We start from the raw sequence: 60,948 nt of genomic DNA, 5'->3' as shown, positions 1-60,948 counted from the left end.
CGGTGCCTGCTGGTTTTCAATCCTCATCCAAGCCCGATGCAGCGCTCGCCAGCCAGGTCCTGTTTTGGGTTACTGACCCACCCCGCAGCCCCCTCCCTGCGGGCTGGCCATCGCCTGCTCCAGAGTGCCGTGCCCCTGCGCCCACCCCGGGCAAGGCCAGCCAGCAGCCCCCGGGCAGCACCGCACAGAGAGCCGCAGCACCGCAGCAGTTCCTGCTCCCCGTGGGCGCAGGAGGGATGCTCCTCGGGGTCTGGCCGGCGCCAAGGGCAGAGGGACAGCAGCTCACGTGGCTCTGCCTGGGCCCATTTGCTACCAAACCTGCCTACATAAATTAATCAGAGCTAATTGGCTTTTAGGTAAGTCGTCTTTGCAGGAGCTCTGCAAGAAAGACTTTGAAGTGGGATTGCAAGTGGCAAAACCTTTATTTAAACACACAGTGCTACGCGAGGACAGGCTCCCAGCCCCAGTATCACTCCCTGCTCCCTCCAGCGCAGAAGATGTCAACAGGTTAAAATCTCGCTGGATAACTTTCACTTCCCATTAAGTACACCCAGTTTATTTACATCTCGCCGATTACAAGAGACAAACAACATTCACCAGAGGTGACACTTGACAAGAGCTGGCTGTACCCAGTGACAGCAGGACGCAAACCCCGGGTGCCACGGAGCCTTTCCAAAACAAGGGACCACAGCCCAGCTCTCCCTGTCCCCACACTGCCAGGATGGGATCACCCCGCATGTTTTGGGAGGACGCAACGCTCTGCAGAGGTCCAGGAAGCGCATCCTCTGGGTCAGAGGTATGTGTGATGCAAAATAAGATGCTGTGCAGGGATCAACTGCTGCTACAGCTCTGCTCAGCACCAGCTTTGAGATTATTAAGAAAAAGGGGGGAGTTATCTCTCCCCCCCTTCTCCAGTCACAACCAAGCTGCTTTTATTGTGGGTTTCCAGCCCTCGGCTAAGCAGATCCATGCAGCATGTTTAAGCTGTTAAGCTTGGCTGAATAGGGCTGCTCTGTGTGCAACTGCTGCTCAGCAGTGGCCAACTTAGAACTTCTCAAAGATATAGACATATATTCATACAGACTCCACACAACAAGAAAGGATTTAGACATTTTCCAGCTCAGCTCCCCAGTTAATAACACATAATTGGCTCCAGAAACACAGCAGTGATCCAAGGCATGAAGAGGGGTGGGGGCAGAACCCGTGGCACAGCCAGCACAAGTGCAGTAGCTCATTCCTTCCCAGGGGCTCTCGGTGCGCTGCAGTGACCGAGCACTGCCCCGTCCTCCCAAACTGGAGACTAAGACAAGGTACGTGGCTGGGATGAAGGCGTGAGGGGCCCAAGAGGGCAAGCACAAAGCTGGGGTGTCAGTCGTGGGGGTCGCCCACCACCACACCACCCACAAGCGGACTTCTGCCGGGCTAAGCATTGCCGTGCTGCCGGCGGGGCTTCACCCCAGGCCACGGCCCGTCCTGGCCCCAGCACCCAGCCCCAACAGCAGCTTCGGTGTCACTGGTGCAAGTGTCACAGGGCAGGGGGAGAGGAGATGATAGCAGCAGCAAGCATACGCTTCTCCAGGTACGAGTGCCCCACCAGCCCGACAGCCAGCGCACCCAGGCCCAGGGCAAGGTGCAAAGGACGCACCAAGAAGCCAGGGAGGATTTAGGCTTTTCACAGCAATCAAGAAAGTGGCAGCACGAAAATAATCTCTTGACCCCAGTCCCTGCTCTCTGTCCAAGGCCCTTCCACCTCCGCCCAGGGCTGGGATGCAGCAGGTGGAGGGGGATGCTCTGGGCAGGGGCACAGCCAGAGGCTCCAGGTTTCTTACTCGTCTTGCGGTCGGCTCAGGAAACAAGTGCGTGGGGGAGAGGTGGCCCCGAGGCAGCACCGATGTCCCACTCGTCTCCATCCAGGCAAGGTGAGCCCCTCTGCCCCAGGCTCTTTGAGCATCACGTGTAGTTGCCCGGGCCGCCCAGAGGGATCACGAAGACAGAGATGTCATCACCAGAGCCCAGCTTGTCGTTGGCCAGCCGCCAGCCCCGCTCCTTCAGCACCCCCCTGGACCGCACCACCAGCTCCTGGGCCACCATGGTGTACCTGGGGGCAGAGCACAGCAGCTCAGCAGCAACGCCAGACCCCGCAAGACTCCCTGACGTGGCGTGCTGCAGTCCCTGGCAAGGAAGAAGCCAGAGAAGCTAGAGGTGCAGGAAAGGGTCCCTCGGAGAGGAGAGATCTAAGCTCAGATACGCAGATCCAGGGGAGCATTGCATGCTGCAGGGCAACAGCACCAGCCCCGAGACCAGAGGGACGTGTGGCCACAACACTGCTCCAAGGAGCAAGGAAGATGGTGCAGAGCAGGACATGCTCGTCCCCCTGCCCACTCTCAGCTCACCTGCACGGGTCGTTGGGCTCGTAGCTCGTCAGCACCTCCATCACCACGCTGGCCACCTCCTTATCGTTGGTGACATCCCAGAGCCCATCGGTGCCCAAGACCAGAATGTCATCGGGGCAGTGCTCGTACTGTGTAAGGTCGTAAACCCTGACCTAGCAAGCAACGGGGCAAGACGCAAGGGTGAGGGGCAGAGAGGCAGAGGAGGCTCCCGGAGAGCCCAGGCAAGCGCTGGCACTGCCCTGAACCACTGCGCTGGGCGCACCAGGGATCTGGTCACTCCGGCCATCGCAGGAACACCTGCACGCAGAGCGGCCGGCAGCCAGGCTCACCTCCGGGAAGCAGGACAGGAAAGGCTTGATGTGGATGTTGGAGCTGAACACCTTGAGGTCGTGGTCTCCCAGGCCCCGCGTGACCCCAATCGTGGCCATCATCCGAGCCTGGGGAATGACAAAACCAAAAGAAAACATTAAGCTGCTTCATCTTCATTCCCAGCCGAGAATTGATGGCACTGGAGCGGCAACAGCACAAGCAAAAACAGGCTGGAAACCCCTAATTCAGCGAGGGCAGGCGGGAAGCAACCCCTGCACAGCTCCTGCCACAGCACTTCACCTTTTTGCCTTCCCCATAGATAAGTGGAAACTTCAGGTCATCCTCTTCTATCTTTTTGTAAGCCCTGGTTAAAATAAGCCAGAGACAACGCGTCAGCAGGTGAAGGCTTCCAGCACCTCCCCTGCCCGCTGGGGACACAGCATTCCCCTGGGACCAGGCTCCTCCGAGCCCCGGGTACCCAGCCTGCCGCAGCCCCCGCCCCACGGGAAGGGATGCTGGAGCCGGGCGGCCGCGTGCAGTGGGACCCCAATGCCGCCCCTCGGCACGGAGCCTCCCGCGGGTCGGGGGGTTACCAGCCGTTCATGTTTTGGTCTCTGTACAACATCTTCTTCCCCAGCTCCTTGGGATGGATCCTGCGGGGGAACTCGAGGTGCGTGAACTCCTTCCCCAGCAGCTCGGGCCTCAGGAACGCCTGCGGGATGAAGCGGTGGCTCAGCCGTGGGGCCGGGAGGGCAGGATCCGCACAGCACCACCTGCCCCGCCATCCGGCACCGCCTCGCCAGGCACCGCCACCACGGCACGGGACCCGCCAGCCTGCCGGGACCTTGGCTATGGTGTTTCGTGGTGGGGATAACATCAGCTGCTCTGCTGCGGCTCAAACTGGTGGTGGTAAAGGAGCTTCAAACCACCCGTCTGCGCTACGCCCAGAGGGGAGACAAGAGCTGGGGACAGCCACGGCAACACCCAGCAAGAAGGTGAAGCTTTTGCATGGAGAGTTTTGGGAAGTAAGGATCTCCAAAAGGGATCAAAACCCAGCAAATTCCAGGAGAAGCTGGAATTTACCCAGGAGTCAGAGCTGGAAACCTCCCTGGACCCCAGGCTCAGCCCAGGGCACAGCACTTGCCCGAGGAAGACCCGGTGGGTCTTTTCAGAAACCATGTCCCGGCTGCAGCCGTGACGAGGGACAGGAGCAGCACAGAGCCCCTTCCCGGGGCAGCACAGCAGCCCAGGGCCCCCCGGAGCACAGCGTGCAGGGGACTGGGAACAGGGACAGCTTTGGAAAATGCAGATGGAGGAAGAAAGAGCTGAAAGAAAGGAGGAGAGCCCTCAGGAACACGGGAGGGTTCGGTGCAGAGGCATGGAGAGCCCTGTCCCGCTCCGGGGGGGGACCCTGACCACGGCCTGGGCACCGTGCAGGGGAGCAAGCGCGCGCCTGGCCCCCTGCCTGCGCTCTGCCCATCGCAGCCGGCTGGAGAGGATCCTGCTCACAGCGGTTTCCTCTTCTCGGTCATTCAAAAATAGATTCAAGAAAAAAATGCCTCAGTGTTTTTCCAAGTACATTGCAAGCCAGGAAATCACATCCAGCAAGACCTCCTCCAACACAAACGCCTCCTCCTCTGTGCTGCCATCAGAGAGGTCTTTATAACCTTAAAAAGTCTCCCTGTGTGGCACAGGGGGGTTCGTCCAGGCCAGGCAGGAGAGGGAGCTTTCGGGAAGAAAGCTAGAAACCCGCTGGCACACGTCAGCTCCCTGCCTCCCCAGGGAGCAGCCGGGGAAGAAACTAGGACTCGGCACAAGCGCTGCGGCTCCTTCGACCGTGCACGGGAGCACGACGAGTGGAGGGAGCAGAGCCGTGCTCCTCCCAGTCGCTGTGCAAGCCCACCCCGGGCAGGCGATGCTCCCTGTTCCCCGGGCAGGAGCAGGACAAGAGGGACCGAACTGGCTCCACGCAACCGTACCGAACCGGCCCCGTGCCGAGAGCCCGGGATCCCCAGGTCCTGGCCAGGCCAGGCTCGCAGGCACGGCCCCTCACGCCGATCCCGCAGCAAACCAGGGCTCCTCCAGCCACGAGATGCCCCCACGCCAGTGAGCCAGGGCAGGTCCCCTGTCCCAGCGCCTCTCCCCAGCCCAGCGAGCTGGCTGGGATGGACAAGTGCCATCAGCAGGTCCCAGCCATGGGGCTGCCCTCATCCCCCGGGACCCCACTAAGAAGGCAGCCCGGCAGGCAGCGCAGGGGGCTGGGAAGGGGCTGGGAGGTGGTTCAGCAGGAATGAGGTTAGAAGAAAGGTCTTTCTTACTAAAAATTGCAGCCTCTGCCTCTCTGTCTCTGGAGTAAACTCCCTGGACATTGGAATGATTTCCCCATTACGGATGATAATGGCCCTGCAATGAAACATGGAAGGATGAGATTAGAAAGGAGGAGAGGAGACGTGGCGGGGGAGCTAAGCCCAGCTCTCCGGGGCCAATTCCCTGCATGGCTGCCTAGGCGGTGCAACCCCTTCCCCTCCACTGCCTGCCCTCTTCCCAGCCCCGAGCTGGGGGCTGCTTGCTGGCTCCGCTGCAGGTGACCCCGCTAGCCCCACAGCCCCTGGACAGGCAGGGCATGCCTCCCTCCTGCGCAGGATAGGGGCAGGGAGGAAGAGAAAATGGAAGAGAAGCATGGGGCAGAGGGGAATGAAGCAGAGCAAACCAAAGGACAGGACATGGTTAGAAAAAGAGCAGCACAAAGGTGGTGAACCCTCCTTTAGAGGGGAGCCACACACAGGACGGGCAGAAATCGCCAGCAGCAGGACACGGGTGCAAGCGCCCGGCCCACACCAGCACTGCGGCTCGCTGCTGGGGCCAGTCCGATTGTTTGATGTGTTAAAAAAAAAAAAGTCTGATTATGAGATGTTTCTGGATGTCATGGGGGGAATCGAGGATCTCCAGCACCGGTGGCCCAGCTGTCGCCCCTGCTTGTCCTGCCTGGGGCTGCAGGTCTCTTCCAGGGACGCAGGGCCCGGCTGAGCCCAGCTCTGGCAGTGTCTGATGCCCAAGGAGGGAACACAGACCCTCGCCCAGAGGCACGGTTACAGCCTTGGGACCCCGTGCACGCTACCGTCCCGCACAGCCAGTGCCTGGCCGCTGCTGCCGTGGAGGGGCCCCACACCCAAAAGCAGAGGCACGAAGGATCTCCTCCTCTGTCCCAGAGCTGGAAGCACGTCCTCCAGCCTCAGACAATTTACCAGAGCCTGTACTTGCTGGCCTGACACTGCTGAGGACAAGCTAACCCTGCAGTAAATACAGGGCAATTCAAACCAGCTTCACCCTCAGCATCAGGTGGACTTGCCTTCCTGCCGTTGCTTTGGGGGGTATGAACACACCCAGGTGCAATTACAGTAACGCGCCCAAGGAAATGCATCTATCAGTCAAAATCCTTGGGGTCCAAGCTCCCGTGGGACTTGTCTGCACATAGATTTGCATGTCCTTCTCCTGAAACAGTTCACGGGTATGAAGTGTGCCCTAAAATGTCTTCTTGCACATTTTTTAAAGCCTTGCTGAGGGCAATTTTCACTCCCCAACTTGCAGCCCAGGCCAGCGCTGGCAGCAGGGGCTGGGGTGTGATCCAGAACCATCTGGGAAGCAGACAGGACGCTGCCAGGAAGGAAGGGAGCAAGTCCCAGATTTTGAGAAGCGATTCTGCAGCAAACGTGGAGATCACGGCAGGGCACACTGTCCCTGGGCCGTGCAGGCAGGCAGGGGGTGGCTCTGCCTGGTCCTGCTGCCTCTGCCCTCTCCAAGACAGCCCAGCTTCAGGGACGGAGCGGGGTGCTCCTGGCCAGCCATGCCTCCAGCACTGCCCTGCTCTACCGGGGCGCTCCCCAGTTACCGGGCAAAAGGCGGGGGCTGCCCAGTGGAGCCGTACCTGCTGTCACCGGCATTGGCCACGTAGAACTTGCCCATGAGGTAGACGGCAGCCAGGGCGCAGCAGCCCCCAGACAGGCGCTGGGACACTCGCTCCCGCTCGATCTGGTCGTCCTGGGGAGACAGAGAGCAGCTCCAGGCAGGGCAGGCGGGAGGCCCCACGCCAGCAAGCAAAGCTGCAAGCAGCCCAAAATAGTGCCCGGCTGCTCCAGCAGCACGTCAGCTGCGGGCTGAGCGGAGACCCGCTCCAGGTGGGGAGCGGCGGCCAGCTGGGGCCCGGGCACCTTTCCCCACACAGCCCAGGGGCTGCGGCAGGGCTGGGGGGCAAGGGTCCTGCGGGGCAGCCAGGGACACGGCTTCACCGGGGCAGTGGAGAGGGCAGGAAAGAGCAAGAGAGGAGCGGAGCAGCTGGGACTGCTGGAATGAAGCGCAATGAAGCCTTCTGCACCCACGCAGGTCCAGAGCCCAAAGCCTCTGCGTCCTGAACCCCCCAAATATGGGAGAGCATTGCAGTGCCCTCTCCGAGACCGTCCCGCTAGGAGCCCTCACTGCAGCCCCCTCCTTGCTGCAGAGCTGCCTTTTGCCAGAGGGGACGAGCCAATGCTGACAGAGACAGCAAAGAGATGCTCCCAGGGATACCCGGGCATCCCTGCAGGCAGGGGCTCGCTCACCATGTGCTTAAAGGCGTTCTCGATGGCACCGATCACCAGGCTCTCGTGAGAGACCGCTTTCTCCAGGTGAAACCGCGGCACAGCATCGTTGGGGACGTCCCCATCGTCCTCGGTGAGGGGCACCTGGCTCAGCTCCACCGGGCCGGCCCTTGCATCGTGCGGGAGGCAGATGGGAGGCGGAGAGGGGTCCTGCAGGATGTCCACGAGGTCCCGAAGCTGCTCACAGATGTGCAGGTGGAGCCTCTTGGATGCCATGACAGCAGCACCGCTGCCCGCATGGCCGTCAAACAAGGCCCAGTAGTGGAAATAAAAACCCTTCCTGCCCTGCGGGGAGAGACAGCAAGGTTTAGCGAGGCTGTGGAGAAGCAGATGGGATGGGGAATTCAGAGCAGCTGGGGTCACTAGCTGAGGACAGTGACACAGGGCTTTGCCTCCAGCTCACGGGTCCCAGGCCAGCGCGGGCAGGAGCGATGTGGGCAGCTGATCAAGGGTGTCTGGACACGGCCGGTCCCTGGCTCGAGCCCAGCCCTGCGTCAGACACCTTGTGCTGCCAGCAGCGCGTCTCCAGCAGCCGGCTCCTCCAAAGGGGAGGCACGACGGGGCCAGCGTGGCAGCCACCTCCGCAGCTCGCCAGGGCACTCGGGCCAGAGGCCTCCCCGGGCCAGCGGCCTCCCCGGGCCAGCCAGCCCTGGTGCAGGCCAGAGAGGACGGTGGCAGGAGCTGGCAGGGAGCAGGGGCAGCCGGTCTGGGACCCAAGGGAACCCCCGGGGAGGCGGCGGTGCGCACACATTGCCACGTGCCCCATCTCGTGTCCTGCCGCCGGGCATCCTCCCTGTCGTGTCCCTGCTTGCGCACGAGCCCCGGCTCTCACCCTGTCCAGCTCCCCACCGCCTTCCCCGGACGGCAGCCGGCCCCTCGGGCTGGGCCTCCTCTCCACAAACACCACCTCACAGCACGCCTGGTCCTCGTTGTGCTGGCTCTTCCCCGCGTTTATCACCCTGCCAGGAGGAAACAAGGTATAAAGGCTCTTTCTTTCACACCATGCTCCAGCAGAGGCCACCCCGCAGCACCTCATCCCCCCCGACCCCCATTCGTGCCCCCAGGTCCCCGGGGGGCGATCTCTGCAGTGCTCCTGCCCTGTCTGGGGCAGCAGCAGCCAGGCGAGGAGACGTCCCAGACCAGTTGCAGGGGTTGCTCTGGGGCCAGCAGCAGTACTCACTCCCACAGCACAGCTGGGTCCAGGGGAGAGCAGCCGTCCAGGCATCCACCGAGAGAGGTGACCAGAAAAAGCAGGGGGGTTTGCTGCAGGTCCCTAGCACTGCCCCAAGCACAGCAATTGCCTGAAAACCTGCACCAGCCCCAACGCACACACACCCAACTGGGACTCACGGGCTCTCAGCAAAGGGATTACAGCCTCATCCGTGTCCCATCGCACCCACCACCTCTCAGAGGGAGCAGGTCCCTCAGAGGAGGGACGGCAATGAAGATGAAACCAGCAGAACTTCTGCACAAAGCTTCACACTAACTTTTCACAGGCTATGCTGGCAAAGCAGATTTCAGGTCTAGATTGCAAAACCTGCTCACGGGAGGAAGCTGTAAACATGCACAACAGGATGAGCTCTTTGGGCACAGACTTTTCAAGTGGTTTGCAGAAAGAAGTCTTGGGCGACAGAAGAGAAGTCCTGCTGCTGAGCAGAGGGTGGTTTTTGCTCCGGGTGGTTTTTGCTCTGGGTACTCCTACCCCAGTGCCTCCTGGGGCAAATTAACAGCTCAAAAAGCTCCCTAGGATAGCAGGAAGATCAGCTTGAGCAAGGGACGCGGGAGTGGACTGACAGCACTGAGCAGCAAAGGTGGCCTTCAAAGCCTGACCTTCCCCGCCTGCCTCCAGCTAAGGGCGAAACTCGCAGTGAGTAAAAGGAGAACAGAATCAGGCCCTTGAAGGGGAAGTCGAAATCGGGTCCCACTCCCAAGACAGCTTCAATTCCCTCCTCCCCCCGAGTCCTGCGAGAGCCGCAGCAGTTCCCGCACCCCTCGGTGTCAGTTCCCCATCAGCGGGACCGGGTCTTGTGCGGACAAGCGCAGAAAACAAAAACGACAGAGGAGCTCGAGAGCCTCGGGGACGGGCAGGAGCGCAAACCCGCGCCGGTGCCTCTCCCAGCCGCAGGCATTAAAGAGCAAGCGTCCCGCCCGCTACTTCTGCGCAAGCGAGCGCGGCTCCTCGCCGGCCGGCTGCGACCCCGCTCCGCCCCCGGGATCCCGCTCCGCCGCCGAGCGCGGCCGGTCCCACCCTCCCCGGGTGCAAAGCCCCCGGCCGGAGCGCGTCCAGCCGCGGGCAGCCCCGGCCCCGAGGGCGCCCGGCCCCGGCCCCGGCCCCGGCCCCGGCCCCGGCCCCGCTCACTCGGCGTAGCCCGTGCTCCAGGGCAGGCGGCGGCGGCCGTCGCGGGGGCTCTGCACCGCCCGGCCCGCGTGGTCGTCGGCGCGGCGGAGCTCCTCGGGCGTCAGCTGGAGGAAGGCCGGCCGGCAGAAGGCGGCGCCCGCCGGCGACCCCCGGTCCCCGCCCCGGGGCTCCGCGGGGGGCTGCCCGCCCGCCCCCGCGCCCAGCCCCGCCACCAGCTGCGCCACGGCGGCGCGCACCCGCAGCAGCATGCCCGGCCGGGCCGGGCCGCGCCGCGCCGCGCCGGGCCGGGCCGGGCCGTGCCCGCCGCCCCGCCCCGCGGCCCGCCCCGCTCCCCCGCGCCTTCCGCCCCGGCAGGCGGGGGGGGGCCGGCGGCGCGGCCCCGCGGCTGCTCGGTACGCAGGGCCGGGCCGGGTCCCAGCCCGCCGAGCCTCCCGGCAGCCGGCCCAGGCGGAGGGAGAGCCCTCACGGGGATCGCCCGAAACGCCGCCGGGAGCTCCGGCGCGGAGCTGCCGGCCCGGCGGCCCTGGGAAAGGCTTTTCCCGGCTGCGGCGGGCAGAGGGGGAGCAGGGAGAGGGGGCTCGGGGGAGGCGGGCTCGCCCTGCCCACGCGTGGCCGTTCCCCTGCCTGTGCTTTGCCGGCAGAAGAGCAGATGGGTTTCCCGGCTGGATCTTCCCAGGGCTCCCGCAGAGCCACCTACTCCGAGACAACATCCCCTTCCCGTCACAGGTGCTTTGTCACTCTCCCTGCGCCCATCAGTGACACCCAACCCACTCGCAGCCATGCCAGGCTATTAATAAACAGCCAGCCTGCGGAGGAGCAAGGAGTTAACGTGAGAGGACCGACGGCGGAATCTCTCCCTTCCACCCTGGCTGCTGTACTCCAGCACTGACCTGGATGCAGATTTAGCTGACCCAGAACAACACATTCCCATGTGGGAACGAGGGGAAGATCTGGTGGTTCAAACAGCATCACTCACACAGCCCGGCCTCAGCACCTCCCTGCCTCTGAGTTCCTATGACAACAAAAACCCTGCTGAAAAAACACAGTATTTGCCTACTGTAAAGTAAAATTGAGGCTATTTCCTACGACTGGTGTGCCCCAGTGCTCTCAGCTCCCCAGAGGAACCATTTATTCCTTTCCACGCAGGGCTTCTGCACCGCAAGGTCGGAGCAGAAGCAGGGCTCTCACCGCTGGCTCTGGAAAGCCCTCCGTGCTTTAGCTGCCGCCTTCTTCGGCCAGAGCTCTTCTAACTGTACCAGGCTATTAAGATTGCCCTATAGAAGTTCTTCAGTGCTCCCTATACTCCCATCATCTAACTCCTAGCTTTAAGCTATTCAACAGCCTGACTTTTTAAGATCCTCACATACCCACATCCCCTTTCCCGCTCTGCTTTCCGCTGCCCCCTCGCACACCCCTCTTTGAAGCTGCTGCTTCATTTCCCGCCTTGCCTTGCACCCCCTGCTCACCAGGGTGTCCCAGCTGTTGCTTGGCTCCAGTTAAAGCGTTCCCTGATAAATATGTCCCTGCTCCCCCATTACGGGTGCTACAAGACTGAGGGAGAGAGCTAGAAGCAGCTCTGACCCGTAGTTCTTGGCATTAGAAGCCTAGCTAAGATGCAGGCGGGTTTATTAGCAGATGTATGTATGTTTCTTCATTGCATCTTGTGTTAGCGGGTCAGTTTTCATCATAGCTTCGTATCGTTAATTGCAGCAATCCCTGACCTCCTGTGTAAGCTGCTCTGCTGCCAGCACCGAGCTGCCCAGGTAAGAGCATTCCCCTGCTCAGAGCTTTTGTTCCTCCTCGCAGGGCCCGTGCCCCTTCCCCAGCAGGAGCTGCGTGTCCTTGTGCCTCGGGGTGGGCTGCAGCCGCCCCCAGCGCCTCTGCCAGCCCCTCGCTGCCCTCCTGCACCCCTGAGCCTGCAAGGGGGGGAGCTGCAAGGGGGGGAGCTGCAGGGAGCCGAGGGGGCGCTGGGTGGCGACACAGCCTGCGCTGCGCTGCGGCCCCGGCCCCGGCTGCGCGGCCCCGGCCCCGGCTGCGCGGCCCCGAGCCCCGGGGAGGCCGGGCCGCGGCGGGTGGAAGGGAAGAGCTGCCGGGGAGCGGGCTGCGGCTGGCTGCACCGAAGGTGAAGGCCGTCAGCCGTCCTCCTGCCCTTCTCTCGGGGGCGGTGGCAAGGGTGGAAAGGCCGACTGCCTGGGAAATAGCCACGTACAAGTGCCTCCAGAACTCCCTGGCTCGCTCAGCTCGGTGCAGCTCTAGGAGCCTCTCTGGGGTTTATCACAGCCGGGGGGCCAGGGAGCCCTGTGGTTTGGCTGGGTTTGCGGCCCTGCGCACGCACAGGTTGCACAGCTTCGTGTATTTCTGGCACTAGCTCCCCATCTTGTTCCTCACGCCCCTCCGGTGCCTTCTGGCTGTGCGTGTGCTCCCGAGCTGGGAGCCCTGGGGCTGCCCCAGCATGGCCGGGAGCTGTGGTGGGCTGGGGGGCAGTGGGCCAGGGGCCAACTGGGGGCAGCTGTGCCAGCCCAGAGGCCAGCACCCCTCCGGTCCCTCTCCAGCAGCCCTGGGTCCTCTCTCTTTGCTCCAGGTGCCTTCCCCCTTACGGCATCTCTGTCCCGCTGCTGGTCACGCAGGGGGGTCTCAAATATTATGAGTGCAATGTCCTTTGTGTTATTAAGGTTGAAAATCACTGGATTCTCTGGGGAATGTTTCTCTCCTCTGTAGGGCTGCCAATCTGCCCCGTACTGCTGAGTCACTAGGATGCTTTCCTTGGAAAGAAGGAAATGACAGTTTCCAAAATGACTTCTGTGTAAGGCTGATCCTGTTTCGTATTTGTCACTTCCTTTACACTAAGCACTGCATGGAAAGAATGGTCTGACATAAAAACACGCTGCAAGAATGCTCCCTGAAACAATGCAATGCTAAGAACTCTTTTCCAAGAAAGAGGGCTACGTTTCCTCCTATTCATCCCGCCTGCCAGCTCAATGTGAAGTTTCCTCCTTGTCTCGGAGCCTGGTGTTCCCCTTCGCAAGGCTGCCTGGCACAAGACCTGTGCGTGTGCCTGGGGACGCCGACAGTTACGGGCTGAGTCAGACTACGAGCTTGGGCAGGCAAGTGCCAGTAAATGGCCACTTCAGATGTCAGCGGCTCTGCCCTCTGCCCGTCCCACCCTTCCCACTCGGGATGCTTGTGCTTTCCCTGCTCCCATCTCGCCCACGGCGTCCCTCCCTGCCTGAGCACAGGGCCGGGCACTCACCCTCCATGGGAATGGCTTCAGGCGAGGCTTCAGTGCTTCATTTGGCAGACCCGCTGTCCTGCGTGGTTCCTACCAAAGCCACCAGCTTTCTGCTTCCAGACTCGGCTCTGGAGACACTTCTCCACCCCCAGGCTGCACCGAGCTCCTTTTAGCAAAAGGAAGTTGCAGCAACTGCCTTCCAGTGGTGCAAAGCCGGGGGGGCTTTCTCCTGCAGCCTCCGGAGCTGTTGGGGTTGCTCAGGCTGATCTAAACCCAGGGTTTCTGTGTAGCTCAGCATCATTTGAGGGTTGCTGCTGGACCTGGACACTGGTGTTTCCTCTACTTCTTCAGCTGGGTGCCTGCCTGCCCACAGCTCCCGGGAGAGGATAAACTCTCGGGTCCTCCCCTCCCTCCCTAACCCCCGAGGGTTTGCCTATGCAGAATAGAGGGGATGTAAGGTTATGACATCTTTGCTGTTTCTGGAAAAAGCTATGTGAAAATGGTGATGAAAATGATTCCTTTTAATTTCCAGGGAGGGACTGGGGGAACAATTTTCCAAAGCCCTCTTTAAATTAAAAGCTTTGTTTCAAAGGAGTGAAGATTTAATTCCTTTCAAAAAAATTTGTTTTTCTTTGAGAAGAGCAGCCCTTTGGCTGGTTCTACCCGTCTCTGTGCAGGGCAAGAGGAGCTGAGCTCACCAGGGCAGCAGCCCCGTGTGAATGAGGAGGAAGTGGCTGTGCATGGGGAGCACTGGCACTGGGACCAATAATCCCCTGCCAGCCTGCTGCCGTGATAAACGCTGATTTAAAAACTAGTAACACAGGAATTAGGCTTAAATTATGCTATTTTGCTTTATTTCTTGTGCAACTGCTTAGCATTAAAAAAGCCTAAGTTCCATCCTTCAGCTATGTTGCTGAGCCCCAAAGGAGGTAGGACGAAGCCAGGGATATTTCTTTGTGAAAGAATGACATGTTGGTGGCATTTAAGCCAGAACAGAAGTAAATTAAACATCTAGATCATAAAAGTACCAGAGGATGTTTTAAAATAGGCTCTTTGCAGCAGTGCATTAGTTGACTGCACAGCTTTGCTGTGTAATGAGCAATATATTAATTTATAATTAGTGTAATACAGTGAAGCTCAGCAAATAGCTCTGTGCACTCTGGATAATTCATCAACAGAAGAAGCAGCTCTTAATGGTTTCCAAGGTTTGCCTGTCCCCTGTAATTAGGAAGTTCAGAATTTATTGTTATTTCTTTTAAGGGATAATTTGATTGCAACCACACATCCTTATTCCATGTCTGTTCCTGCTCGAGTGCAGAAAAGCCTTTGGAGCGTCGCAGCTCAGGGTATGCGACCTCTCTGCAGGTTGTTGGAGTCAGTGTTTTGCAGACCAGATGACCTGGGGTTGGTGCAGATTTCCTGCAGGCTTTTACCCTCGCCTCTCCCTCACAGATTAACCTCCTTGGGTCACTTGGCTTTTCCCCCTCTGCTGCTACCAAACTGCCTTACCCTTTTCACATCGCCCGAGGGATCTTTATGCTAAATTCTGCTCTCAAAGCCTTCCTGAGTCTCCTGTTCTTGTATAACATCACCTGACAGTAGAAATACAGAAGGACAATAATGAATGTGTGATAATAAGGCTAATTGGGATTTATGGAGCCTTTGGGGATTTTGTTTTTTCGGTTTGGAAGCTCAGACCCACATCCCAGAGGATGCAGGGACCTGGAGCAGGACCTATCCCTGCCTGTGTGGCGGGTGCCCAGGCTCCCTGGAGAGCCTCCCTCCTGCACCGCTGTATTGTCAGGCTGGGAATCCGCACTGAAATTCCCTGTTGTCAGCAAAGTCTTCTGAAAAGAGAACAAAATCCTCAGACCCGGGTACTCTGTGCTGAGGCAGCCTGGAGGCACCGGTGCCTTGTCAGAGGAAGTGGATAAATAAGCTTGAATCTTAATGCAGTGACCCACTGAAAATGGGATGTGAGAAATCTTCCCCAGGAATAAAATGTCAAGAGTTCTGCTTTTTCCAGCTTTAATAAAATTTGTATGCCTCTGCCTATTAGCAGCTGCAGATAAGTTGATGGCATTGAGGATTTAAAGTCTTCTGGCATGCCCATCTGCCTCGGCGTAACCGCCTAACCCAAGCCCTTGTCGTAAACTCTGAGTTTTCTTCCTGGAAAAAAAGCCGGTCGGTCATCTAGAGAGTACAGAAGGGTTCCAGGTATGTCGACAGCCATCCAGTCTAAGGGGAAATGATCGCTTACGCGGTAGCAGGAGTGTTCATCACTAAGATTTTTCCGGTGGAGTTCCTTTCCTTGCCAAACTCATCTTGTTACGGATACTAAGAACTTTTTTGCCCACAGTAAAATAACGGGCTCCTTGGAGGGTCACAGCCAGGGAAGAGAGCACTGCTGAAGGCGGCTGCTGGACAGTCGAACGAGAAGTTGCGGGGAGCAGGAATTACCGTGTTCACTTCCAGTGGAATTTAAAGGAAATCTGTTTTACTGAAGTCTTAATTCTTCCCCTGCATTGAAATGCTGTGATGTGGAAAGCAGCAAGTTTGTGTTTCTGTACCATTACATCAATAAAGAGCTTGATTTTTGCAGGCTTCCTTATTGAATAATCTGGCCTAATTTAATTGGAATTTGGCTGGTGTGGAAGGTAGTTTTGATTGCATTTGCTCTTGATCATTTCCATTAAAACTTTGTGATCTGAAAAGTAAAACGTTTGTATTTACTTATCATAGCAATAGAGACCTGAATTGGCAGGCTCCCTGTCAAATTACCTGATTAATAGAAACAGCAGATTTAATTTAGTTTCATATTGATTTTTGTCATTATTATTAAAACCTTCTGATCTGAAGAATGAGATGCTTGTATTTCCTTAATATCTTATTACTGGGGTTTGGGTTAATCTTGTAGAGCTTTTACCTCTTCTTTTGAGCAACCAAGTCTCATTAATTGGAATTTAACGTAAGGCAATTTTGACTCTAAAAAGCGGGGAAAAGAACTCTGTTCCCTCAGACAAAATAGCAAAGAAACCTATTGTTATCATGGGCCTCTTAAACCCAGGGGTACTTTCCCCTGGCTCCCTGTGTGCATTTTGGGGTGACTTTTCCCCCAGGGAAGAGGCCAAGGTCTCAGGTCCCCCGGGAGCTGGTGAGTCACCTCGGGGCATCTGCTGTGGAGCCTGGGCACGGGGTGGCTGTGCCAGGGACCCTGCTCAGGGGAGGCTGCCTGGGGCCGGGCTCTGTCTCTGCCTCCCGGCCATGCCCTGCTCTCTGCTTTCACCAGCACTAATGGCTTTTACTGCTCCGAACTGGAGATGTGATAAATCAAACTAGGATTAAGGAGAGCCAAGTCTGGGCTTCTGCTATGGATGCACAAAGGGAAGCGAAACCTTCCTTGGTGGGGGAAACTGTCTCTGCCCTCCATCCTTTCCCAGGAAAAAAAGTGGGAACACCCGCTGCAAGGTGCTGCGGAGGCACTGAGAGGCTGTGGTTTGCTCTGAGTGGCTGCAGAAACCTGCTTGGATCAGGGGAAGGAAAACAGGTCAGATGATGAGGCTTGTCAGAGGCGTGGAGAGCCAGAGGAGCAGAAGCCACGGCCCTGGGAAGCGGGGCCGGCTGAGAGCCAGCACACACCAAGGCCACAGGCGAGGGTGCCGGGTGACAGCGAGGAGCTCGGCTTGGCGCTGGCCTGTAATGTCCCTGGGTGTGCAGAGAGCGAGCTGCCGCTCCAGCCGCGCTCGGAGGCTACAGGGCTTGTACAAACCTGGGGGCCAGTGGGAACCTGGCGAGGATGGCCCGAATGTAGTGCTTTGCTGGGGCTTTCAGCAGAGCCCTCTCCAAGGGCTGGTGCCCAGGTGGGGAGAAGGGATGCACGAAGGCTTCGGTGATCTCATGGAAAGAAAATAGGTGTGAGATTTGCAAACTGCTTGCACATGGTTTGTCTGAACAGCTGCCATTGATCTGTAACTCATACTGGTCTTGGAAATCACTCAGAGCTTCCAGATGAGTGGTGGCTTGAAAGGTCCAGCAGTAAACTGCGAGCTGTCTTCAAAAAGCAAAGGCTTTCATCGATACACAACCAGTTTTGAGTAAGGCAAAGAAAATTAGTTATATGTAATTCCAGTCTCTCATCTCAGCTGTCCTGAGGCTGTGGGACTAAATCCCGGCCCTTCTCTGTGCCACACACTGATGGCAGCGATTGTGGTGAAAATTCAGCCCTTGCCTTTGCTGTTGGTTGGCATTTTACAGCCTGTTGCTGCCAGGTTGTCGCAGCGGCACACGCAGAGCCGCGTCCTGGGGTGCCCAGGAGGGGTTTGTTGGGCCAGCCCAGAAGCTGCTCTGGGGAAACAGCCGTCCCAGGCTGGGGTCTGGGTCCCCTGTGTCAGGCTCGAGAGTCTCCTGCAGGGCTGGGTCCGGGCCAGTACCAGTATTTTGGCAGTTCTTGGCTCCAGGAAAGCTACGAGGTTTGTTGGGTTGACGCTGAAGCTTTGAGAAGGAGAGTGCCGCAGGAGCGGGGCCGGCAGGCTGTCTGTCCGTCCGTCCGTCCCCGCACTACACAGTACCACTCGTTGCTCACCGGGGCCACCGGACGTATTTTTTTGGGGGGGGGCAATTGGTTTTCAGGTAAATTAGCTCTGACCAGTCCTCCCTCCGGGCTACGTTAACGAGCACCGGGGCTAATTGGGGCGGGGCAGCGTTCTTCCAGGAGGGACCGGCGGTGGTGCGGTGCGTCGGTGCGGAGCCGGGTGCGAGCCGGGGATCGCCCGCGCTAGGGCCGGTCCCTGTCCCGGTGCCGGGCGGGCGGCAGGCGGCGCTGCGCCCCTTCGCGGGCACCGGGGCCGCTCGGCTCCGCGCCCGCCGCCCCCGCCCAGCCCAGCCCCGCGCCGCGCCGAGCCGAGCGCTGCCGGCGCCGCCGCCGCCCGGCGATGCCAGCGGCCCCCGGCCGCAGCGGCCCGCGGACGCGGCGCTGACCCGGCGGAGCGGGCGGACGGCGGCCATGGGCAGCGGCGGCCCCGGCCCGCACGGACGGCACCGGCAGGTACGCGCGGCCCGGACGGAAAGTTTGGGGCGGGCGGGGTGGGACGGGACCCCCGGGCCGGCCCCGGTGCCGAGCGCAGCGGCAGCGCCGTCGGGGCCCCGCGTCCCCGCCCGGTGCCGGTCCCCGGGGCGGTGCGAGGGGACGCCGCGCCCGTCCCGCTGCGGGCTGAGCCCTGCCGGGGGCAGGGCCGTTACCGGCCGGGAGCCGGGGCGGGGGGAGCCGCCGGGCTCGGCGCGCCCGCGGGCAGCGGCGGCACCGGGAGCGCCGGGCCAGGGCTCGGCAGCGGGGTGCGCTCCTGGCCCGGCCCGGCCCGGCCCGGCCGCCGCACGTCGCTGCTCGGGAGCAGCCTGTCCCGGCCCCCGCGTCGCCCCCCGGCCGCCCGGTGCGGGGCTCGGGGCTCGGGCGGCCCCTCGCAGCAAGTTTCCCCGCGCCGGGTCCTGCGGGGAGCTCGGTGACGGGTGGCCCCAAAAGGAGAGGTGGCCCCCGGCCCCTGTCCGCCCTGCGACGGGGGCGGTGGCCGCGCGAGGGGGGGCTCGCCCCGAGCGGGGCCTGGGGCTGGCCAGTGGGGCTGGCAGGGTCCTGCTGCGGGGCTGGGCTCTGGGCAGGGCCGCGGTTTACCCCTGGTGAAATGATGCTGCCAGCCCTGCGAAGCCGCTTGCAGTTGTGGGAGGCAAAGCGCTGCGGGAGAGCTCCGAGGCTACAGCAGCCAAAACCACTTCTTCACCCTGGAAGGGGAAATCAAGACCAACCGTTGCCTTCCTCCGGTGCAAGCTGCAGCCAAAGCTTCAGGCAGGACGGGATGGGACGCGGGCTTCAATCTTCCTCTACTTGTTCCTCTCTGCTGTAACTCCTTCGGCTGGGGTGGACTTGCTTCTGCTGGATGCCAGGCCGGAGCGGGGCAGGGGCGCTGGCGTCCTGCTGCCTGGAGGGGTGGCTGGAGGGGCGCGGGACGGGGAGCAGCTTGCACGGGCCGGGTGTCCCCCTCGCCTGCCGGGGGAGGCCCAGTGGTCTGGAGGAGAGCATCAGCTGTACCGGTTCCATGCTGGAGACAGGCAGGAGCGGATCCGTGCCGTGGTGTTGGGCAGGGAGCGGGAGTCCCCTCCTCCTGCCAGCTAGCCTTCCCTTTTGGTGCAGTGTGAGGCCTGGGGGGCAATTCAGTGTGCAGGTGCCCTTGCCCTGGGAGAGCTCGTCTGTGCTGGGGCACCCACACCCCAGCAAAGAGCCTGCACAGGTGAGATGTTGTATCTCTGGGAAAGCAATTTGAGCTGTCAAGTCCTCTGCTTTCCTCCACTGACGAGACTGACTGAGCTGCTGTTGACCTTGGGTTTCAACACCCCTGATGGGTGGCCACGCTCTGCCAGAGAGAGGTTCCTGGCACTGGAGGAGTCTGAGGTTTGAGCTGTCAGCAGAGCTGACATTCAAAATGCCAGCAGCAGCAGGGTGGTGGGATTCACCGAGTGAGGGAGCAGGAACAGGCCTGTGCTTGGGCGGAATTAGAGTTAAAAACTCTCCTGCTCACCTTGGCTGGGAAGGAAATGCTGCAGACGCTGGAGGAATGAGCGAGGAGCTGGAAATAAATCAGTGTAGAGGAGAGGAGGAGAGAGCGCGCTTGGGGGAAGGAGTCCTCTGCATTTCTGTGTGCTCCCCTGCCACCTCTTTGCCAGGTTGGAGGTACATGCCTCGTGCTGCCCTCACCAGCACTTCTGTGGGGCTGGACCGCTGTAGGTGTACCCAGAGTAAGAGCTAAAATGAAGTGCGCAAAAGGACCCAGCTCAACCTGGAGCTCTGGGGCTTGGGTCAGCTCCTCAGTGGTGGGGTTTCCCTTTGGGGAGGAGCAGTGCAGCGTTCGGGGCAGTACGGAGCATGGGAGGGTGCAGGAGTTACTGCGTGAAGCTCCTGCCAGTGCAGCTCCAAGTGGGCACGGCAGCCTCCTGGGCACTGCCCCCAGCTCTGTGGTCGTGGTAGCTCTGACTTCCCAGCTTTGTCTGTAATTGAGCATCCTCAGTGCTGCAGAGGGAGCTAGGATGGAGCCCGTCTGCTGGCCTGCACTGATGAATGCGAAGGTGTGGGTATGGAGGTTGCTGCTGTGTTCGGTCTGGGCTCAGAGGATGGCAGCATCTTGCTGACTGGCCTCCCCCGGGGACCCCCAGCCACGTTCAGCACTCGCAGCTTGTTCCCAGGTTGGGCAGCAGCAGAGTGTCTCGGAGGTCCTCAGCCCAAACCTCACAGCTTGTGCGTGTCTGAGCGTTTCCTCACCTGCCTGGGGTGGAGGATCCGATGCTCGGCTGGTTTTCCAGCCTCGTGGGAGAAGGGAGATGCCTTCTGCCAAGCCTGCGCTGCTGCTTTTGCCCTCTCTTCGGCTGCTGGAGGCAGAGCTGTACCGGAGCCTGTGCCGTGCCTTCCCGGGGGACTGTGGGGGTGTCTCCTTGCTTGTCAGGATCTTTCAAGGAGGCGTCAGCTTCTCGGGAGACTCGGCAGCTTCTCCATGCTGCTGCCATTGCCTGTTGTGCAGCCCACGGAGCTGTGCTTCGGGGCGAGGGAAGGAGACCTTCCCTCCAGGCAGTGCCTGCGGGCACGGAGCAGGCAGGGTGGTCTGGGCGTCCAGCCCTCCCTCTCGTACGAGGCGGGGGTCAGCTCAGCCACTGCTGTCGTGAGGTTTGCCAGGTAGCCGTGCGGCACGGCAGGGATGTGCAGGGTGGTCACGGACTGGGTGCGCAGCCTGTTCCCCGGTCCTGCACAGTGGGGCATTTGCTGAGATGGTCTGACTTTTTGCATCAGGGAAGTATTAAAACAAAATCGATCCCTCCAACAGGCAGTGTAACATCTCCAACATCGTGGAAAGGTTTCTGTGCCTGCTGGGCTCTGGCCAGGTTTCCTCCCTGCTCTGCGGCCAGGGCACGGGGCTGCCCGGCACTGTGGACCTCTGGATCGTGCTCTGTTGCACCAAAGCCTGCACCTCTTCTTGCACCAAAAAAAGGTGCCCAAGTTCCAAGAAGTGCTGAAATGGCAGGAGTATGAAAATAGCTTTCGGAAAACTGGCAGAAGGGTAGGGCCAGGTACACGCAAAGGTTGACAGTGTTGGAGCTGCAGCGGGGAGGGCTTGTGTCACTCGGCACAGAAAACCAGCCAATGTGCCAGCCTCCCCCACCTCTCTCTGTTTCTTTTTTGGGTGGAATTCTGCTAACCGTAATTATCCACCTCACACAGACCTTTGCAAACAATGCTCCAGACCGGCAGGGCTTGGAGCGTAATTTGGCATGACAGAGAGTCCCTCATTAGCACCGTGGGGCGCGGGGCTGCGTTCCAGCCGAGGCGCGGATGGAGCAGTCCTGGCTGGAGGGTCGCAGTTCTATGTGTGGCTTTAATGAAGAAGGAGGAAGAAGTCTCTAGCTCCTGTGACCGACAGAGCGGCCGGGGTCTGGGAGGGCAGCGCGGAGCTCTCCCCGGTGTGCCCGTGTGTCTCCGTGCCGGGGGAGCCTGGGGGAGGCTCCCGTGGGGGTGATGGCTCGCGCCCATGGGGAAGGACGTGGGCCCGTGAAGAGGAACAGTCGTCTCTGCCACGCTGGCTATGACCACGATTTATCTTCAGAGAAATTTGGGCACTTTGCAGTTACTTCAGATCCCAGCTCAGACCAGGCGGAAAGCAGCTAACAAAATTGTTAATGAAAAATTCCACCAAATCCCAAACAGAACATAACAGAAGAGAGAATACTGCTATTTTCAATCAAAATTAAGTGCTTTGACGTGCCAGAACACCACTCTTCATTTCAAAATGACATTCCAGGCTGAAAAATTTCAAGTCAGACCAAACATTTGTAGTTGGAGTCTCATGACGATGGAGGTTGATAACTGTCAAAATCGCACTTTCTGCAAAGCTGTGTTTTCTAATGGGACTTTGTGCATGAGTGGGAGCGCTGAATGCCTGTGCTGGTGTGGCTCCGGGGAGCATCGCTCCGGCGGCCGCTGCCGGGGATGGTGCCTCTTGGCCTCGTCCGCCTCCGAACCCCGCGTGCTCTCCCCGGCCGCCAGCTCGGCTCCTGCCACTCGGTGCGGTGGCTTCCTTTTGAGTGTGGCGTGGACAGTGCGGGCTGCATTATTGATAACTCTGTGATTTATTTATGCTTCCTTGGCTATAGCAGACAGCTCAGCCTTTCTCAGCTATAGTTTGCAGAGGGAGCACGTCCCTGTCCTGCGTGGGATGGAGGTGGCCAGCGGTGCGCTTGCTTTTTGGTCCGGCTGAGGGATTCGGGGATGTCACCTGGAGACCTCCCGTGGCCCGGACGGTCCCGTGGGCAGGAGCTGGGGCCGGGCTCCTCCGGAGGGGCTCTGGTGCGTGCTGTGGGGCTCGGTGCTCGTGCCTGGGAGCTCGGCTGTGCTCCCTGCGTGGAGGAGGAGCCGGAGCAGCAGCCGGGAGGCCAGGGACTCCCAGTGCGGGCTGGCCTCCCGCGGGGGCCTGGCAGCTCTGCTGGACGCTGCCCGGGACGCAGCGTGTTGGCGTCGGGGGCTCGCTGCCGCAAGAAAGGCGGAGGCTGGTGACAGCCTCGTGTCTGCTGTCCTCACGTCCGGGCTGCCAGATGTGTCCCTTCGTGGGGCAGGACAGATGTGTGCTGTGGCACATGTCCCAGCCCAGCCGGGGCACAGCCCCCCCCGGGGCTGGGTGTGGGGGTGTGTGCATGTACACGTGCGGCGTGGGAGGGCATCGTGCCCGCTCCCAGCTGGCCGCAGTGCTGAGCGCTGATGCACGCACTGCCCCGGATTTACAGGAAGGGCCGAGCAGGTCCGAGAGAGCTGTTTACTTTTTCATTGAGGAAATAGTACGCGTTTTAAGCTGGCATCAATATTTACGCGATGGGCTGTGACATCTCTGAAGGGACGCCAACAGTGCAGGATGTTGTGTGAAAATCCCCCCTCTGAGGAAGCCTCTCGCAGAGCAGATTCTGCCGACAGCCCCACCGGAGCGCTGGAGATTGCCTCGATACGGCTTTAGGCGAGGGAGTCCGCGCAGTCTTGTCACATCAGCTCGTGCCCGCTTCACGGGGCGATGGTTTTCTTGCGCACTGAGCCATCTCGGGTTCGTTCGGGGGCTCAGGGCTGCCTGGGCCCGGGGCAGCGGTGCGGGTCTGCACAGCTCCTCCGGTCCCCGCAGCACCGGGCGCAGCCTGAGCGAGGGCTGTGCTGGAGCAGGATCAGTCCCTCGTCACCCGGCGGGCAGGGATGGAGCCGGGAAGGAGCGCGGGTGCCTGTGTGTCCGTGCCCTCCCGACCACGCTTCAGGCTGCTCCTGGCCAAGCTGACTATCCCACAGTGTTAATTAGGCGTATTTTCTTACCTATAAATTCTTTTCTAGCATAAAATATGTGGTTTTGTCAAGATACCTTTCTTTTTTTCCTGGGCAAATGTCGATGTTTTTGGTGGCATTTTCTGATATTTTTTTTTTTCTTCCAGTTGGGAGAATCAAAATGGAAAATATCATTTTAAATCAGCATTTTGGAATGAAACATTTTTCATTTTGAAGTGTCAGTTTAAAATGGAACAATTCATTTTGAAATGCTTCAAAACAAAAATGCCCTTTTACCACCTCCAATCACTTTGTTTTGATTAAAAATGTCAGCGTTTTCTGTTCTGGCACTTCATTATATGAGTATGTTTCACTGTCTCAGCCTGGTCCAGAGCAGATAGAAATTTAGAAGATGGTGGAAAATTGAAGATTTCTTCTCCCAGCAGGCCGGGCTCGTCGGGTGCCCAGCCGGCACGCCGCGCTGCCTGCGTCGGCCCCGGTGGGTGTGGGCCGCGGTGGCTGGTGCAGCGAAGCTCCCCGGGGAGGGGATCGCCGGCGTGAGCCCCGCGCAGGGAAGGGGCAGCCCGGGCGCCCGCTGCCTGGTCCTGGCAGCGCTCCCGAGCCTCTGTGTCGCTGCCGCTTCTCTTCAGGGCCTCTCACTAATAAATTATGATCTGGCACTGAAGTTTTATGGGGAACGCGGTCGTTTGCCCTGGACCTGGCTAGATCTCAGCAGGTGATGAACGAGGCTGGGAGGTTGGCACTTCACCTGGCAGATGCCGAGCGCAGACGTTGCTGTCAAAGCTGTTATTGCTCGTGCCGCTGCCTGCGGAGCCCCAGAGCTGCTTCCACCTGCAGGGCTGCGCCTAATAAATAGTACAGGGAACATATTTACAGCAGGTGACAGTAAAACACCGAGTCTTTGGGGATTTACATTTTTCCTTAAGGGCTCCAGATGATGTAAAACTCTGCTCCTTCCCAGCGCATCCTGCGCGGCGTGGGAGGGGTGCCAGCACGGTGCCGGTGGGCAGCAGTGGTGTCCCACGGCCCTGGTGCGCACAGAGGTGCCAAGAGAGGTTACTGGGGGCTGGGTGTATTTGAAGATAGCGGACGCAGTTTTGTGTGTGTGGTTTTATGAACTTTGCGGGCGTTCCGAGAGGAGAAGCAGCCCCAGAACAAGGCATTGCCCTGGGACGCTGCGGCACGGGTCCCGGCGCCGCTGTGGGCTGTGCGTGTCTGCCCAGGCATCGGCTACCCCATTCCTCAGCGCCCCGTGCAGCACCGGCCCCGCCGAGCAGGAGGGCGGCCGGGCCCCGGGACAGCTGGCGTGGTCAGGCTGTCTGTCTGTTGGTGAGGGGTTTGCAAAGTGCCCGGCCCACGAGAGCCAAACCTTGGGCGTCGCTGCAAGGGACCTCGGTGACGCGAGGGCGATGACAGGGTGTAACCGCACGCGGAAAAGGCGATACCTGGCATGACTCACTGCTGATTTACTCTGGCTCTTCCCACACACCTCGGGTCTGTATTTAGTATTTGTGATCTGCATTAATAACGTACTATAATGGGCCTGATTTTGCGCTCTCAGCAGTAAAAATCAGGAGCAGCTCCTCTGGAGCGGATGGAGGCACGCTGGTGTTACAGGAGGCGAGCAGGGCTACGGGCTGAGTTCCCGGAGAGGTTTTGGTGCGTGCGATGGGCAGGCGTGTGCTCCCGTGCACGAGAGCGCGTGTGCTGACGTGGGGCCAGCCCGGCCCCGGGGTGTCCCCCGCTGCTCCCGGGGCACTCGGCGGTTCTCGGCCCCCGGGTACCGTACAGCAGGCATCGCTGTCCATATTTCTCTTTCTCCTTTCAGATGTACTGATGTCTGTCCCTTGCAAAGACCTGACCTACCCGAGGTTGGCAGATGCGCAGGTGTTAGTGTGAAACCCCAGTAAGAGGTAAGTGCTCGTCCGTGCCATTGCCGGTGTGGTTTCTTTCTGTCCTGGTGCAATGGCCTGTGCTGCTGAAGAAGTCTGAGCCTGTCCAAGGGCGGTGGGTGAATCCCGGGTGCGTGCCCTGCCTCCCAGGGCCGTGTCCCCGCAGGCAGGCCACCCCGGTCCCCGTGGCCGCACCGCCGCGTGCAGCAGCGTCAGTGCCTGGGGGCTGCGCTTCCCAACCCGCCTCAGCCCCTCGTCCTCCACGCATCTCTTCTTGTTTTTCGTAGAATGAGTGAGAGAGACATACAAAGCCTGAGCAAATGGGTTTTCGTGCTCACTCTCTGCCTTACCACGCTGTGGGGAAGACTGACGCTGGCCTCCACCCATCACAGAAGCCATTCAGGTAGGGGAAGCGACGTCCTTGCTGTGTGCATCGTGCCCCTGTGCAGTCGCCCTGGGCCCCCGTGATGCTGGTGGTGCCTCGGGGTCTCCGTGGGATGCCGGGGGTGGGGGTCATGTGGGGCCAAGATATTTGGCGAGGGTCTGTCCCTCGTTCTCGGGTGGTGGCACGCACCGGCTGCGGGAGCGGGTGGGTGTCTCTCTGGGGACCAGAGACCAATGGCCTGGGGGACCTCGGTGTCCGGCCCTGTCACTGGGGTCCAGGCAGCGAGGATGAGCGTGCTGAAGGCACGGGGCAGAATCCAGCAAACGGATGCCGAGAGGCACCGACATTTTCTCTCTGGTGCTGCTGTGACGGCTGCGGGATTTGCACTTCGAGTGTCCGTGCGTGCAGGAAACTCCCTGGGCTGCTCCTCGGACACAGGCAGGAACCTGGAGCCACATAGCAGTAAAGCTGTTCCTTGGAGTTATAACTTGTAAATACCTAATATGGGGCACTTAAAAACTGTTCCTTGGTGAGCCTAGCTGGTCTGTGGAGCCAAAAAGCAAATTTCTTCATGTCTGCAGCAAAATCTGAGACACATCTAGGTACTCACGTTATTACTGAGGTAATTCTTGATCTGTGAGCAGTGAGACATAACTCTTTCCATCTAAATTGCAATGAGCGTCACAAACCACGCTTATTATGCGATGGACACTCTCCACTTTAGGCTTTCATTAGAAATACAAATTTTCAGCCCTCTGGTTGTAAAGATCATCTTGAAACATGGAACAAGTATAAACTGATGTAGAACTGAAAGTCTTGCTGGAAAGCGTACCCTTGTCTCTGGGGTGTTAATTTGTTATTCCCAGCGGTGGCTTCAAGATCCCCCTCTGTGCGCATGTCGGAACGCTGTTTTGTGTGATTGATGTGATTTTTGGAGGGGTTACGTGAACCCACGGTTGAAGTTTGTGTCTTGAGAAGAGAAGCAGCTGAGAAGTCGTGCTCAGCCCTTCGTGCCCATCCTGTCCGGTGCAGGAGCCCGGTGGGCCGCACCAGAGGGGGGATCCGGTGGTCCAGGGCTGGGGGTTCCTCTCCCCGGTGCGTGGAGGGAGGATGGCGGGGGCGGGTGGGAGCTGGCGTTACTGGCGTGCTGGCAGAGCTGTGCAGCAGGGCGGCAGAGGCGAGCGCTTGGAGTACGGAGCGATCCTGGGGCATGTGCTGTCTGCCTCTTGTGCCTGTGTTTGGGAAAGAAGGTATTTAAGGGTTAATTTGAAATTGTTCGTGCTCTTGCCTGACCCCACACCTAACCCTGTCCTATTTCTGTCATTTTTGCCTGGCAGTTAAAGCAGTTCTAATCCTGTAATCCCCATCCTCGTTGCTTAAAACCAGAATGTATCTTCCAGAGTGACTCCCCCCACCAGCTAGTCAGCGGTTACCTGCCTTGCCCTCTTTCTAACCTGTAGCAGGTGCATGAGAAGATAAAACTCCTCAGTCGGTTCTGGAATGACTTTCTGGCACCAGCTCAGGACTCCCCAGGATACGGGCTCGGGCACTGCCCGCAGCCGGGTGCTCGCCCAACCTGCCCGGTCCCCGGGGCCGGAGAGCCCCGCTCCTCCCCAGCAGGAGCGGTTTGCAGGGGAGCTGCTTCTTCGGGGAAGAGTTAGACCTGGCATTGATAACGCAGCGACTCACCTAGGTTTAAAGTGCAAATACCCAAGTGTCTTCGTGGGGCGTGAATTATGTATAAATCTTACTTCATACATGAGGAGACAGGCTCAGGCATTCACACTCTCGCAGGCGGAGAGCCGGGGATCTTTCGCTCGCACAGACTTATCCACAGTGGACCAAATCTTGTACTTTTTATTCAAGCAAATTCTAACCCACAGCAAAGAGGGCAAGCCAGGAGCAAATACGTAAAAGTTTGACCCTGCTCTGTGTCTGTATTAACACGGTTTCTCTCTGCGCATCCTGGTTTCCTGGCACTGTAAGAATTTTCCGTGGCTGCGCGGGCGGCTGCCTCCTCTCCTGGGCTGGATTTCCATGGAATTCTGAGTCTGCTTGCTGAGTTCGTGGGCTTTATTTTCCTGTTGTCTGCCCTCTGCTTTTCCTTCGTTTGGGACAGTTTTTGGTAAAGGTTGTGTTTGAAACGCACTTTCATAAGGTTGCATTCTCAGTTGCAATGACATTTTTGTCCTAGGAAGCCCGCAGTTACATTTCTGTGTGTGGAGTTGATCTGGAGGTGGGAACGGGGACGGCCGCACCGCTGATGCCTGCCTGTGGCCCCCAGAGTCGGAGACGCTCATGGATTGTGTGCATAAAAGGCCAGACACATCCAGAGCTTTCAGCCGTTTAGAGCATTGTGTTTATTCACAGTTAAAACCAGGTGTGGCACCTAAAAATGAGCAATAGCAGGGGAAGATCTTTAATTGTGACAACACGGCCACACGGTTTCGGAGCCCCCAGACTCATGAATTTCTTGCACAGAGAGCCTGCGTGCAGACGCTCTGTTAGCCGTCCAGGGAAACACCGCACTGTAAGCATCTGGCTGTGGAAATCGGATCTAATCACTTCTGCTCACCCCCAGCATGTGGGGAACGCTAATGTGTCCAAGCAGAGCGGTGCTTCCTGGGATATGTGGTTGGATTTAAATAGCCACAGGAATCGAGTGAGGAGATTAAGTCATTTGGAAATGGAATAGGAGACTCCTCGGTGACGAATGGTTCACCAGCAGTTTAATCCCCCATATAACGTGGTGAGCTCTACGTGATGAACGAGGCTTGCTTGTCTGGATACAGCTCCTGCAAAGGTGGCCCCAGCATCTTCAGATAAACCCCTCTAATGCTGATAATCAAAGTGCCATCTTTGTCTTCGTTCACATTCATCACTCAACCCGGAGCAGAAGTAAAGGCGTTTACTCAGGTGGGATTTGCTTTCAGGAAATGAGGTTCTCTGAGTGAATGGAGAGCACCGATTTCTGATTATCTTGTAAGAGAGATTTACTGGTTGGCGCGTCGCTGCTCGGAGTGAAGACGGCAGCTCTATGGCTTTTATTTGTGAGATGCTTCTGCAAGATTCCCACTCGCTTGGGGAAGCGTTGGTTTCTCCAGCACGTTCAGCCTGTAAATCAGGATGGAATATTTTCCTGAGCCACCTTCTCTAGATGAGGCAGAAGCTGCTCTGGGTGGGTGGGAAGCACCGCTCGGCACCGCAGCGGAAGCAGGTCGTGTGTTGGGAGCTGTATCCTCTAGGCGCAGGGTGCCCGTACAGGTCCATCTGTCGCACGATGGCAGGACGCTTTCAGCTGTTCTCGATGCAGTCCAGGCATTTGTTTTTCTGCTTGCAAGTGTGAAGTGATGGGATTTGCTCAAGCAGTTCATGGATGTGCACGCACTCGCACATGCAACGAAGGGGGACAGAGCATGATGTGGAGTCTTGAGGTGACAAGGTAGTAAAAAATCCCAACTGACACGCAGTGATAATGAGCAATAAAAACAAGCCTGCTTCTCTCCAAAAGCCTCTTAAATAATACATGCATCTAAGGCAGTAGTGATTTTAAGACTTTAATTATTTAGTGAATATTAGTAGTAGAGTTGTTGCAGGGCACGGAGTACAGATCGCTCACGCCACTGGCTTCCCCGGGGCTGCCCGCCGGCTGCTCGTTCCCCGGTGCCCCCGGGGCTCGCTGCCCTCTGAGCCCGCGGCCCCGCTCCCCGCGGGGACTGGACCCAGGTTCTGCCTGGTCTCTGCTGTGCCGCTCAGCCCTCCTCGGGACACCCAGACCCATTTAAGGGCATTTCAGTGCCCCGGAGGAAGGGGTTTTGGGCAGAGGGCTTGGGCATTGCCTGGCAGTCACATGCATTCAACTTCTCTTCATTTTACAACTCCGCACCAGCAAGCGGAGCGATATTTTACACTGAACATGTGGAGCAGTGCCCACGCCTCCCTGAGACATACAAAATGTGTCATTTCAGGTTATGCCATAAAAAACCACGTTCTGCTGCTCACTTAAAGGTCAGCCAGAGTAGGACAGCATTTTTATTTTATTTTTGCATGCAGGATTCAAAAGCCTTGTGTTCTTACAATGCTTTTATGGTTCCATGAGATAAGATTTTTTTTAAAAAGGGTTCCAGTGGGGAAATACCAGTTAAATGGGAGGGAGAAGCGTGCCAGAAGCTCTGGAACTTATCCCAGGCTCTCTGGGGCTTTCCTGCTCTCTGTGTTGAACACATCTGATTTGCAGTTTCAGTCCTGTCTGGGTCGAAGTTTCCTGCTGCTCAGCAAAAGGAGAAGCACCTGCAGGGAGCTCCGGAGGAGCCCATCGCTGCGCTCGGGCTCCAGCTCTCTCCTGGCTCTTTCCAGGCGTGTGACAAAAGCCCGGCGTGGCAGGGAGCCGCTCGGCACCGCTCTCCTGCCGGCACCCCTTGGCAGGGGCTGCTCATCTCTTCTGCAACGAGGAAACCGCAAACTCTCTTGATGGCATCCTGGCAATCGCTGTATCTGATGCTGAGGGATTTGTTTGCATCTGGTTACAGCCCCCCAAACCCCTGAGCTCGCTTGGATGTCGGGGTCTGTGGCACTCGCAGCTGGCGTGGTCGGTGCTGCCTGCGGTCGAAGGGCAGGGAAGCGGGTGCATCTGTTTGGTGTGTAGGGAGCTGAGATGCTTTGCACCAGGCGGGGTGGCTCTTGCCCTGCTCCCTGCGGGGCCATCCCTCCTGCTCAGCCACAGCCCGCAGCCCTGCTGCGAGCAGTCGCTTAGGGGGGGATGCACCGTGCCCTGCTGCTGTGCCTCCCGCCGGGGCCGGGGCTGGGGCTGCGGCTGCGGCTGGAGGGGTCTGCACTGCAGAGAGGTGCCTGGGGCAAGTTTCCTGTGTAATTGTGTCCCAGAGCGGGATATCAGATGCTCACAAGACCTTTAGGCAGATAAAGTATTTCACAGCCTGAGAGAGGGCCGGTCCTGGGGGTGCGTGCTGCTCCCCCAGCTCTGCCACCAGCAGAGCCCTCGCTGCAGGGCTGCGCAAGCCCCCGGCGGGGCTGGTGCCAGGAGGCCGCCTGGCCTCTGGGGTCCCTCGGTTCGAGCTGTTCACGGGTTGAATCCTGGAGCAGAAGCAGGCGGGTGCGCTGCCGTGGGGTACCCGGCTGCGGGCAGCGGCGTACCCGGCTGCTCCTTGTGGGCAGCTCGGCCTGGGGCAGAGGCAGCTGCTCCTGGCACCGCAGTTTACTGCCCGACCCCGCTAGCAGCAGCTGCCTGGGCTCTGACGGGCTCAGAGGAAAGCTGTACGCTTTTGAGGGAAAACAAAGGCTTCTGAACCTTTCTCTTCTGAGGCTCGCAGCCGCCCTCCGTGCTCCCCGCGCAGCGGCAGACCTGCAGCCCTGGTACAGCTTGGCGAGTCACAGCCCCAGGCCGGGTCCAGCAGGGCTGGAGCGCAAAGCACCACTTAGCAGTGAGAGCGTCTCTGTCTGCCTTGGGTTTGAGAGCATCTCTCGCCTGCCGTGGGATTTGCCTTCCCCCGGTGGCCTGCCCAGAGGGCTGGGGGCAAGGTGCGAGCCGGAGATGGACCGTGTCCGTCTGTCCTGGTGGGAGCGCCTTCCTTGGGTCTGCACGCCCGCAGTCTGCTGGGACGGCCGGGGTTCCTTGGTGTGACTGGCAGGGACACGGAGGGTGCCCAGGGGCTCCTGCCGGGGCAGGATGGGCTCCGAAGCTGCGGGTCCGGCCCCGTGCTGCTGCCGTGCTCGGCCAGCTGCAGTAAGGCAGAGGAGAGGCGAATTTTTCTTTATCTCTGTGCTGCACCTTTTTGAGCAAATTAAAAGGCTTTGGTGTATTTGTGAACTCCTATTGCATGGCTGTAATGAGCGATTTCTCAGTTCTGCCTGGCTCTCCCTCTGCTGAACCTTTTTAAATTAGCTGAAAATGAGAAGCCAGAGAGCAGAAGTGAGAGGGAGCGGAGGGGTCGTCTGGCCCTTTCTCCTGGGAAGAGCTCTGCTAATGAAGCTTCGCGGGAAGGCTTTTATAAAAACAAGTCAAACCCACAACTACGTGTGAGCACTGAAGTTGGAGGGTATAAAAATCCTCTGTTGGGGGGGGCTGTGTTGGGGTGCGCAGGGTGGGTGAGTGACTCCTCGTGGTCCTGGACCAGAGCGTGGTGGGAATGGGGGTTCATAGTCAGCCAAAGCCAAGGACCTCTGCTTATTCCTCAGATTATTTAGAAAATCCCATTAACCATAAAAACGGGGCAAGACAGTCATGTTTGTTCTGTAATGAGTTGCTTTCCCTCTCACTTTCACCAAAGTCTACCATTTCTGCATGCAAAAAGAATGGAAAATATCATTAAAGCTGAATTATGATGGCATTTAAAAGGGAGGATAAAATTTATGGCTGGAGATGCTATTACAAAATACTTCCAGGATAGGTAATTGTGTAATTATAATGGGCAGAAATGAAAGTGATGGTTCATTAAAAGAAAATGACCATGAAATAACAATAAATAAAGCCAAATTAAAGCCGTGGTAATAGCACGGCCCGTCCTGCCCGTGTGCCGGCGGGTGCAGGGCACAGGGGTGCATGGCTCCTGGCTGCGGCTCCCCGATGGAGCAGGCTGCCAGGGACAAGCACGTTGTCACTGCCCATGTTTGCGTTAGGACGCGGCCTTTCTGCACGGCCGCGAGTGTCTCTGCGCTGGCCCCAGGCTGGTGGCAGCGCTGGAGAGCGAGTCCTGGGGCAGCTCTCGCATCCTGCCCTTTTGTCTCCCGGACAGTGCTTGGACACGGTGGGAACAGGAGAGGGGCAAGGACTGCTTTGGCTGGAAGCTGGCACGGCCGTGCCTGGCCAGCACAAGCCGGGAGGTTGCACTTGGATCAGCGTTTCCCAGCAGAGAGATGAAAATGCAGCTGCAAGGCAGAGGGATTTCCCCCGGTGCCTGGGGAGAGATCCTATTTCCCTGAGCTTTCATTTGAGAAGGTGAAGCGGCTGCTTTCCAAAAGCTCCTGGGAGGCAGGCTGCTTGCTGGTGAGCATGGGTACGTGCCGCCTCTCCCCGGGGACCCACGGGAGCGCTTGCTGTGACGCAGGTCAGCCGCCCCCGGTCCCCTTCGTGTGGCGGTTCCTGCAGAGCTGGGCAGGGGACACCAGCACAAACCTGCGGCACGAACTCCCTGGGCCGGCTGCCCTGCTTCGCAGAGCTGGGGGTGAATGGGGCCCTGGGACCCGCAGCAGGACCCTCCCAGCAGTGCCTGGGGGACGAAGCAGAGCTGGGAGCTGAGGCTGGACGGGCAGGATGGCAAGGACAGACTGGCAAGCACAGGCTGGGTTGGAGCGGCTGCCAGAGCCGCGTGTGCTGGGAAAGGGCTGAGCGTGGGCTTGTGCTCGTGGGTTCCTCCACCAGCAGCAGCAGCACGCTACTCTGCTCCCCGCAGCCCTGCCTGTCCCGCTCGCACCGCTGACCGAGCCTTTCCTCCAGCGGCTGCCGGGGGCTCCTGCCCGTTCTCCAGGGGCGCGGAAGGGGCTGAGTGCGTGCTCCTGAGCTGAGGGTGCGCAGCAGCCAGGCCCGACAGCGTGATGTGTGCTCGTCTGCACGTGTTTCGGGATGACACGCTGCAGGAATGCAGCTTCCCCGTCCTCCCCGCAGCCCGGCTCCCGCTCGCTGCGGAAATAAAAGCCTGTTCCCAGTGACCCAGGGGATGTCTCGGTGCGCGGCTCTGCGCTCGCTCCTCCAGTGCTCGTTAAACAGGACCTGCAGGGATCACCCGCTCTCAGGTCATGGGAATGAAGTCTATCCAGCCCCGTTTGGCTAATTTGTATTGTGCTTGTGTGGGCCGTTACCCAGTCATTGATTTGCAATGCTAACTAGCTTCTAAACCGGGATCCCAGAGGTGATAAGCCAGCACATTAGTTTTCTTTCTTCCTTAATATTTTAATGGCACTGGGAGGGGGAAGCAGCAGAGCAGCCTGGATTTCTGATGAACACCGTGACATTTCTGTGTCACCGCAGGGCGGAAACGCCGCCCTGGTCCTCCCTCCTCCAGCCAGAGGATGGTGTGTGATGGCAAGATGGGAGCGTTGCTTTTAGCTGAGGTCGGAGGTGGTGGTACTCTGTTTGAAGCCGAAGGCAGCACGATGCACCACCCCCTCTCGTAGCAAAGTGTGCATCTTATTATCAGCTGCAATTAACTAACTCATTCGCTTCAATAAAGCTCCTGGCTTGGCCGTGGCACGAGGCTATTCATTTTGCTGGGTAGGATGGATGGGTGTGAGGGCTGTTAGGAGTAAGAGCTCAGGTGCAGGAGGTCTGGAGCAGGACCAGTGCTTCTCCTTACCGTATGGCATCAGCAGCCCTGGGGCGGTTGCCGGAAGCCGGGACAGCGCTGCCCGTGCCGGGCTCTCCTGGTGCCTCGGTCACGGCATGCGCCGGCAGCACTGCCCGGGGGCGGTGAGCGGGAGGTGGCCGGGGGGCTCTGGGGTGCGGCCCTGCGTGACAGCGGCTGTTTCTCCTCCCGCAGTGCACGTAGAGCCCGGCACGTGCGAAGTCATTGCAGCTCACAGGTGCTGCAATAAGAACAAGATCGAGGAGCGCTCCCAGACGGTGAAATGCTCCTGCTTCCCGGGGCAGGTGGCAGGGACGACACGGGCAGCCCCCTCCTGCGTGGACGGTGAGTACCCCGCGGCCGCAAGCCGGGTACCGTGAACCCCCCCGACTGCGTCTTCCCGATGGTCAGGCTGGCGTGGAGTTTTCTGTGCCCCTGGGATTAACAGGCGAGACCTGCCCAGGGGCTCCTGCAGCGGAGCAGAGGGGGAGAGGGAGAGTTTTAGGGACACTCTCCATTGGTGTGGCTGTGTTGCCGCACCCCGTGCAGCCCCAGGCTGTGTGCCGCGGGTGGGTTATGGTGCTCCGGCGGTCCAAGCTCCTCCAGTGCATCACTGCGCTGGGGCCAGGCAGTGCAGCGCTGATCCCTGCGCATCTGCTCACCGCGCTGCTGCAGCCGGAGGCAGGGACATGACTTCAGCCATGCAGCAGCATCACCTGCGAGGAGCGCTTCGCAAAGCTCAGGCCATGTATATTTTATCAAATGGCATCACGTGGCATCGCTGAAGAGCCGGCGGGAGCAGCTGCAGCTTCTGCCAGCGTGGTATCAATTCGCTTGACAGCCGGTGTCCTGTGAGCGCGGTTGTGCGCAACACCAAGAAATGCCAGGATGAATTGTCAGGGAAGGCTTTCGTCGTCCCAGACAGCTTGTGTGTGTCGTCTTTCCCAAAGATAGGAGCCCTCTCTGGGGACCCCCACTGGGGGTGTCAGTTACAAGAGCCTAACAGAGTCGAGCAGCGGTAGGTGGTCCCTTTGCCTCCGTGAGAGGAGCCTGCAGTAGGTTAGCGGACAGCGCTGTTCTCCCTGCTCTTGTTGGGACCGAGAACAGGGCTGGCGTTAGGCTTTTTACCTGGGGTAGGGAGAGAAGGCAGGGTGCTTCAGAGGCAGGTGGAGCAGTTGGGTCAACTGAGGCCGGGCAGCCGACGAGTGGCTCCTCGGCAGGGTCACGGCAAACATGGGCTGTGCCGGAGAGAGGGGCTGCACCTCCCGCACCTCCCGAAGGCAGGCAGGGCTGGCACCCACCCTGTCCCCCAGGCACTGCCAGCCCAGAGCAGCCTCCCCTGCCTGCTGCCGTGCCAGGTCCTCCGTGGCCCGTGCCGCAGCCCGGCCGCTGACACCCTCCTCTCCCCAGCCTCCATCGTGCTGCAGAAGTGGTGGTGCCAGATGGAGCCGTGCCTGGACGGGGAGGAGTGCAAGGTACTGCCCGACCTCTCGGGCTGGAGCTGCAGTAGCGGCAACAAAGTGAAGACGACCAAGGTACGTCCCCGGGCAGGGCACTGAGGGGGGAAGCCTCGCTGGCCTGTCCCCAGCGTGGGGCAAGCAAAGCCCGGGGAAGTGTCCCCCGGGAGTTCGCAGGGGAAGGGGAGAGCCTCCGCTTTCCACGGCACGTGCTGTTTGCTACGGATGCGCTGAAGCAGAGCAGAGGGTCTGGGCTGTGCTGTGGTCACCGGTGCTGGAGGGGCCGGCGAGGGTCGCACGAAGCCAATGGGTCCCACAGCTTTGCTGATCGATAACTCCCACGGGGAGGCTCGGTGAGGAGGGCGTTGCATGGCTCAGCCTGCGAGCAGACGTGCTGGGGACGTTTCCGTGCCAGTCCAGGGCTGCTGGGCGGTCCTGGCTGCTCCCCAGCGTCTCCCCGCTGCTCCGGGGCAGCAGATTGCTTGTCCCAGCCCAGTGGCACAGCCCTGAATCCGTCACCGCTCCCCCGTCTGAGGCAATCATCTGTGACGGAGCGCTACATGATTATTATTTTCATGGCTTGCTGAATGCCCCAAAGAACAAGGTATAATTAAAATTTTATCAAACTCATTAGTAATTACATATATGCCATGGTTAATCAGTTGCATAATTTTGTAATCATTGTTCATACTGTTGAGTGTAATTATTCCTTATGCTTTAGTTTTTCTCGCTCCACATCCCCTGCCATAAAATTATCGTATTAAGTGGTGTTGGGATTTTTTTCATTATTGCTATTATTTTTGTGCACAGAAAGCACTTTTGTGCTCAAGTGTTTTTATGGATGTCCAAGAAGGTTCCTCTGGCCCTGGGCATCCATCACGGACCAGTAACCGCAGCACTACATTTACCTCATTGCCTTTTTCCCATCTGAATATTGTTTGTTTATTTTTCCCCCCAGCCGCCAACTTAGCCCAAAGCCTCTGCTCTGGCTTTGCTGACCCGGGCTCTCGCTGGGGACCGTTCCTGTCTGCAGAACCCCAGGGCTTCTGCTCTCCTCCCTTGTCCAGCAGCCCTGACCTCCATGGCCATCCTCCTAGCACCCCTGGTGGGTCCCTTGCCCTCCCTAGGGAGGCTGCGTTTTGGAAACGCAGACCTATGTTTTCAAAAGGGTTTTGGGTGCCCCGTTGGGAACTGTGCCGAGGGGGCTGGATTTGCCCCTCCCGGTCCCCTCTGCAGACAGGCCCCAGTGCCAGCTGTAGCCAGAGCACGGGGTTCACAAACCATCCATAAGCTGAAATTTGGAACGACCGCCCCATTAAATGAATGCAAGGGGCTGATCGTATTTGCGTCTCCTGAGGCTGTTCGCTGGCGATTCGCAGACGGGGGAGTCAGCTGGGTGCGTTGGGTAACTCGCCCGCTGCAAACAGATTGACCGTTTCCATTAGCAGGCGCCTGCCCCACTCTTCTCCTCTGCCCGCAGGTCACGCGATAGCCTCCGTGCAGCTCGGCAGCAGCTGACCAGCTCTGGCGCAGGTCCCCGGTGCTCTGCGGAGCCGTGAGCGGCAGGACGTGGTCCGGCCGGGCAGTGCCAAAACCCAGGATGCTCCGGGGCTGCCGTCCTGCGCCTGCTGGTGGGACTGTGCCAGGTACCGGATCGGAGCATCCGCTGAGCCCCGGCTTCCCCAGAGGCTGCAAATATGGGACCCCAGCACAGCTGCAAGACTCCTGCCACTCCACGGTCCCCTCCTGCCCCGTGGACACGCTCACTGACCAAGAAATGGGCTCATTTTCCCATCCTCTTAAATAAAATACTCCAATCATGTAAGAGCTGTTGACAATACAGACACAGACAGCAGTCCCCCAAAATGGGCTTTATTCTGAAATAGCTGAAATCATTGCTGTGAGTCGCCTTTCCCCATCTCCCAAGATGTTGAATCAGGGTCGCCATCAGGAATGGGGAAGTCAGTGGCTGTGTGAAACCCTCCTGCTTGGCTCATGGCTCCTGGCCCGGTGGGTTCCCAGGAGCAGGCACTGAGCCCTGGCCTGGCCTCGTGTCACCGGGGGCTGCTCTGCCCCCCGGAGCATTGTGCTTTCCCTGCCCCGTGACCTGGCTGCTGTCACTGTGTGTGGCAGATGCGTTGGCGTGGCCGGGGCCATCTGACACCCTGTCAGCCCCTGGAGATGGTGAAATGTCTCCATGGAGCATGCTGCTGGTTTCTCCTTCCTTGGTAATTGCATTAATCAGGCTGCAAGTTTAATATCTGTTCTCTACCGTGCAAGTCCCAGGCACCGAGTTACTGCTTGTGTTTGCAATCGAATTTCAGAATAACGCACGGGGGAAGCCCTCTTCTGTCTGTGGGTCTGGTGTGCCTGACACCGTGCAGATGCCCAGCCAGAGACCCAGACCAAGCCAGGCTTCATTGCATTAATTCAAAATAAAGAAAAATGTACCGTCTCCTGGCCGTGAGCTCGTGACCTTCTCCAGGACGCACCGTTTCCCCTGGGATGGCAGCTTGAGGGGGAGAGGACGGGAGCCCTGTGGTCCCGACATCAGCAGGGCTGGGGACCCCGGGGCTGCTGCACCGGTGGGACCGGCGGCACATGGCCTGAGCAAGAGCATCGCTGCTGGGGAGCGGGGCCAACGCCTTCCCGGGCACCCCAGCCCCACTCCGTGACCCGTGCAGGGGGATGTGCTGGCTCAAGAGGGGCCGGGGGCCGGAGCCGGCGCGGGGGCCGGCAGCACGGCGTGCTGCCTGGGATGCTGGCGTGCGTGCAGCCGCCTGCCTCCGTGCTCCGGCTGCCGCCGGCAGGACTTGTTATTTAGCTGTTTTTGTTACGGGGTACATAAAACCTGCTCCAGATGCGATGTAAATACCAGACTGTGAAATAATAAATTCATTTTAATCTCTGCAAAGGATCTTTTCATTCAGCAGCGAAGGGAGGCTTTGGGAGCGCTTCTGTTGCCACCTGGATCCGAGGCAGAGACGCTGGGGCTCTGCCCTGGCCCTTCCAATCCCAACCGGCTCGTGCAACAGCGGCTGCTCTCATTACTCGTGCAACTGTCTAATTCTCTGGCTTAATAAAATCTTTTGGCTGTGACTTACACTCTCTAATTACACGTTGCATTAAAAAGCCATACTCTTTCCTTTAGCCGAACCGCAGAGGAACAGTTCAGGCGATGCTCAGCAGGCTGATTTTCATCTCGATTTCACTGACGTTGCGGCACGGATGAGTCTGCCCGTGTCTCTCCATTTCTGCACGCTGAGATCTGATTGCCGACAACCTCCTCCGGCTCTGGTGGGCAGGCAGCCGTGCCTCGGGGCCGTGGCCACTGACGTGCTGCCAGCGCTGCCAGAGCATTTGCCCTGTCACGAGCCCTGCGTGGCTCGGCTGCTGGGTTACCCAGCAAAGGGCTTTTGCGTTTTGTCAGGTGTTTGGATATGGTTTTTGTTGTTATCCATTGCGCTGGCTGGAATCATTGGAGGAGCAGCAGAGGGCAGAGCCCCGCAGAGGAGGAGCCGACGGCCGCCCATGTACCCGGGGCCATCAAGCTCTCTCGACATTGGGACATCGCTGAGCTCCTGGTGGGACAGCCCCGGCTGCGTGGTGGCTTTCTGTCCTGGGCCTGGGCCAGCTGAATGACCAAAAATACCCTTGAGATGGCTTTCCTCCATCGGAGGAGTGAGACGAACCTGGGCCACAAGTTATCAGGAGAAGAGATGCATGGCAGGAGGCTCCTTCCCCAGGGAGAAAAGACCAAGATGGATGAAAGATACAGAAAAAAACAGTCAGCTTTCTGTACCTCTCCTGATGCAGAGCTGTATCTGGCGGGACATCTTATCAGTTAAAACCAGCAAACGGAGGGAGGAAAAAAAGAAACAAATTCAGAATAATCAGCAAGAGATTCGTCAGCAATGAAAAAACGAGGCCGTGTCCTTGCAGAGGAGCGGCAGGACTCGTCCCCCCAGCGCAGGGCAGCGCGCGCGAGGAGGGGTGCGGAGGGGACAGGACAGGGCTCCTCGTGCCCCGCTCCGGGCCAGGGCATGGGCTGAGGGCCAGGGCTGCTGGGCCCAACAAACAGCCGGCCAAGCTCATTTATCGGGTGTTGTTCACAGCACAAATAATTTACCCTGCTGCTCTCAGATGACAGCTCGGAGCGAGCAGGGGCTGGTGCGGGAGGCAGGGCTGGATGGGCTGCGTAAACCAGCGCTTCCCTCCTGCCTCTTTGCTCAGCCGAAACCGGCCTGGTGGAGCCCAGAGCCCCTGGGCTTGCGCTCCAGCCCCAGCACGGGGCTGTCCGCAGGAACTGCTGCTTCCCTGGGGTGAGGAAGGACCAGGGGCCGGCGGGGCCGTGCACCCTGTGGGCTGGGGGGAAGGGGTTAAAGGGTGCTATGCAAAGGCAGCTGGGAGCAATAGGCAATCTGGGCACAGGAGCACTTAAATAAAGGATGCAGGGGTGGTGGGTGCTGCTGCAGGAGGGGTGATCCTGCTGCGGGAGGAGGTGCTGCTCTTAACTTGCTGGTGTTCAATGCAGGAGCTGGGCTGGGGCTTCCCTCTCTGGCCAGCCGTGTGCCAGGGCAGTCGGGCTGGGGAGCAGCCGGTGCTTGGGCCACTGGTTCTGCTCTTGGGGCTGGGGCGGAGCAATATGGCTCTGAGAAGATCCTCTTGCTTCCTTAGCAACCTTCCTGTCTCTCTTTTCCCACTTCTGGTTTGTACTGGGCTGTTGGGGGCTCTGCAGTGGCCTTCTCTGCTGTCCCGGGCAGTGGAGGGGTCTGGGTGCCTCGGGCACCCTGCTCTCCTGCAGGAGAGGGGAGAGCAGCTCCCTGCTGCCTACGCCCGCTTGTGTGCGGCTGTTGGGGTTCCCTGTGCCCCTAGGCTCAGCACGGCTCTCAAAGATGGCATTTGGTTGCTGCCTTCTGTCTCCGTGGGGTGCACAAGGGCTTCTTCTCTCTGCTCCTGCTCTGCCCTTTACAACTGCTAATGGGCTGGGAGCTTTAATTGATTCTGCTTCTCAGGTTGGGTGCCGACTTCCCTGTCGGCACCAGCGCGGGGAGTGCCTCCCGTCCCTCCATCCGCTCCCAGGGCTCTGGGGTGTTACTCCTTGGTGTTATTCCTTGCTGCAGTTCCTGCCCTCAAGTCTGTACGTGAGTGAATTCTGGCCAGGAGAGTTTAACCAGAGGGATGCCAGAAATAGGCAATCCCGGAGCAGATCTGGAAAGCAGCAGCGAGGGCTTGTCAAGGCTGCAGAGCTCCTTGTTAGCACCCAGTGCAAAGCCCGGGTGCCAGCACCCCTCTCCCTGGGGCATGGCGAGCAGCCTGGGGACGTGCGGGCGTGCTGGTGCTGGCATGCGTCTGCCGCAGCATGCATGGCAAGCACGGGCACGTGAGCTGTGCCTCTCTGGGAGCAGATCCCTGCTGCATCCGCTCGGGTTTGGTGGCAGAAGCTTAACCACAAATAAGCTGCACCTGGGAATGCCCAAATACCTGTGCCCCCCACCAGACCTGATCCCTGTCAGTTCAAGCAATCGCTGGGCTGGAGGCTGGCGAGCTCTGCCTTATACCTTTGTTCCCTTCAATATTGACTGCAGCCTGTGTAAGTGTGTACTTGAGAGAAAGAAAAATGCCTGGCTCTGGGGGACAGCTGAGAGCCTGTTCTGGCCAGCAAAGGCTAATTAGCTCGTAGTGATCCTAGAGCAATGTGCATTCATTTCTCCAGGACGCTTTGCTGAGAGCTTCCCCTGTCCTGTCCCTGCTCCTCTGCACGGTGACTCCCGCTGCTCTAGCATGATGTCCTCCCAGATGCCACCGGGGCCAGGGCCAGTCCGTGTTTGTACTGTCCCCACCAAGAGCCCTCGCTGTCGAATGCGGAGTGGAAGTCTGTTATTTCTAATAACGAACACTGGGCTGCTGCTGGGACCATCCCTGCTTGGCTAAGCGTATTTGTAGCTGGCTCGTAATGTGAAGGATCCACTCTGCAGAATTGTTGAGCTTGACACCTACATTGATATAAAAACATTTTATTGTCTGCATAATAGCTGCCCTTCACGCTTATTTTTCACTTACCGCAATACATGGTTTAGTGAGGAAATAGCCCCTTGGTGTCTCTGCTGAGTGCTGACCTCACCTGTCGTATACCACCATCACAGTAAAGTATACAAACATGGAAAATTGCTGCTCCCCTCCTGGCGGGTAAATGCTTTTCAGAGGAAAGCGCTGCAGTCTGAAGTAGTGCTGGTTTTACCTCCCGTCTCTCGGGGGCAACCAGGGAAGGATGCTCCTGGCCCTCCTGCCCTGGCTCCTGGCCCTCCGCCCTTGCGCTCTCTTTCTGTATTTTTGATGCTTTCCTTTGGCCAAAGAGGCAGAACATTTCTAGCAGGAGCGTTAAGCCAAGGAAGAGGGTGATGGAGATGGGAACGTCCCTGTGCTGTGGCTGCCGGATGCCTGCTCCCGCGGCAAGGACTTAGAGCGATGCCCCGTGGTTTTGGTCCCTCATCGGGACAGTGCCACCCCCGCAGTCCCCGGCTGCCTTGGACGCCCCGTCCCCTTCTCTCCACGTGGGACCATGGTGCTGGTCCCTGGAGGGCAGAGCAGTCCCTGCAGCCGCATCGGCGGCTTAGAGACCTCGAGACCCCAGCCCAGGAGCAGCACTGTGCCCAAATCCCCCTGAGCTCAGTCTTGGCACATTAGCGCGGTAAGTGACGGGGAGCTTGCGCAGCCAAGATTTGCAAGTCGCCGAAGGGGCGATTAGTCAGAGGAAACTGTCACAGTTAAGGTACTTTCGATATCATCTCCCTGGGTATTATAATTACACCCCATTCAATTAGTCTTCAGAAAAAAAAAGCCTTTTGTATTAAGGCTTGGTGGAGAATTATTAGAGAGTGAATTAAAAGACAAGAATTCCATTTTACTTCACAATAATAAAGGCATAATGTATAAAATACCCAAAAATTACAAGCTGACTAAAATTAGAGCTGTGCTAGGAGGTGAAATGAAAGGTAAAATGAAACCCTTTGAGCGACTACGATGTGCAGTACAAGGTGGGTATTATCTGAGAAATAAGATGGAAACATAATTAACCACCCGGCATTACGCTGGAAGATGGCAAATTGAAATGGGAGACAAAATTAGGTGAAATTGCAGAGCAGACTCCTTTATTTCTGCTTTATAAATCAGTGCTGCCTGTCAGCAGTAACACAAAGCTGTTACGGAGCAGGAGCTTTCCCGGGGACGCTGCCGGCGGGGACCTCGCCTGTCTGGGCCAGGGCTGCTGTGCACACACCGGTGCCGCGAGCCGTCGGTCACCGGGGAAGAAGCCGGCTCCTCCAAGAGCCGAGGCCTTGGTGCCCCTTTCCCTCGCCCGGCCCGCCGTGTGTGCTGGCCGGGGCTGCTCTGTGCTCTTCCCCAAACTCCGGTTTGCTTTCCCTGATGTTTTGCTGCTGTAACTAGTGCCACCCTTGTGACTGCTGCCAGTGTCGCTCCTGTGCCATCTCACGGAGGACTTCCCTTCAGTGGCCGCTTGCAGCCCCGGTTTAGGGCTGGAGGAACATTTTCTTTCGCTGGCTTTAAATTTCCTCCTCTCAGACTTAATTGGCCCCCTTTCCCTGTAGCAGGAAGAGGCAGAAGTAACCTCTGCCACTTCCATCTTCCTGCTGTCGCTCAGCTTGCTCCTCTCTGGCCGTTCGGTTTATTGCTGCTTTTACAATGAATTCAAACAAGGACAAGAAAGTTTTCTTTTCCAGAAGCCGCAAGATTTTTGCTAGAATCATATCACCTATAGGAAAAAATGACCATGCAGCTCCCATGCCATATTTAGGAATGTAGAGAACCCCAAGTGGCATCCCAGCGGAGAAGCGGAGTCCATCTCGTTCAGCTTGTGCGATTCAAATGGGGAGAAGGTGCATGCAGCCGGTCCGGCAATAGCGAGAGTGTGTTTGCACACCAGCATGTGGTTCAGTATTTTTCTGGTTTGCTAATACCTTTCACTAAGAAACTCTCTCTATTTTTTTTTCTCTGTCACGCTCATAAGTAGATGTATCCCTGTTTGACTGAGGGGGCTGCAGGGGGTGAAGCGAACGGCTCCAGCGTTCACGTGCACTGCCCCGTCCCACTGGCACTCGGGGCCAGAAGAAGGCAGCCACGGCCCCAGCTGCTGCCAGGCCCCACTGCCGGGACACGGGGACACAGGGCTGTGGGCACCTTCCCCATTGCCTCGCACGTGGTGGGACTCCGTTAGAGTCACCAAGATAAAAATGCAACTGCATGGTGTTTGCTCTGGTTAATAAGCTATGATGGGGCTGTTTCAAGCATTAGATGGCTCTTCCAAAAATGTGTCCTCATGTTTTATTAAAATGTACATTTGTGGAGATGTTCTTAAGGGGGTGAATAAAATATTCATTCAGATGTTGCTGTGCAATAAAAGTGGAGTCAGGGTGCAGACTACGCTGCTGGGGGTCACCTGCAGACCTGGCCCCGCTGCAGGCAGCCTGGCTCCTGCCGTGCCCCAGGAGGGACCCTGGGGACAGTGACCCTCGCTGCCACCTGCTCGGGAGACCCCGGCCACCTCCAGTGGCTCCGGCACAGCCCTCCCTGCAGAAGCCCCTCGCTCTGTCTGGCCCTGGAGCAATCGGTGCTGAACAGGGCTGCTGCCCATTTTTCCTTGCATCGTCTCTCGTCTGCCCCTGTGTTTCTGGCTGTGATCTGGCCGCTGTCCCCCGGGAGCGACTGCCCGGTCTGGGGCAGCTGTAGCAGCCCAGTGGGTCTGGGCAGGAGCCAGCAGCAGGGGAGGCTGCAGGGGTGAAAGCCAGGAGAGCACTGCAGCATAGGGCAGCCAGCGTGTCCTTGGCACTTGACTTTGGGAGACCCGCAGGAGGCTTTGGCTTGTCAGAGGCTGTGATTGCTCCAAATATCAGCCCAGGGCCTGTCCCTTTGTCCTGTGTCCAGGCAGGTGACGTAGGACAGCCCGGGGACCGCTGCAGAGGTGGCACCGCGCCGGTGAGCAGTGCCCGTGCCCCGCTTTCCTGCAGGCGAAGCCCCATCCCTGACTCCCCTCCCAAGCCGGCAGGAAAAGGCAGGAGTCCCGAGCCCCAGACGTGGTCATTGCTGCTGCCGCCAGCCTGGCAGCACTCGTCCCTCGTCTCGTCTCCCTGGCACGGCTCTATCTCCAGGTTTGGATGCCTGCACATTTGGAAAAGCTAGATGCTCTCCCCTCCCCAGGCGAGAAGCGCAGAGACGGGAGGGGATGCACGGGCACCGGCTCGTTCTGGGCAGGCTCTGCTTTCGGACTGCATCAGGGATTAGAGTCGAGTCTCATTTTTATAAAGTGATTTCTACCCTTGTTTTTCTGCTGGGGGGGTTGTAGCGGCCAGAGCAGAAATGGAGCCATTGGCTTGGGCAAAGCAGCGAGGGGGATTGCAATTTAATTTGTGCATTTCCCAGCTTGTTGTTAATCTCCCCATTTACTGCTGGTATTTGATTTCTGTAGCATTACTTCATCATAAAGGGATTAGCTAGGACCATAGGTCTCTGATGCTCATCTGCTGGGGATTACTGAGAAATTTTGTAGTTAGTTAATGGGTCAAATAGGTAAAAATGAAAATGTGCGTATGGTTTTGTTGACATTTGCAGGCGCATTCAATCTATGATCTAGCACTTGCTCTCTTGGCCCGTTCAGCATCCCCTGCTGCGTGTCCCATGGGGGTCCCAACTCTCTGCCGCCAGGTTCAGAGCCATAAAGCAGAGCTGCTCTCCTGAAAGGGTCTGCTGCGCTGCGCTGCTGCTGCTCCGGCAGCCCTTTTGCCCGCGGGGGCCAAGGCCACTGAAAGATGCTCTTGGGAGATGAAACCTGCGCTGGGCATGGGAGGACTCGGCCACCTGGGCAGCTCCCGTGATCGCAGGACAGTGTACTTTACAGCTGTGTGAAGCCTGTGCCGTGGCACAGAGGTTGGTGCAGCTGTCACAGGGATGCCAGTGGCACTGGTGCAGAATCAGGCCCCATCTCCGTGGCCGGTTCCTCCCGAGCGCTCGGTCCGGCTTCCCATCCCGCTGGAGAGGCCGTGTGGTTTCAGGCAGAAGGGATATTTCCCAGTTTTCATCCAAGTCATCAGGAAAAGGGCGATGCCAGCTCCCACTCTCTCCTCGCTGGCTGCAGGGTGGACGCCTGTGGGCTGCGCTGCTTGGCCATGGCACCCCTTGGCCCGGGCGGCTTCGCTCCCCCTGTCTTCTTAGAGGGTCCCTCTCTCCAGGGAGCGTCGGCTCTGTAACCCCGACCTGCCCAGCTCGCTCTGGTCGCTTGCTGCAGCCGCAGTCCTCGGGGGAACGCTGTTTCCCCCCATGTGCGTGGCCTTGGGCAGGGCACCCAGGGCGCTCCGGCCACACGCTGCCTCGTGCCAGGGCTGCGGGCCCTGGGAGAAGCTTCGGCATCGTTCAGCGCCCGGGCTGATGGGCACGGCGGCGGGCAGCCGGCGGTGTCTCGGGCCGGCAGTGCACTGAGCGTGGTCAGGAGATGCCTTGGGCGGCATGTAAAATCCCTGTGAAGCGTGGCTTGAATTTTTCCCACACGTCAGTGGCAACAGAGGTTAATGTAATATTAGCAGGTCGACCTGCATATGAATAAGTCGGACATCCCTAGTAAATGCCTGCTAACTGAAAACACGGACAAATGAGCACATGCTCCATTGCCTTCTAATGATGCGCTTTTCTCCGGTGCCAGCCTCCCCACGCGTGTGGGGAGCTGGCTGCGTCTCGGGGCCTGTGGAGGAGGACTGGCCACCTCCCTCGCCGTCACCGTCCCCACCTCCCTCCACGCTGCTCCCCAGCCTGCCCGGCCCGGGCTGGTCCTGCTGAGCCACCGGAGAGAGGTTCTGTCGGCAGAGAGATGCGTAATTGATTTATCGGTAACGTGATACACTGCATGGAGCCGGGATCAAGTAACGATCCAATTAAATACTTGTGGATGCATTCATGTTAATGAGCTCTAAGTCAATCAATTATTTAAATACACTGGGAATCATGTCCTGTGATTATTAAAGGGGCTGGAATTGTGTTGCATTAATAACAATAATAAATATTGTGGATACTCAGATCTTTAAGAAAATGATTCCATGAGCTGTGAAATCTTTGCAGGAGCTGCAAGGCTGGGAGGATATGAATATGGATCAGGGGGATTATTACACATACCAGCACCAAGGGACAAAATTAAAGAGTGTTTAAAATTCTCTGCAAAGACAAAATGTAGAATATGAAAACTTTTGCAATCATTTATAATAATGAAATTTTGATTAGAAAGGCAGCATCATGCATAAGTTATCGCATCAGCCCTCCGGGCCAAGAGAATCGGTGAATTCAGTGGAACGTTTTGGCTTTGCAGCAGCAGACGCAGGGTGCCCGAGCTGGTCGGGAAGCAGGGCGGGCGACGGGGCTGAGCAGCCTGTGCCGATGGGGGGCTTTGGATGCGCAAAATGAAGTGGCCTGGCGGAGGAGGAGGAGGTGACCCCCGGTAGGGCTGTCTTCTGAAACCTCCTCCGGTGGGCACCCGTGGCGCTGGTGGCTCTGCCCTGCACGTACCGTGCAGGGGAAGGGAATCTTTCTTCTGTGTTTTCTGCTCTTACATAGTGGGAAAAACAGTATATAAATTATTTAAGCAGGCAGAAGATAATTAACTCTAATCAATCTGGATTCTGCCCAGGTTACAGCTCTGCAACAGCATTAATCTTACTAATTACTTAATATTACTAACACAGGTTTCAGTGAGTTCAACAATGCGTTCAGTGAATCCGGCATTGAGTAATAGATGTAAAGTGATTGATTCTGAGTTGAAAAGCCCTTCGGTACTGCAAATCTGACCATTTTATTCATCAAATTATCACTCTTAGGGCATTCAAGAAGTAGCAGCTCGGTCTCACAGGGAAATTTTTTCATTACACTGGGTTATTCTTGGATTGCATTAGAGAGGATGTTATTTCACGAACATTAAGAAGGAAGACTTCAGACTAAATTAACAGTATCTCTGATAAACAGTTATTTAGATTACAGGGTGAGGTTCAAAGCCTGGTTTTGATCAGTGGAATCGGAGCTTGCATCCAGCTCCGCGGTGATCCACCCCACTGGAGGGTTTGGGCAGGATCCGTCCAGGCGCCTGGTCAGAGACGCAAGCCCTCAGCAACGCTCGTCGTCCCTTTGACGGTGCCTCTGCTTGCCACCCGGTCTGCGGCCACCCGGCCCTCAACGGGCTGCCGGGCGTCGGCGGTCCCTGCGGGAGGTGCAGTCCCCCGGCCGCCCCGCGGGTCCGGGCTGCCCGGCGGCGCGAGCTGCGCAAACACGCTGCAGGCGTGCAGGAGGGCAAACGTGCCTGACCGGGCTGAATTAACTCCCCCGCGCGTGCCAGCCGCTGTTTCTGAAGCCACCGGACAACTGGGTCTGTTATTTCCCAGTCATTCCACTGTGCAAATCGCAGAAACCTAGGTGAATGAAAAGGTGAGAATGCATTATTGATTAATTGCTTAGTCATCTCCAAACGGTTACTGAGCATGGCTGTGGCGTTAACAAATTACCCCTCAATTTTTGTGACTGATATGCAATTTGATTAATGCAGTTTTACGATGCTCCTGTCAGAGGGTGACATGGAGTCTCATTCCAGTGCCTTGCAAAAGGCAATGGTGTCGTGTTTTCAGTAATTGATGGCATTTGCAAACGGGTAGCCAAAAAATAATTAAGCAGTGTGATATTTTGTTTGAAAGGAACATTAGGTTAATAAGTTGAGCTGAAGGTGGAACATCAACTGTGTATAGTCATACTGACAAGTGAGCTGGTGCCATCGCCACGCAGTGTTTCTGAACCCTGAACCCGACAGACGTCAATTTAGTCCCCGCTCAAGAGGTCGACGTTTGCTGGGGCCGAGGAAGCACTGGGGGCTTTCCCCATGCAAGTGTTCGCCCTGCGGTGCCCTGGCACAGGGGGGCCCCGGGCAGACCCCCCTCGCACTTCAGCCCCTGTCTCTGGCTCTCTCCAGACTGATACTGCTCCCGGGAAAAGGCACGTGTGCGTGGTGGCTCTGTGGTGTCTGATTAATATTTGGTTTTGCCCCCCCCACCTTCCCTTTGAATGAGAGACCTTGCACAGCAGCGACAGGAGGCACAAGCAGAGCAAACCTCCCATTTCCACAAGGAAATGCTGTTAAAATCCTTTGCAGGACATTGGAAGATTAACCACCTGTGGATGCGGTGCCTGGCAGTCCTCACCTGCAGCATCGGTCATTTTATCTTTAAATCCTCAGCGGTTAGCAACTGAAGAGCAGGACAGCAGGGTCCGGAGTGGACAGGCTGTCTCTCTAACAAATAGCATCTGGGATAACAGGGAACATTAGATGCTGCAAAAGGCCATTCTTGTAGACCAGAAGGCAAGTGGCCTCATAAAGAAGGATTTCACACTATTTAAACAATAAAATCCCTGCTGGCTGCCTGGGGAAAATAGCCTTTTACCATGAAAAAACTGCAATTTGAAAATAGTGACTGCCAGACACCATCCCAGTAAAGGCTCATTGCAAAGGGAAAAGCCAGATGAGCCGGTGTAATAACGGTCGCTTCACGGACATTAATTACTTGTCTGCAGTCCATCCCAGCCAAGTGTCCTCTCGTGCTGGCAGCGGCCTGGGTGCCATAAGAAGCCACAGCAGAAAATCTGGCTGTGGGCACAGACCGAGCCGAGCATCTGCGGCGGCAGCCTGGGACGGCGAGGGGAGCGCCGAGCACCGCTCCTGCACCCCCCTCCCGTGCTCCCCTGCCCGCCCGCGGCGTTCAGCCCGGCCCCTCCTGCCCTGCGTCTGCTGCTCCCTGGTTTCCATCCTCAGGTGGGAAGGGGGGGCTGGCGGGGGGCTGGCGTCGCTGGCGCGGGCAGGCGGATGCTCAGGCAGGTGGGTCCGTTTCTTCCAGGACAGAACTGATGGTTGATGCCGCAGTTACCACTTTCACATCTATATTCCTAGAAACGTCCATCACTCATACCCCGTCCAACGGTTCTGCTTGTTTTCTCTCCACAGTAATCAATAATTTGCTTTTTAAACAAACGGGCTTTCTGTTCCACTTAGAACCATTTCCCTCGGGTTCCGCTCAGTGCTCCATTTACAATGTGACGTGTTTCGCAAGCTATGTGCTTTGCGTTTTTCTCACCAAGTCCACGTGCGAAGGGTTTTTCTTGCTGCTTGTGCTCATCGCTGGGTTGCTGACAATGTGCTCGTGAGGCAGCTCGCTCTGGTGTGAGCTATTTCTGCGCCTCTGACTCCCTTCTGTTCACGCCTTTTCCATTTGAGACCTCGTCGGGAGAGCTGACATCCCAGCGCTCTGCCTGGAGCGAGCAGTTAGGGACGGTGCACAGGGAACGGGGAGTCTTAAAGGTGGCAAGACTAGTAATGAATATTTTAACTGCTTTGCTGGAATAAATTCAGCTTTAATGAAATAAACTGAAACCAGTGGCCTAGTGCAGAATGGGAGCAGGGATAGAGCTTACCTCAGACCGTAATGTCCCAGCGGTGAGTTTTTAAAGAAAAGCTGCGCTTCAGGCAGAAGGGGCTCCGGCTGTCGGATGGTCTCCCCTGCGTTGCTTCTGAACACGGCACGGCTGCCAGGCTGGGACCCGGCTGCCAGCCAGGACCTGGCGACGTGCTACTGGGTGTTGGGAATGAAAGAGAACAAGCGACTCTGCCTCTTAAAAAATAAGCCACTGTTACTTGGGGTGGGGCCATGAGACTTGGCATCAGGCTCCCTCTTCTATTAATCAGCATTTGTGTTGGTTTTAATTAGTTTTGATTGCAGTTTACAAATGTAAATGTGTCTCCCATGACACCTCCCTCACCCCCTGGGAATATGGAATGAGTGTTTAGCGTAACAGCATCTGAGTTATGCACAGGAAGGAAAACAAACAGAAAAGCTCCGTGTACATCCACAGCGCCGGCGCAGCTTCTGGGGATCTCCACCTCAGCCTGTGGTAAGCACCAGCTAAGCAGAAAGGGGAGAAGATCCTCCAAGGGAGAAGGGCAACCCATCTTGGTGGTCCTTCAAAGAAGTGTCTGGTGCTCTGAGGAAAGGTCCTGGGACCGTCCCTTTGCCAACGTGAAGTCCGCAGGAGCGATCCATCTTGTCGTGCCCAGGAGGAGGAATCGTGGCCGCACCACGCTGCGGGTGCAGGAGGAAGGTGTCCCCCGGGCAGGGGGGCCGCCCACCACTGCCACCAACGGTGACACCGGGCCACCAGGCTTAGCCCTTGCAGCAAGCTGGGAGATCTCTCCTCTCCGTCAGATGAAGGAAAGTTTCCTCACTAGGAGGTTAATGTACTTGATTCACCACCCACAGGGATATCATCTTTCTTATTAGTGTTTGCCATTTTATAGTTTAATTAAGGTCACCCAGCGGGCCCGTAAATGACATCTTAATTAATAGCCTGCGATATCTGCCGGTGCCAGCCAGGCTTGCTATGGAGTCAGTACCCCAGGAAGAGAGCGAGAGAGCAGAGACGTGAGGCACACCTGCAGTTATTAATCTGCGAGGAACAGGCTGTCTGTACTTACCCCGAACTGGCCTGCGTGCACGTGTGTGCAAACGCGAGCGGCACGACGGCAAACGCCGTAACCTCGGTACGCGCGGACGGCACGGCCAGGGGCCGAGCTCTTGCCTGCGGCTGCTGCCCGTCCGCAGGCGAGGTGCCGGGGGGCAGGCTGGGGGGAGGGTGCACCCCCTTCGTGTCCCCTCCTGCTCACTGGTGTCATTAAGGCCAGGATGGGGCCAGCACGGCTGCGCTGCTGCTCTGATGGAGCCTGTGCACGCCGCTGCAGGGGTGCTGAGCGCAGGGGCAGGGGGCTGCCGGGGCTGCCGGCAGCAAATGTGCGCACACTGGTGGCAAACGGGGATGTCACCTGCTGGTGACGGCCGAGGACACAGCCAGCCACCCTCTCTCGTTTAGGCAAACACTAAGTCCCAGGGAAAGTCATAAGCTCGGTGCATCTGCTTGTCCAGGCTGATTTCCTGAGAACAACCGCTCTGCTGTAGAGGTGGGTCTTACTGTTAGAGCCCGGTGCTGCCTGGGGTTAGTTCCTGTAAATAACAGACAAATTACAAGACCAAAGGAAATGTCTTTCTGCTCCAAAAGGGCAAGCAGGGGGGACGGGGGGAGTGGGCGCAGCAGCCACCTCTGCTAACGAGTAGCAGAGCAAACCAGTGCCTGTCCTCGGCGTCACCTTCCATTCGCACCCCTCCCTTTGAGAGCTGCTGGCGCCGTCCCCGTCCCACCCCAGCACCGTCCCTTGGCAGCGCTGTATCCGCCATGGTGCTCGTGCCCTCCCTGGCCGGTGTCACCCCTGCCTGCCCGCTCCCGGCGGGGCTGGCGGAGCAGCTTTGATAACGACAGATTAATTCGATCTGCTGGCGTTCGGAGGTCAGGGAGCGAGCGGGAGCTCCGGGAGCGCTGGGTGCCTCAGAGGTGCTCGCAGCACCCGTTGCTGGGTCAGGGCAGCGTTTGAGCAGCTTCACGCCCTGCTCAATCCGTGCTGGAGCCGCTCCAGCGATGGAGGGGCCTGAATCACAGAATCGTATAGGTTGGAGAAGACCTTTAAGATCATCAAGTCCAAATAAATAACTTTGAGCCAGCCTTCGGGCTGATTTACAGAGCAGTGGCATTTTGCTCCTTCAAGGATTATCTCTTTCTCCAGTGGTTGTTTTCCCGTTTGCCCTTTCCTGGGCAGCGTGGCCGGGTGCGAAGGGCTCCCAGTGCCCACTGGCTCCTCGCCCCCGACGGCAGCACGATCCCGGATTTACACCCTGGCATTTACTCACGAACCGTGAGATAATGCAGATGCCACCTCACAGGCCCATAAATCGGGGTGCGCGATCCAACAGCATGCTTGCAACTCAGCGGTGTACCCAGATCCGTCTCTTGTGATTTATGACTCAACTTTGTGACTTATTTCAGAGTCAGTCATAGTTCAGAGCCAACCCATTACTCAGACCCATGACGTATTCATCAGTGACACAGGAGTTGGATAACTCGGGGATAACTTCAGAATTAACTGTGTTACTTATGAAGTTGCTGACATGACTTATAAATTGCCACATGGTCAATAAATCAGTGAGACACTGGAGAAATTAATCATATTTTTCTTCAGTCAGAAACTTCATATGCCTTATAAATCAGACATTGGAACAGCTTATTGTACATCAAACCCACACTTGGAAAACAGCTTTTTAGGGAGAATATATATTTATGGAGTATCCGTCCCAAACTGGTTAACAGGGTTAAAGAAAACATAAAGGCAAATGAAAGTGAAGTGTGTGAAGGAAAAGCGTGCGTCGCTGTACCATGCCGCAGCATTTGCCCTGATGGAGCCGGCGTCGCCCTGCAGCGCCCGCGCACGGAGCTGGCTGGGATCTGTACACCGAGACTTGATCCCGCGCGCCGACGCTGGCTGCTCACGACGCAGGGAGCACCTCCGCTCCCTCACACCACCTCTGACGCTGTGACCGGGGCAGCGGCCATGGAGCCTTGCTGCTGGGATGGGCTGCTGCTGGGCACCGTTGGGTAGGACCGCAGCAGCGTTACGCTCCGGTCAGGGCTGGTGCACGACACACGCGGTTAAACCTCTCGTCCCGCTCCGCACTGCTAGCAGCCAAGTGCATTCCCCAGCAGAGAAGCTGATGAAAGAACATTTATCAAGACCCACCATGGACATCCAAGTGCCGTGTTCAACCTGCTGACGTTTCATGATCGTTATCTGTGCGCAAGCGATGAACTAAAGCCTCACCGTGGCCATGTCTGAGCGGTGCCGGTCGGTGCAGGGCAAGGCGGTGCGTCCAGAGCCAAGGCGTGAGCCATTCCCCCCCGGGGACGAGCTCTCAGCCTCGCCCCAGGGCTTTCTTCTGGAGCTGGGAAGATGCTTTTGGAAATGACCTTTATATTTCTCAGGGTTGCACACAAAATATATCCTTTCTGTGTTTCGTGCTCATTTAAGGCACGTATGACCGAAACACGTAAGGGCTGAGGTTTCTCCGGTGTAGGTCGAAGGCTCTAAGGAGCTGCCAGGGCTCGCAGGGACAGACAGAGCCTGCTGCAGCCCGCGAGCTCCGTAGTGCTGTCTGCTGCTGTTATTTCTATCAGCCTCCTGCTCAGAAAGTGTAACAAATATGGGCTTAATGATAACAATCAATACATTCGATGAAGAATCGGATTTTATTTAATGTGCAATTCACTTAGAGCCTGACACATCTATTTAGATTTATTAAAGCAATTCCTGTACATTGGCTCAGTACTGATTGATTCCTTGAAATACATTTTAGTGGGGCTTTAAAATCCCAGCAAGAAAGACATTTTCTATATTCTGCATTTAAACTACTACAAATGCAACATGTTCTTATCAGTAGGTGTCCCTTTAGAATACAGAATCACCCTATTTTTGTTATATATAAAATGCATGGAAGAGATTATTCAGGACATTTATAGGATGGGGGTTTTTAATGAACCTGTGGGCAATTTACCATAAATTACACATGGAAATGTAAAATCTAATCAACTAGTTGTATAAGCATAGCCATATGTGCAGGAGTTTCACTCTTGCAAAAAAAAGCAAATTAAATGAATACATTGGAGATGATTTGAATATATCAAGCAGATTTTTAAAGCATTTCCCTAAGAAACACAACCTGCACGAAGCCCTGTCACTAATAGAATGGGAATAGTTGCCAGTAAATATTTACATTAGCAGCTTTAGATGGAAAAACAAAACTCCAGGCAAAACGTGGAAGGTTTCACGTCAGGTGCAGCTCAGACTCGCTTTTTCCTTGCTGCTCTCCCCAGCAGGGTGGGATCATCAGGCAGCTCTGCCCGGCTCCTTGCAGTGGGACCCCCCGGGACCCCTCCAGGACCCCGGGTCTCTGTGCCCCAGCCCGAGGCACCTGGGGAGAGAGCTTTTCCAGAAGGGTCTTTACAAACATTCTCTCCTAAGAGCTCCTCCCGTGACGTGCACCCGAACCGGAGGCCTTAAACTCAATTTCCGCTGCGTAAAGGGCTTGGCGAGGGGTAATTGCCTCCTTTCCCCGAAGCCCTTTGCACCCGCAGCTGTAGAGCACTGGAGCCACGCTGCATCTGCTGCTGCTGGCGACCAAGCGGGGTCCGAGCCCTCCTCCCGGGGACATCCCCAGCAGCGGTGCGCTTTGGAGAGGCAGCAGAGAAGCTGAATTACCCCAGTCTCACCCCTGCTCTGGGAGCAGGCGCTCAGCCCGTGCCGTGCTGGCGTGCTGCTGGCACCCAGCCCGCACAGCGATGGCACACGGCCGTGCGGCGATGGGACATGGCCGTGCAGTGATGGGACGTGGCCGTGCAGCGACGGCACGCGGCCGTGTGGCGATGGCACATGGCCATGCGGCGATGGGACATGGCCGTGCAGTGATGGGACGTGGCCGTGCAGCGACGGCACGCGGCCGTGTGGTGATGGCACATGGCCATGCGGCGATGGGACATGGCCGTGCAGTGATGGGACGTGGCCGTGCAGCGACGGCACACGGCCGTGCGGCGATGGCACACGGCCATGCGGCGATGGGACACGGCCATGCGGTCCTGCTGCCCAGCACAGGCACAGCCCTTGTGCAACCGCCCACGGCCAGAGCTGGGTCTGGAGTTGCTCCATGTTCTTCATCAGATCTGGCCCGGCAAAGTGCACAACACTGTTTCTGCTCCTTCCCCGGAGGAAGGCGAGGCTCAGTACCACAGTGAGTTTCAGTGCCAGGACAACTACCCATTTAGAAGCACACGTCAACCAGAGAAGAAACGAATGCTTGCAGGCAGTAGATGCAAAAGACGAAGCTGCAGCTGGAATAGATTCATGAGATGCAAATATTGACGGCAAACTTTTTGCAGCCTACCGAGCTCCCCAGGCGCCGTGCACGGGAGCACTCACAGCTGAGGCTCATTTTCTGCTGGCCATCCCCAATTCCAGCTATCAGCATGGCTTTCTTAGGGGTAGAATAAAGGTCTGATGATAACTTAAAAAACCCCAGGAGCCGTGACTCTGTGGTGATGTGCTGCTTGGTTTCTATGGGAACAGGCTGAGCTGGTTGATTAGAAAACCACGTGCAGAAGAGGCAGGAAAAGCAGCAAGTGGTGCTGCTGATGCAGAGATTAATTGGTGTGACTCAGGCTGGGCTTTTATATAATTTGCAGCCATCCCAAAAGGTGCCTCAGCGCCTGAGTTGGGGTGTAATGAGGAGATGCTCACAGGAGAACAATCTCATCGCTTGTTGCAACGATCGTAGCTCCTACTTAAAAAAAAAATGGAGTGGGTGACTTATTTTTGTCTGCTGGTTTCTAAATCACCTGTAACTTCACTCGCAAAAATCCCTGCTAAGGCATGGGGAGCATCTGCTGCCAGTGGGAAGGCAAGAGGCCATTCCTCCCCTTGCCCTTGCTTGGCTTCGTCTCACCACTATTGGCCACAGGTTAAAAAATGCATTTTTTTAGACATGCGGGAGAGTCTTCCCAGCCGTGGCAAGGACCTAGACAAGCCATGGGACTGCTGTGTCCCAGCCCTGGCAGTGCGCCACGTGCCAAACCCACCCATCTCTCCTGCGAAAGAGCCCTGAGCTAAAAACCGCCCTGCTGTCAGCCTGGAGCATGGAGATGCTCGGCACCGCACGGGCAGGGGGGAACGGCTCCCGTTCCCTCCCGCTGCAGGAGGAGGCAGCGGTGTGGGGAACGATGCATTTTTGCTGATGAACTGTTTGCAGGTGAGGAGGCAGCCCCGGTGTTTTAAATGTCCTCCTTGGGCAGGGTTCAAGCACGGGCTGAGCCAGTCAGCGCTGGCACCCGTCTGCCTGCAGGCACCCTTCGGTGAAGGCAAAGCTGCTGCCAGGCTCCGTGTCAGTGCCTTTCCTGGCCCGGTTGGCACACGGGGATTGCAGGCTTGGATGCCATTTTCAGGATGTGCGTGGGCTGGGAGGGTGGTGGAATATTTGTAAAGTGTGTGGAATATGCTCCACTTCAGTCATTTAGAAATAACAAGTACAGCTACGGCCTCATTTGAAAAGAAAACACATTTGGAAACCAAAATTAGACCCAAAGCAGAAAGATAAACTCTGTTGTAAGCACTTGTAAGAAAGAGTTTAAGAAAAGGATTAAAAGGGATTTGTTGGGTCTCTGAGACAGAGGAGGTCCATCAGTAAATCTGATTATCAGCTCTGCGTAGCGCTCAGTGATTTAAAATGCCAAAAGGCTAATGCTGGAAACAAAACGGATTTTGAGATGCATGGCCCTCATCCCTGTGGCGCTGGCGGTCACGGAGGCTGGATGGTGCTGGACGGGGCGATGGCCCTGCGCACCCCTCCACGGGGTGGCTGGGTTCCCCGGGAGCAGGGAGGGTTCCTCCCCTCCCCCCCGCGCGACACGTCCTGCCTCCAGGTCCCGGACGAGAAGCTGAAGCGATGGCGTTTTCATTTCCCTGGCATTAGCTGGTGGATGGGCGAGGTTTCCATCCTCTTCCTAATGAATGATGCTCGATGCAAATCAGGAGATATTACTTATGTGTCAGTGGCTGTTGAATTATTCATTGCTGAAAAAGCACCAGAGACCAGGCAAAGGAAAGCGCAATAAGCAATTAACTGCCTTCACTGGTGCTGCCTGCCTCTCATTAGTCTGTATTCATGTAATCAATACTTTTTCCGACGGATGTATGTGGTTCAGAAAGGGAGCAGAGCGCATGAGCCTGGCAGAGCACAGGGTAACTCCTGCTGGTATTTCCTAGAGAGTGGAAGAAGATTTCTGTTTAGCCCTGTATGACTTTGGTTCTTTGGGATGTTTTTGGCTTTTTTTTTTTTTTTTTTTTAAAGGATTTCTGGCTTCTGCCAGCACTGAATGGAGCAATCCCATCCGGCAGGAGATGTGCATTGCCTTTATCACCGCTCCCTTGGAACCTCTCGCTTCTCCGCTGGCCCTGCTCCAGAGCGAGCCCCAGTGCTGCCCAGGGTGTCCAAGCCATCAGCTCCCCGCAGGCTGCGGAGCTCGGGCACTCTCGTCCCGCCGAGGCAAAGCGGGAGGGAGTTCTGCTCGACGTGGCACGCCTGCGCCAGGCACTGCCGCTGCTTTGTACCAACTTCTGAGGGCTCTGCCCCGGGAGCTCAGGGCCGGAGGGAACCTCGTCAGCCCGGTCGCTTCCTACCGTCAGCACCGTTCCCTGCAAGGCTTTGGGGAAACTCATCAAACCACTTCTTAGCAGTACGGTGGATTTTTTTCCACTGCTCTTGGAAGGGTTTTACAACCCAGACCCGCGCAGCTCTGAGCTCCGAAACCTTTTTGTAATTTCCAACCTAAATTTATTCCTCAGTTCATACCTCATTATCCCTCTGCTAACACCGTCCTTTCATTTAGATAGCTCTCCCCTGCACGGGTGTGTTCGGCCGCATAATGCGGCTGCTTTAAAGTCCCCCAGCCCAGACAGGCTCTGCAGGGTGGGACACCCTCGCCCCTGCCCTGCTCGCTTCCCGCTCGCTCTTGCTCCCTCCCTGTCGCAGGGCTGCCGAGGCGAGCGGGCAGAGCTCTGCCCCAGCTCCGCCTGCCCGGGCACCGCACCTCCGTCAGCATCACCGTCCCACGGGGTCCCTGGCGCTCGCCCGGCCCTGGGGACCCCCCGCTCCTGAAAGATGAAATGTGGACCCTGGGCTCAGCTAACCGATAGCAGCTCATCGTGCCAGTGTTTCCAATGTCTGGGTGGTTTTTTTCCTTTTCACAAAGATAAATGCTTCTAATGAGCTGGTTAAACATTGGCGATCCACAGAAAACTGGTTTTAATTAAATTTACATACAAAAAATTGGTTGCAATTACAACAATTAGCTTGCTATGGAAATTGGGTGTGCGGAAAGGATAAAAATGTTCTTGCGAAGAAAAGGACAGAAAATTCACAATCACACTTGCAGAAATAATCTCCTTAAATTTGTCACTTTGACTTCAATCCTGTACTTTTAAGGCATGCTTTACACCCCAAGGGTTTAGCTCACTTGCTGGATGATGCCACGTATGCACATGCTCGCAGGATAAAAAAAATGAGAGCTGCAGGAGCTCTTTTGAAGTCCCCTGTTCTGTCAGTTGTGTTTCTGACCCTTTAACCCTCTGCTTCACCTCTCGGTGAGAGGTACCAACACTTGCTGGAAAATGGAGACCTCTTGGAGAGCTGCAATACTCCTGGGCACTTAATTACAAGAAAGTGGGATGGTTCATTTTATTTAAGATTAGGAAAGAAAAAGAAAATGAAACCAAGTACTTGTGATTTTAACCTAAAATGCTTTTGAGTTCTTGGGGAGCACAAGACATGTCCCAGACCAGGTTGGTTTTGACAGCGATGTTTTGCAGAAAAAAACCAAACATTGCTGGGAATCTCCGGGATCAACACCGTCAGATCACAGGCAGAGGAAAATTGTTTGAAATTCTGTTTGATCTCTTTACAATTTTACATATTTTTTGGTCCTAATGAGCTGTGAAAGGAAGTAATCCAGGGTGGGTAATAAATGGGAAGAGAGGAGACAGGAGAGGGTAAATCCTCGGATGTTTCTTGGCCTGTTGACACGAGGGAGAGCCACTGTCAGCTCCTTTACCAATTTATTAGCCCCCAGTAAAACTGGCTTCATCATCTGCTATTAAGACTCGTGAAATTATACATCCTCTTCCATCTCCTCCATCCCCTGCTACACCTTTCTGTGTGAGACCTACAATTTGGGTTCATTTTCTACAGCGAGCAGCATTTATTTGTAATTTGCTCAGCGGTCTTTGCTGGGGAGAGCTGCAGCTCAGCTCAGCTCAGCCCAGCTCAGCTCAGCCCAGCCCAGCTCAGCCCAGCTTAGCCCAGCTCAGCCCAGCTCAGCTCAGCCCAGCTCAGCTCAGCTCAGCCCAGCTCAGCTCAGCCCAGCCCAGCTCAGCCCAGCTCAGCCCAGTTCAGCCCAGCTCAGCCCAGCTCAGCCCAGCTCAGCTCAGCCCAGCTCAGCTCAGCCCAGCCCAGCTCAGCCCAGCTCAGCCCAGTTCAGCCCAGCTCAGCCCAACTCAGCTCAGCCCAGCTCAGCCCAGCTCAGCCCAGCTCAGCTCAGCCCAGTCCAGCTCAGCCCAGCCCAGCTCAGCCCAGCCCAGCTCAGCCCAGCTCAGCCCAGCCCAGCTCAGCCCAGTTCAGCCCAGCTCAGCCCAGCCCAGCTCAGCCCAGTCCAGCTCAGCTCAGCCCAGCTCAGCCCAGCCCCGCTCAGCCCAGCTCAGCCCAGCTCAGCCCAGCCCAGCTCAGCCCAGTCCAGCTCAGCCCAGCTCAGCTCAGCCCAGCTCAGCTCAGCCCAGCCCAGCTCAGCCCAGCTCAGCCCAGCCCAGCTCAGCCCAGCTCAGCCCAGCCCAGCTCAGCCCAGTTCAGCCCAGCTCAGCCCAGCCCAGCTCAGCCCAGCCCCGCTGGCAGCGGCAGGAGGAAGCTTTTCTCTTCTCCTGGCCTCGTTTGAGTGTCCTTGAGTAAATCCTGTCCCCTGTTCCCAGCCCTCGGTCACGGAGCTGGGCGCCCCGGTGCCAGTCCAAAGGCGAATACATTTGACCCCTTGTCCGGTGTCCATTTGAGCTCCGGCCTTCCTGATCCTGGCTTTTCCCAAGCCTTCGTCAGTCGTGTCGCTGAGAGCAGGACCTGGGTGGGAGGAACGCCGCTGGAGGACGTGCCGGGTGAGGCTGCTGCGCCCGAGCAGCGGCACCAGCCCCGCGAGCCCCTCGGCCTTCCGACCAGCTCCACTTCGGTCACGCCTGGAGCTTGGGGTGGCTTTGCCACCCCACGGCATCCACAGTCCAGGGTGCATTGCACGCTTCCCTCGTCAAGCCTTACTGAGCAGGAATATTGCAGTCAATAGCAAATGAAGTGGATAACAATTACATTTATGCCTGTAATTTAGTTCATTTATTTGAAGTTCTAAATGCATCCATCCGGTGTTTGCACTGACACCAGCGAGCACGTACGCGGCCTCTCGCCAGCCCAGCCCCTGTGCCCCGGGGCTTCCCGCAGGAGGAGCGTGCAAGGGCTGCAGGCAGGAGAGACAGGGCTCCAATTCGGCGTGCATTAACTCATCTGCCCGCTGCTGCGGACAGAGAGCATATTGTCTGCAAGGCTGTGCCATCTCCTGGTTTAGTTAATAAGGAGAAGCTATTTAAATAAAAAATCCATTAAAATAACATTCAGAGCGGCAGTGCTGTCCGACGGGCGTGGGGGCACGGGGCCGCCGGGAGCCTCCCCAGCTCAGCTGCGCTTGGCGGGGAGGGAGGGGGCTTCGGCTGCCGCGGCCGAGGCTGGAGCCGGTGGTCCCTGCCGTCCGCTGCGCTGCGCTCGTCACCGGCTCGGAGCCTCCTGCATTCACAGTGTGGCCTCAGTGCAGTGAAACAGTACTTAGAAGTTACATTTCATTCAGAACAACTGTAGCCTGAACAAAATTACTCTTAAAAAATGCAAATGAACTGCAGTTTCTTTTCATTTTTTCCCTTTAACTGCAGTTATTCTGTCGCTGGTGGATTTATGTGGTTTGGCTGTAGGTTTTAATTGCTGTTTGCATACACGGCGGTGTTATATCCAAGCACTAAAAGTGTATTTCCATTTTACATCCAAACCTGAACCACTGCAGAAAAATTATCGGT

The 60,948-nt window shown here is 57.4% G+C and overlaps 2 protein-coding genes across 3 annotated transcripts; one reads left to right on the top strand and one right to left on the bottom strand.

Annotated features, from left to right (window-relative positions):
* Positions 1–411: 411 nt before the first annotated feature.
* PPM1J (protein phosphatase, Mg2+/Mn2+ dependent 1J) lies at positions 412–9,966 on the bottom strand. The gene is made up of 10 exons (XM_072844612.1): positions 9,696–9,966; positions 8,169–8,295; positions 7,298–7,621; positions 6,628–6,740; positions 5,021–5,105; positions 3,296–3,414; positions 3,003–3,066; positions 2,723–2,830; positions 2,394–2,545; positions 412–2,098 (listed from the first exon to the last, which is right to left on the bottom strand). The coding sequence occupies exons 1-10, from the start codon at positions 9,941–9,943 to the stop codon at positions 1,951–1,953; spliced, it is 1,488 nt and encodes a 495-aa protein (XP_072700713.1). The 5' UTR covers positions 9,944–9,966; the 3' UTR covers positions 412–1,950.
* Positions 9,967–17,837: 7,871 nt separating this feature from the next.
* TAFA3 (TAFA chemokine like family member 3) lies at positions 17,838–38,335 on the top strand. 2 transcript variants are annotated; one of them, XR_012039523.1, is made up of 7 exons: positions 17,838–17,968; positions 25,095–25,179; positions 25,446–25,561; positions 34,033–34,182; positions 35,248–35,372; positions 36,253–36,399; positions 36,775–38,335. XR_012039523.1 is itself a non-coding variant. In XM_072844616.1 (6 exons), the coding sequence occupies exons 3-6, from the start codon at positions 25,447–25,449 to the stop codon at positions 36,784–36,786; spliced, it is 402 nt and encodes a 133-aa protein (XP_072700717.1). In that variant the 5' UTR covers positions 17,838–17,968; positions 25,095–25,179; position 25,446; the 3' UTR covers positions 36,787–38,335. The 2 variants fall into 2 exon arrangements, 1 of the variants encoding a protein (XP_072700717.1); XM_072844616.1 differs by lacking the exon at positions 36,253–36,399.
* Positions 38,336–60,948: the final 22,613 nt, after the last annotated feature.

Source organism: Ciconia boyciana, chromosome 23 (assembly GCF_034638445.1).
Source record: "Ciconia boyciana chromosome 23, ASM3463844v1, whole genome shotgun sequence".
Lineage (NCBI taxonomy): Eukaryota > Metazoa > Chordata > Aves > Ciconiiformes > Ciconiidae > Ciconia > Ciconia boyciana.
The sequence above is the reverse complement of the archived record's forward strand: the minus strand, read 5'-3'. Positions and strand labels throughout refer to the sequence as shown.

Coding starts and splice junctions, on each gene's coding strand:
- TAFA3 (XM_072844616.1), top strand. CDS start 25,447: ATGAGTGAGAGAGACATACAAAGCCTGAGCAAATGGGTTTTCGTGCTC. Junction 25,562..34,032: donor CCATCACAGAAGCCATTCAG/GTAGGGGAAGCG, acceptor CTCCTCCCGCAG/TGCACGTAGAGCCCGGCACG. Junction 34,183..35,247: donor AGCCCCCTCCTGCGTGGACG/GTGAGTACCCCG, acceptor TCCTCTCCCCAG/CCTCCATCGTGCTGCAGAAG.
- PPM1J (XM_072844612.1), bottom strand. CDS start 9,943: ATGCTGCTGCGGGTGCGCGCCGCCGTGGCGCAGCTGGTGGCGGGGCTG. Junction 6,741..7,297: donor AGAACGCCTTTAAGCACATG/GTGAGCGAGCCC, acceptor CTGTCTCCCCAG/GACGACCAGATCGAGCGGGA. Junction 5,106..6,627: donor GCCAATGCCGGTGACAGCAG/GTACGGCTCCAC, acceptor GTTTCATTGCAG/GGCCATTATCATCCGTAATG.